Source organism: Dendrobates tinctorius, unplaced genomic scaffold (assembly GCF_039654945.1).
Source record: "Dendrobates tinctorius isolate UK_male_01 unplaced genomic scaffold, ASM3965494v1 ptg000265l, whole genome shotgun sequence".
NCBI lineage: Eukaryota > Metazoa > Chordata > Amphibia > Anura > Dendrobatidae > Dendrobates > Dendrobates tinctorius.
The window spans coordinates 17178362-17250450 of NW_027361932.1; the positions used below are offsets into that span (position 1 = coordinate 17178362).

Below are 72089 nucleotides of genomic sequence, written 5' to 3' on the forward strand. Positions count from 1 at the left end.
AGAGAGAGAAAGAACAGAGAGAGAAAGAGGGAAAAGAAAGAACAGAGAGAGAAAGAAAGAGGGGACAGAAAAAAACAGAGGGAGAGTGAAAGAAAGAGGGGAAAGAGCAGAGAGAGAAAGAAAGAGGAAAAAGAAAGGAGAGAGAGAGAAAGAAAGAAAGAAAGAAAGAAAGAAAAAGAAAAAAGAAAGAAAGAACAGAGAGAGGAAAGAAAGAAAGTAAGAAAGAAAGAGGGGAAAGAAAGAAAGAAGAGAGCGATAGAGAAAGAGGGGAAAGAAAGAACAGAGAGAGACAGAAAAAGAACAGAGAGAGAGAAAGAAAGAAAGGACAGAGAGAAAGAAAGAGGAAAGAAAAAGAAAGAAAAATGGGAAAGAAACAGAGAGAGAAAGAAAGAACAGGGAGAGAAAGAAAAAAGAAACATTAGAGAGAGAAAGAACAGAGAGAGAGAAAAAGAGAGGGAAAGACAGAGCAGAGAATGAGAAAGAAAGAACAGAGAAAGAAAGAAACAGAGAGAGAGAAAGAAAGAAAGATTTTATAAAGATACTATAGCAGCCCGGCTCCCATTGTAATGCCCACCTGACCCTTCCGATGCAGGACATATCATGATCCACTCACATGGCCGGCATCCCCAATTCCAAGGCGATCCTGCTGTCCGTGCTGTCGGAGGAGGACATGGTGATGGATTTGAAGCATTCCTGGTTCCGTCACAATCTCATCATGAAATTACCTCATTTCTGGTCAGCTTCCAGCACATCACTTCCGGAGGACCATCATGTGCGAGTTTTAAAGTGCTCCTCGGGGCTCCACCCTGTGTCCGTGGGAAAAGCCTGCTTTGTATGCCTCGTACACACTTGGCTCCGCTCCGTACACATATGGCTCCAGTCCGTACACACACGTGGTCCGCTCCGCATACCCCATACACACGCGGCTCCGCTCCATACACCAATTACACACGACTCCGCTCTGTACACCTCGTACACACGTGGCTACACTCCATACACCTCGTACACACACGGCTCCGCTCTGTACACCTCATACGCACGTGGCTCCGTACACCTCACATGCGCGGCTCCGCTCAGTGCACCTCGTACACGTGCAGCTCCGCTCCGTATACCTCGTACACGCGTGGCTCTGCTCCGTACACACGTGGCTTCGCTCCATACACCTCATACACATGTGACTCGGTACACCTTGTACGCATGTGGCTCCGCTCCATACACCTCGTACACACGTGGCTACACTCCATACACCTCGTACACACACGGATCTGCTCTGTACACCTCATACGCACGTGGCTCCGTACACCTCACATGCGCGGCTCCGCTCAGTGCACCTCATACAAGTGCAGCTCCGCTCCGTATGCCCCATACACACGTGGCTCTGCTCTGTACACACGCGGCTCCGCTCCGTACACACATGGCTTCGCTCCGTACACCTCATACACACGTGACTCTGTACACCTCGTACGCATGTGGCTCCGCTCCGTACACCTCGTACACACACGGCTCCGCACACCTCGTACACATGCGGCTCTGCTCCGTACACACACGGCTCCACTCCGTTCACACGCGGCTCCGCTCCGTACACCTCAAACACACATGGCTCCGTACACCTCTTACACGCGCGGCTCCGCTCTGTACACCTGATACACAAGTGGCTCTGCTCCGTAGACCTCGTACACACGAGGCTTCACTCCGTACACCTCATACACACACGGCTCCGCCCCGTACACACGCGGCTCAGCTCTGTACACCTCATACACACGTGGCTCCGTACACCTCGTACACACACGGCTCCGCTCTGTACACCTTGTACACACGCGGCTCCGCTCTATACACCTCATACACATGTGGCTCTGCTCCGTACACCTCGTACACATGCGGCTCCGCTCCATATACCTCGTACACACGTGGCTCCACTCCGTACACACGCGTCTCCGCTCCATACACCTCATACACACATGGCTCCGTACACCTCGTACACACACGGCTCCGCTCCGTACACCTCGTACACACACGGCTCCGCTCTATACACCTCATACACATGTGGCTCTGCTCCGTACACCTCGTACACACGCGGCTCCGCTCCATATACCTCGTACACACGTGGCTCTGCTCCGTACACCTTGTACACACACAGCTCTGCTCTGTCCACCTCGTACACACGTGGCTACGTTCCGTACACCTCAAACACACACAGCTCTGCTACATCCACACTGTAAACCCCTTCTGACCCCACACAGAAACTTCCCCCATCCAGCACCATGACAACCAGCACAGCAGAGTCCTGCAAACATGGAGGCCCCTGATCATGTGACCCCTGACTCCTCCCCTCCTGTGACCTCAACACAGGTCCTGTGCGCGCAGCCAGAGAACAGCCCAGTCACATCATTGCAGGCTGCGGTGGGGCTCTGGGAGGGCGAGGATGGGGTTGGTGCATGGGGGGCGTGGGGGCTCAGTGCAATGCTGGAAAAATAGCTTCCCGGGTGAGACGCGGGTGAGAGGTGTCAAAAACGGGACTGTCCTGCAAGAAACGGGACGGTTGGGAGCTATGGTGAATGAGCTGCTGCGAGCAGGGAGGCTGTGTTCCCAGCTGGACTGAACTGCGGTGACTTCAGCACTGTGGGAAAAAGTCAGTGATGAGGTCACCGTTGTTTAAGCTCAGTGTCTTTGTGGCGCCCCCAGGAGTATGGTCGCCACAGTGGCATTACCTTCCTCCTAGGGAGTGTGATGTCATGCTTGGAAGCAATGAAGGGTCTCTCTATCAGTTAATCACAACACAGTTCCCTTTCCAGGCCAGCAGAGGGAGCTCTGAACCCAAAACTGGGGGAAGAGCTGCTCTCTGGGGGCCAGGAAGGGGAAATTAGGAGTTCATGTGAGGAGGGCAACGTGTGTGGACGTGGAGGAGAAGTGCTGGGAGATTGAGAAGAGAGTTCAGGCTCATTCCCAGCTATAGCGCATGATCTGGAGCCCGGTCTCCAAGGCTGTACGGACATTGATGGTCCTGCAACAGAAACCGGAGGAATAGGAAGCTGTAAATGCTCTATTCCCACATAAGACTCGGAGGCACAACAGCTACGTGTGAGCCAGAAGAAGAAGGCTACAGCTGTCTGCCATACGAGGGAGTTCTAAAGAGAATAAGCAAGTGGAACTTCAGTGTAACACAGTACTGCAAGTACCTAAAACTAAGCGCTAGGAAGGAGACTACACAACCCATCTGCCTAGAGAGATTCCTAAGTTGCTTCCAGGCTAGCCAGCTTCTGTACCATCTGTAATCTGGTCCCTGGACTGCATTTGCCAAGCAAAGTAAAGGTAAAGAAACTGTACCCTATTGTGTCCTTGCTTTCTTCCTGCAACCCCGTCAGCACAGCTACATCTCTGTGCCAGACACTACACCCTCTTCCTCAACACCTATCCTCTCTGCCCTGGGATTACTGCCCTACCTATGGAGGGCCACAACATCATAGCTGCACCACACCATCTGTCCCAGGGGATCTGTCTGCAGCGTCGGCTTAACATCTCCATTGCCGAACACCACAGGTGGCGTCACGAATCATTCACTCATAAACTTTATTCCATCACTTAACCCCTTTTACATGGGCGCCCAGGGCCACGGACCGGGTCACCGCTGCTGTGACATTCCCCTTTAAGAGACCAGCCCGATGCCGAGTACCCCACAGCCCTGGGAGGGCGACCCATTTTGGCATCACGAACAGGATTTACAGAGCCCGGTGTCCCCGGGTTCTGTGTGCCAGAGACAGTGTTGTGTGCCACAGACTATCGGCGCCATCGCCGCCATTACCCCGCTGCTTGGCATGCGCGGGAAACCAAAGGGGCGGGCCATCATGGGCGGAGCCAGCCGGAGAGCGCGAAAAGTGAAATGCTGTACGGGAGGAGGCCAGCACGCGGGAAGTGAGAAGCCGAGACCTGCAGTCCCGGCGTCCCCCGATCATCCAGCCTGCAGAGCAGCAGCCGGTAAGCCAGTGCAACCCGGGGCCTGGCCAAACGTTAACTGGGGGAAAGAGAATGTCTGAAGCAAGAGCAGACGCAGCGGCGGACGCCACTGCAAACCCCACAGTGCCACAAGCTGCAGGGCCCAGCGCAGCTGCGGCTCCCATTGCACCGCTGCATCCAGCAGCCAGCGCTGCCTCCACAGCGCCACAAGAATCAGCGCCCACCGCAGCAGTCCCCATAATGCCGCTGTCCATGCCCTACATACAGGGAGCGGCCTGGCTACCGCAGTACTCAGATGAGTCACATACCCTGAGTGAATTCAAAGAGAGACTGTGCAGTTTGTTTGAGGTGTATCCTCTGTCTGAAAACCAAAAGGTGAACATCCTTATTGGGCAGCTATCTGGTGCAGCACAGAGGGAAGTAAAAGTCTGGCAGGACACTGATAAAGAGACTGTTAAAAAGATCCTGGCTAAGCTAAAAAGCATCTTTGACACTCGCACTGCAGCTGAAATAAAGATGAGATTCTTTGGGTGTAAGCAGAGAGTGCAGGACAGTATACGGGACTATGCACTTAACCTACAGGAGGCGCTGCGAGCCATGAAGCAGATTGACCCAGACAGTGTGAAAGATGGAGACAGACTGTTAAAGGAGCAATTTATTGAGGGCCTCCTATCCAGTACCCACAGAGCACAGCTGCACATCATAGCCCTACAAAACCCTGACCAAGACTTTGCAGACTTCAAAGACAGGGCTATTTGGGTACTGCATGAACCAAACGTCAGCCGTCCAGCGCTCCCTAAGCGCCCAGCGATCACATACCATCAAGAAGCAGCATCTTTCCCTCTTAGCCCGGTGGAGTCTGATGCACACACTCTGGACAAAGACCCAACTGCCGAACTGCGCCTTCAGGTCCAGGAGCTGACCAAAAATATGGCTGCACTCAGTGGCGGATTAAGTGGACCATGGGCCCAGGGCTGTTCATAAGACCTGAGCCCCAGTACCCCCCTTCCCAGGAAAACATTTTCTGTCAAAATTTTGTGGCTCTTCTCACAAAAACACTGCATATGCTGATTTTTAGGTATACAAATTGTAACATTTATTAGACCATAAAAACAAAGAAAAATTACTTTTTTCTCACAAGAAATTGTATTGTATGGTCAAACAATATAAATAATATTAAATATTCCTCAAAATCAACAGTCAAAATATATAATGTGGTATATACTGGCCTGTATTTCTTCATACAAGGTAAACATAAGGCTACATTCACCGTACCACATGTAAGTGCAAATAAGAACATGTAAACATAATATTAAACAATAATTCAACATAATTATTTATCTATACAGATGTATATCTGTGTGGGTGGTAGCCTAACAGGAAAAGTGCAATGAGCACAGGCAACAATTTCTTAATGGACTAGAAACTCGGATTTTTTTTGACACTGTGAGAATCATGTGGGAATAGTGGATGAGGGCAGGTATATCTCGCCCAGATTCCTTTCCTATGTGGCCTAGTCTGGTCAGTATCGCACCTGCTTGCTAATGAATAATGGGAGGTGGATATAAAAGGATGCCAGGTGGTTGTGTGAGTGTCTCAGCCTGGGAACACAGAGAGCCTGTCTGTATGAGAGACACACACGTGAGTGGAAGCAGTGCCCACTGCAACTGTGGTTTGGCTGGACGGGAGAAGCCCGCCAGTTGGTAGTTAGGTTGTCCATTGTTTAGTTAGTGCCGGACAGGCAAGGATTTGTTTTATGTTTTATTTCCTTGTTGCATTGCTTTCACCGTTAATAAACCTGACTCAGGGTCAGTTACACCCGAATCCCAGCTCTGCGCCTGAGTTTCCTGCTGAACGCACGTGACCTTTGACCCCAGCAAAGGCGATCCTGGAGTGTTTTATCACAACACTGGAGATCATAAACTGCTCACAAACTTTTTCGGCGAGATTTTTTGGTGCTAAAGTCGTTGATGATTTCTGAGAGGTCTAGACTCTTCAAAAGCTCTTGTTCAAAGCTCATTAAAGAGAGATGATTGAATCTGTCTTGTCCCATTTGACTCCTCAACTCATTTTTAATTCATTTAAGTTTTGAAAAGGATCTCTCACCTGTGCAGTTTGAAACCATCATGAATAAATACAGCTAGCTGAGCGCTGCGGTCCCCGTGCGGGAATTGACAGCCGTACGGACCGCAGCACTTGGTTTGCTGCGGGTCCGTACGGAAAACCCGCCACCATTCCGCCACGTGTGGACATGGCCTAAAAAGACGTTGCACATAAGCTGTAGGCCTACGGCCAATACGCACAAAATCGCCCAACATGAACCTGGCCATAGGGGACGTGATGTGAGGACCTGAATGGGTTACGTTACATAATGCGTGCAGTGAACTACTCACTGGTCCGAGGCTGTTCCTAAAGTCTGGGCACCCGGCACCCCTCTTGACCAAGGCCCCCCCCTGCCCACCCCCCCATGCCCCCCACATCCACATAAAGTAGGTGAGAGAAAGATGTGGTAGGCAACTAAGGGCTAAAACATGTGTGCCGGCGATCAAGGCCCTCTTAGAGGGTAATCATCAATAGGCAGGAAATGTACATTTAGTTTATAATATTTAATGAGCAATCAACATAGGGCTAAAATACATGTATAACAAAGAGTGTTTTTCCCCACATCCACATGAGTCAGTCATGACATACCTCTGCCCCACCCTGCTGCGACTTACCCCCAAGTTCGGAGAGGTGAGGAACAGGCAATGCTGCTGCTGCTGCAACACTGTCCACCAGGCACCAGAGAGTTCTTCTTCCTCCTGTAATACACGGAGTCGGCTGGGCTGTCAGTTGCCGGGCCCCGTTGTATCTATGGACACCAACGAAGGGGAGGGAACAGAGGAGCCGCTGCCAGAGTGTGAGTGGCCAGCGTCACTCTGATGCAGCCACGTGATGCCAGTTGCTGGCCGGAATGAGCGCGTACGCTGCGGAGAGAGGGGAGGAGGATCAGGTGACTGAGCCAGCCATTCAACGCAGCGCAGCCGCCGACAATTGCCGTGACACGCGACTATTGGGGGAAGCCAAAATTGCGCTGCGGCGGTGGCGGCTCCGGATTGGCCCCCAAAAAACCTTGGGCCTGGGGCGACCGCCCCATCCGCCCCTATTAAGATCCGCCACTGGCTGCACTTGCCAAAACTGTACAGTCCCTGCAGGTGTCATCAAAGGAGAAGATCCAGCTGGCCTCCAGTCCAGAGGATGTCCCATGGCTATGGAAGAAGAGGATCCCGCCACGCCGAGGAAGAGACAACGATCGCTATGACCTGGAAGGACGTCCCTTCTGTCGTCACTGCCACAAGGCAGGCCACACTGCAAGGTTCTGTTATTTAAACGAGCAGCCCCTGGGGCAGAGGGCCAACCCCCAGGAGTAGGACCACAAGGCCCAAAGAACTGGCGAGCCAAGTATGTTGGAGGGCGACCGGTCCTCCCAGTCTTGATTGACGGCATCCCCATGAACGCTTTGCTGGATACTGGCTCTCAGGTGACAACTATGCCATATATCCTTTACAAGCGGTATTGGGCTGACTCTGAACTTACTCGCGGCCCAAGTGATGAACTCACAGTAGTTGCCAGCAATGGTCAGTCTTTCCCGCAAGTAGGATGTAAAGAGATTACCATTAAAGTGGGGCGAGTGGAGTTAAAATCTCAAGGTCTGATAGTTGAAGACATTGATCGACGAGAATGTAACCCAATGATGACCTTAGGTACTAATGTGATTGAAAATTGTCTTGCCGAGGTTATTGTTTTGTTGCAACAGGTGGCTGAGACTGCTGGTTCCAGTGAACAACGAGTCCTGCAGAAGGAGATCAAGGCCCTGATGCAAATACAGCAGGTAGAACTGTCTGGCGGAGAAATTGGCAGCGTCAGAGTGAGTGATTCTTTCCCCATTGCGATACCCCCCAGATGAGAAATGTTAATTTGGTGTCGGGCAGCCATAGGCCTCAGAGGAAAAGATTACCAAGCATTGGTAGAGCCAGTGTACTCTGATAGCAGGCCCACTGTCCTGACAGCCAGAGGGGTAGTTGATGTCCGCAAAGGGAGAGTACCTGTACGCCTCTTGAATTGTGGGGAGGAGGAAGCCACAATACCTCGGTATGCCACAGTTGCTAAGCTGCTTACTGTCAGTAACAATGCAATACAGGCAGCAGAGCCCTTGGTCTCATCAGACCAGGTGGAGGACAATGGCTTTGTAAAGCAGCAAGAGTAGTGGTGTCAGCAGCTGCAGGTGGGAACTGACTCCACCCCTTCATACCAAAAGAGTGGGGTTTACCGAGTGACTCAGGAGTATGAGCGGGTATTCAGTAAACACCCTCTAGACTTTGGGAAGGCAAAAGGGGTTCAACACCATATCCCCACTGGAGATCATTCACCCATTAAAGAAAGGTACCGGCCTATACCCCCAACACAATATCAATGTGCCAAAAGTATATTGCGGGAAATGAAGGAGGCTGGGGTGATGACACAGTTGTAGCCCCAATAGTCTTTGTGAAAAAGAAAGATGGTACCATGAGAATGTGTGTTGATTACCGAAAAATTAACAGCATTACACATAAGGATGCCTACCCATTACCCAGAATTGAGGAGTCATTAGCTGCACTTAAAACTGCTATTTTTCCACCTTAGATCTCACTAGTGGGTATTGGCAGGTTCCCGTGGCAGAAGCAGACAAGGAAAAAACACTGCACCGCCCCTGGGACATTTCAATAGCTAATGGAGTGCTGTCTTGGACACAAGAACTTCGAGACAGTTCTGTTATACCTTGATGATGTCATTGTTTTCTCGAAGACTTATCAAGACCATCTGAGGCACCTGGCTGAGGTGTTTGAAGCCTTGTCCAACTTTGGCCTGAAAGTGAAGCCTTCCAAATGCCACCTCCTGAATCCCAAGGTACAGTACCTTGGTAATGTAGTGAGTGCAGAAGGTATGGCATCGGATCCTGACAAAGTCACCCTCATCCGGGTCTGGCAGAAGCCCAGCAACCTCCATGAGGTACGTCAATTCCTCGGGCTGGTAGGCTACTACCGAAGGTTCATCAAAGGCTTCACTGAGATAGCCACGCCTATGCAAAATCTTCTGGTGGGCCAGCCCAAGAAAGCCAGGAAGAAGAGTCCTACATTTGAATGGAATGAGGAACTGGAGAGGTCTTTCACTCGACTGAAGATGGCTCTCACAGGAGATGAAGTTCTGGCCTACCCAGATTATGACCATTTCATCTGTATACTGATGCCATCAACGTGGGACTGGGAGCGGTACTGTCACAGGTACAGAATGGCAAAGAAAGAGTGATCTCCTTGGCCAGCAGGAAGCTTCGTCCAACTGAAAGGAACCCAGACAACTACAGTTCCTTCAAACAGGAGTTCCTCGCCATAGTCTGGGCTGTGACTGAACGATTCAAGCATTACCTAGCTTCAGCCAAGTTTACCATCTTCACAGACAACAACCCATTGACTCACTTGGAAACTGCAAGACTAGGTGCACTGGAGCAGCGATGGATGGCCCGGCTGTCTAACTATGAATTTACCATCAAGTACCGAGCGAGGCACAAGAATGCCAAAGCTGATGCGCTGTCCAGAATGCCCAATCTGCCAGATGCAGGAGAAGACCCTGAAGCACTCGAAGAAATAGAGTTACCTGCCTTCCACCGGCCAATTGCGGCCCAACGTGCCCAAGGAGTGAGAAACAGACAATCTATCGTGAAAGAGGCCACCCTAAATCCATTGCCTCATCATGACTGGGCAGAAACGCAGGATAGCGACCCCGCAGTCCGCCTGGTAAAGGAGCTACTGTCACAAGCTGACTCACGCCCAGATCCAGATGCTCCTGAAGAAACCCAGCAGTTGTGGAAGAAGAGAGGCCGGCTGTTCATCTATGAGGGAAAGCTGTGCTGGAGGAGTATCAAAGCCCGCACTCATGAGTTGGTCTGGCAGGTGGTAGTCCCAAAGAGGGAGGCATCAATGGTCTTGGAAGCATACCACAATGGAGCTGGACACTTCGGATGGTAGAAGTTGGAGGCCTTGCTCCGAGAGAGATTTTACTGGGCTGGTATGAGGAAGGCCATTGAAAATTGGTGCCGGGAGTGTGGACAATGCAACCTGCGCAGGAAGGACCGTAACAGCCAGTGAGCTCCATTGCAGCCCATAATAACCAAACAACCACTTGAGTTGGTCGCCCTGGACCATGTGAAGCTGGTTCCAAGCTGTTCAGGCTACGTTTACACTCTTACCATCGTTGACCACTACTCGAGATTCCTGGTAGTCGTGCCTGTCAAGGATCAAACAGCCAGGACAGCAGCCAGAGCATTCCAACAGCACTTTTGTCGACCACATGGATATCCCGAGCGAGTGCTAACAGATAAAGGTCCAGCCTTTGAGGCAGAAGTGTTCCAGGAATTCTGTAACTTGTACGGTTGCACGAAGATCAGGACAACACCATACCATCCACAGACCAATGGCATGTGTGAAAAGATGAATCAGGTGGTGATCGATCTACTGAAGACCTTGCCTTTGGAAGAAAGGAATCTGTGGCCAGAGAAGTTGCCAGATCTGGTAGACCTCTACAATTACATTCCTCTGAATTCCACCAACTGCACTCCAGCCTACCTAATGAGAGCGAGGCCTGGCAAGCTGCCTATTGATTTGGATATGGGAGTCCTGTCACCTGAGGTAACATCACCAGATGCTGACTGGGATACAGAATGGCAGCAGCACCGTAGAGTACAAGAGTGTGTAGAAAAGTCTAACTCAGGCGAGACAAAAACAAGAAAAGAACTACAATCAACATGCACCTGCAGTTCCCTTGTCACCAGGAGAACAAGTCCTAAAGAGGAAAAGGAGGATACATAAATTGGATGACCAATGGGAAGCTGAACCCTACACCGTCTTACCATCAAACTTTGACAACACCAAAGGATGGAGGAAAAACCTCATCAGCAGTATCGAGGGATCATCTGAAATTGTGCCCTGACCAGCTAAAGGAAAGGATGGGAGAACAAAACAACCTTCAACCCATAGAAGAAGAAAAGGTCAACACTGTACTCAGAGAATTTCCTGCAAATTGGACAAGAATGGATCAAGCCATCGTAGTTCCTGTCCTAATCTTTCCCCAGCCTACTGCAACTGAAGTAGCAGAGACTCAAGACAACTCTGAAAATCAGGAAGTTCAGGCAGCGGATGCCACACCAGCAGTGGAGCCAGAGAATCCTCGCCCTGCCAGTGGTGAATCTGTCATGCCCACAGTGAGTCTAAGTGTTCGCAGACGGCTACTACCCAGTTTACCAACAGCAGTAACAAGCCCACTAAACCTAAATAGGCCTTTAGAAGTACCCATGCTATGTAGATCTACCCGTAGTACAAAAGGTGAGATCCCAGTTAGATATAGAGATTAAAGTGCAAATAGAAAATCTAAACTGTACATGTAAATATGCAACCTTTTCAAGTTTATGTGCCTACAGAGACTCTGTAAGAACTCTTTTTGAACAATCCGTTTGTTTTTGATGGACAATTGGACCACAGGACTATGTGTGGTCAAAACTCTACTTGTACATAGTTTACCAACTGCTCAGGAAATGGACCATGGACATTGACGAATGGACTAATCGTCACAAGGACTATTTTTGAGCTTTGGTTTTTTGTAATTTTTCATTTTTTAAATCTTGTTCATTTGTTAAAATGTTTTGCATGTTTTCTTCAGTCCGAGAGTACTAAATTGCACTAGGGTGGAATGTGGCACCCCCAGGAGTATGGTCACCACAGTGACATTACCTTCCTCCTAGGGAGTGTGATGTCATGCTTGGAAGCAATGAAGGGTCTCTCTATCAGTTAATCACAACATACAACACAGTTCCCATTCTAGGCCAGCAGAGGGAGCTCTGAACCCAAAACTGGGGGAAGAGCTGCTCTCTGGGGGCCAGGAAGGGGAAATTAGGAGTTGTGTGTGGACGTGGAGTAGAAGTGCTGGGAGATTGAGAAGAGAGTTCAGGCTCATTCCCAGCTATAGCGCATGATCTGGAGCCTGGTCTCCAAGGCTGTACGGACACTGATGGTCCTGCAGCAGAAACTGGAGGAATAGGAAGCTGTAAATGCTCTATTCCCACATAAGACTCGGAGGCCCAACAGCGACGTGTGAGCCAGAAGAAGAAGGCTACAGCTGTCTGCCATACAAGGGGGTTCTAAAGAGAATAAGCAAGTGGAACTTCAGTGTAACACAGTACTGCAAGTACCTAAAAATAAGCGCTAGGAAGGAGACTACACAACCCATCTGCCTAGAGAGATTCCTAAGTTGCTTCCAGGCTAGCCAGCTTCTGTACCATCTGTAATGTGGACCCTGGACTGCATTTGCCAAGCAAAGTAAAGGTAAAGAAACTGCACCCTGTTGTGTCCTTGCCTTCTTCCTGCAACCCCGTCAGCACAGCTACATCTCTGTGTCAGACACTACACCCTCTTCCTCAACACCTATCCTCACTGCCCTGGGATTACTGCCCTGCCTGTGGAGGGCCACAACATCATAGCTGCACCACACCATCTGTCCCAGGGGATCTGTCTGCAGCGTCGGCTTAACATCTCCATTGCTGAGCACCACAGATGGCGTCGCGTATCATCCACTCATAAACTTTATTCCATCACTTAACCCCTTTTACATTGGCGCCCAGGGCCACGGACCGGGTCACAGCTGCTGTGACATTCCCCTCTGAGAGACCGGCCCGGTACCGAGTACCCCAGGGAGGTCGACCCATCTTCACAGCGGATCGCCATGAAAAATTCTCTGGCCTTGGGGAGGGTCAGCAAGGAACAGTTCATTGTCTTAAAACTGCAGCGGCGGGGCGGACAGTTTTATATTGCTGTAATGGCCCATTTATAAAAATGTTTAATTTTTTTAGTTTTGGTAGCTGACGACCCCTCGATCATTGGAGCCGGGGTCCGGTCAGCCGCCCTCAGGATATAATGCCTGTGTACATTGTATATGGTAATTTGACATTTTACCTCTATTTTAAAGCTATGAAATACTTTTTAGCAAACACAGTTTACATTACATCAAAAAAGTTATTTAACCTTCGGAATTCCTGCCCCATTTTATACTAATAATTGATACAACAGAACAAGGGCCGGAGGAGCGATGCCTGCAGTGTGGCCTGACGAGAGACATCCCGCCCATTCCGATGTCAACAAATTCCGAGCCAGCAGAGGGCGCTCAATAACAACGAGAATCCTCTCCAGAAACCCTGCACATGGCCGATCCTGACGTCACTAACATGCGACAGCCCATGCCGTGATCCCCCCACGTGATCTGCCGCTGTGTTGGGTGTTGCTGGGATCACCGGAGAACCACGCTCGGGATGTCGCTCTTTGTCATAAACAGGTGCCCGTATCTGATATTGCTTCCTGTCTGTGTCCTTAGAGCACCGTGATCGGCCAGTAAAGCGCCACCAGATCACTGACCTGCGGCCGTGTCATCAGCTGAGAGCCGTGTATGGAGACCGCTTCCTGATGAGCTGAGCTCTCCCTGCAGCAAACGACATGGTCGCCTTGTAGTTAGTTGATGGAATCTTTGTGTCGTTCGCTATAGATTCAATATTAGATTCCGCCTGTGGGAAGTTTAGTCTGACTTGTGTTATTATTGATGGTGGTCGGTGACCCTCTTAGTTGTGATAATTACAGGCATAATTAACACCTTAAAGGGAAGGTGCCATCAGAAAACAATTTGTGTAAATCAGGTTTTTGTGCTGAATCTGTGTTTTTTTGTTGTAATTTTGGCATTTTTTAAATATATTTTTCACATTGGCCACTGGGGCTGTTGTAGTCTCCTACTTTATCCTTTCAGGAAGACTTTATAGTAAGGCTCCTTATTATCCGAGGGAGGATTCCTGTGACGGCTGACCGCTGATGGCACAGGGTCCACCAGGTGATGTTACAGCCGCCCCTGAGCCCCCTCGCTTCACAGTCGCCTTTCACAGACTCATTAGATCCTTAAATACCAAAGTTACACTGCTGCTCCTGCACATGTACATTTTCTGCAAGGACAGGACCCCACTGGCTAATGTAAAAAATGCCAAATTTCTCATTTTTAATGCATGCATGTATATAATGAAAATCAAACATTTCAACAAATTCATGAAACACAAACTGGAAACAATAAGTTATTTTCTGATGACGCTTTCCATTGAAACCCCCTTTATTTTGGCTCCTGTCAGTTTTCCTTGGCAGCCATGTACCACGGGTCGTCTTCAGCAGTTTGTCTTGGCAAAGAAAAGTGACAGAAGTCAAAAGTGTATCTGGGAAGAAGAGAAGACTTGTGCCCCCTCATTCTAGGTAACAGTGAGGGGATCAGGATCTCTTCTCTTTATCAGAAATAAATATATAGGGCGGCTCAGTGGTTAGCACTGCAGCCTTGCAGCGCTGGGGTCCTGGGTTCAAATCCCACCAAGGACAACTTCTGCAAGGAGTTCTCCCCGTCTTTGCATGGGTTTCCTTCCACATTCCTAAGACATACTGATGGGGGATCTAGATTTCGAGCCCCATCGGGGACAGTATTGATGATGTCTTAAAAGCGCTGTGGAATTAATGGCACTATATAAATGAGTAAAACAAATATATATAGAGAGGCATAACTCACTGCTCTTGGGATCCCATGCAGAATACATAGTGGGGCTCCCTCCACCTACCATGAGCTCCTTATAATACTAGTGTTGTCTTCAGTGGTTCATTGGTCTATATATATATATATATAGACCATAACAAATTTTAAACTTTATATATATATATATATATATATATGCGAATAATGAGGCAGTCGCAGCTTCTGTGCCTCTGCCATAACTGTGACCATATTTTCCCATCTCTATATTAAAATGTATAGTTGCACTCACAGGGGTAAAGTAAGGGTACCGTTACACCTAGCGATGCACCAGCGATATGACGCGGTCAGGATCGCTGGTACATCGCTAGGTGGTCGCTAGCGAGCTGCCACACAGGCAGATCTCACCAGTGACATCGTTGGGGATGGGGGTCGCTACTTACCTGTCAGACGCGGCGATCCTGCGTCCTCCCGACCGGCTCCACTCGGCGCCGCAGGAAGCTGCCGACGAGGAATGGTCCAGGAGCTTCTTGCGCGATCAGTGATAACTAGCGGCGGAGCCGGTCAGCGGTAAGTATCACATGCAGTGATATCGCTAGCAATATCACTGCAACGTCACAAAATCGGTGACTTTACAGTGATATTGCTAGCGATATCGCAGTGTGTAACGGGGGCTTAAGACACAGTTTGGTGTAATCTACATATTATGTAACCATTATCCTTTTCCTTGTTAGGTACCTTGATGATGAGATAGATTCAACTGAAGATAGGGCCAAAGCGTTGCTAAAGAAGCTACATCAGCAAGCCAAGGCTCGGCAGTCACAACTAAAATGTCAGGAGAAAAATGTGAAGGGAATTTCAAAGTCCCACAGCGTAGAGGTACAGGAATCCAAAGTGTCAGAAAAACAGAAGAAACCTAAGAAACGGAAGAAAACTCTCGATGAGTCACCTACTGAGGTAGAGGATCCCTGTCTTGATGTTGGGGCAAAGGATATAGGAAATGTGAAGGTAAAGAAGTCTCGGAAGCAAAACGTCAGTGATGAGGAACAAGAAAAGGACAAAGGTCTGGATGCACCAGTTGAAAAAAGGAAGCATAAGAAGAAAGTCATTAAATATGAGGCAAGAATGAGATCTAACTCCGAATCCGCCCTTAGTGAAGACCCAAAGACTGCTCATAAGAAGGAACCCAAACAAGGAGATGAGAACTCTGACAAAGAGTTGGGGGATGCAATAGAAGATACAAAAGTAGCATGCACAAAGGAGGATAACACTGAATTAGACGGGACCACAGCAAAAAGTGATGAGGCTGAGCCGGAACAGAAGAGTGAAGGGAATAAAGACTTTCTACTTCTTGGAGGCTTTAAGGCCAAACCAGTTCAGAAGGTAACACCATCCAGCAGACATATAAACCCTTGAAGGTATAATGTATGATTAAATTGTAACATGCCACCACGATTGCTTTCTCTTGTAGGTGCTTCCAGTTCTACCACAGTGGTTAGCCAAACCTAGTCTTGTTCACAAAGATATTAAGCAAAACCTTGTCCCCATCCATGATATTCCATGTTTAGACCCAAACATGCTAAAGAGACTGGAATCTAACAAAGTGAAATCTTTCTTTCCAGGTAGTAACACCAATTTACAGTTTTTTACATGGGCCTATTTGATATGATGTGGAGATCATTTTGACACTGGGGATGAGGAAACATATCCTAGAATTGTGTTCCTTTATATGACGGAAGGGGTTGTTCAGTCATTTTATAAAAGTCTGTAGTCACGTAGGATTCTATGATGTATGATGTTGCCATGTGACCGCAAGTATGCACTTTGCTCAGTTCACTTGTATTCAGCAAGACTGCGCACATCTAGTCAGCATGTGACCGCAAGTATGCAACTGGCACTTTTGCAGTCACGTGACCGTCCTCTCGCCGACAACATCAGAGAATCTGGACAGCATTTGGTGCACATGCGGTCAGAATTCAGAAGCCTGCAGCAACAAAGAGTCGGGTATATGAAATGGTAAATAATTCACATTATGTATCAAAACATCAAAAATTCCAGCAGTGGAAGTATTGGGGATAAAAGTAGAGATCGTGAGCGGAGACTTTTTTTTTTTTTTTTTGTGGGGGAGGCATCTCTGTAGTACTATTGAATAAAAAAAAAAAAGAGAGAGATAAAAAGTGGCCACGTAACTCTATTTTCCCTTTTAATGAGTTTTGTTTTTTCCTCTCACTCATGTTTAGTTCAAGCTGAAGTCATCCCAGCTATTTTGGATTGCTGTGCCCATGGATTTCTTGTGGGCCGAGGCGGGTATCGCCCAAATGACATATGTGTTTCTGCACCTACTGGAAGTGGGAAGACTTTGGCATTTGTCGTTCCAATCGTACAGGTCAGTTTCACAAAATTAGTATCTGCTTTACTGTATCGCCCCCTTCCCACCGCAGCCACTTTTCATTTTTGTTACTTAGGTTTTTCATCCCCCTTCTTCCAAGACCTAGAGCTTTTTTTATTTTTTCATCGATCTAGCCATATGAGCTGGAATTTATTTTTGCAGAATGCTTTGTAGTTTTGAAAGGCAACATAGAAAAAATGAATCCAAGTGTGGTGAAAATCACAACAAAACCCGAATTCTGCCATGTTTTTGGGGGTTTTGTTTTTACAACATTCAATCTGTGGTAAAAACTACATAGTAACATGATGATTTTCCAGATCAGTATGATTACGCCGATACCAAACTTACGGTAGTTTTTTAAAATTTTTCTATTGAGAAAAACTTTTGAAATAGCTATAGCGCTTACCGAATATCTGCATCGGGAACCTGGATACCTGGAGCGCTCCCGATAATTAGGTGTCTGGCTCCGCAGCTGCATGTGTGACAGTCACAACACCTGCATGGAGAGTCTGTTTGCGGTGCCGAACAGATGATTATCGGGAGCGCTCCAGTTATCTGAGTTCCCGATGCAGGTATTTGGTAAGTGCTACAGCTATTCGGATAAGGACTTAACCGAGGCTATTCGATCAACCCTATCGATCATCCAATCACTTGTTCTGTATACTGCAACACTACTATATTACAGTATATAGACAAAAATATTGTGACATATGAAGCTATGACTTTGGGTGGGCTTCATAGGAGTACTGACATAGCAGACCTGCTGCCATGGCAACCCATTGGTACCCCATGATCACGTCGCATGCATTGACTGACGCACTGATGAGTGACCATGGTATTAAAGGAGTTCACAGCAGTGATCGGAGCACCCCTGTTAGAGGCAAATGCTGGTTGTGTAGCACAGCCAGTATATGCTGAGTGTGGCGCGGGCTCACCTCCTGAGCCCCTTCAATATACCTGTACCCAACTTGCGCTTACATATTTTTGAGATGCCTGGAATAGGTTAATACGAATGACACCTCTACTTGTGCCTTTCCGAACATGCAAATATCATAGAGTGCAGTCCACTGTTCATAATGGATAACTGCTGTGGTGGGCCCAGCCTGTCCATGCTTTACATGGACAGGCACACATTTGAATGGTCCCCGTGTAGTGCTATATTTTTCCTGTCTGGCCAGATGGGGCAGCCCCTGGCAATAAGTTAATTACTGGGGGCTAGAGAAGTCGGCTTCTAAGCAGAATGGTTGTTTTTCTGGATTAATAAGCTAGTTTCACTTTTGCCCATAGGCTTTGACGCAACGTGTCGTATGTCAAGTTCGAGCTCTTGTAGTGCTGCCGACTAAGGAACTGGCACAACAGGTACTTAACAGGGGCATGACTTGTCTTGTCATTTTTTTTATTATCATTATGCTGCATTATTTATTCATTTATTTTTTTTCACTTCTCTTATCAGGTATGCAAGGTGTTTAATGTCTATGCAGACGGTACGGGTCTCAAGGTTGTCCTGATAGCTGGACATAAATCTTTCTCTAAAGAGCAGGAGACTCTGGTCACTAAAAAGTGAGTGTGTGTGTGTGTGTATATATATAAACCCCGGTTTAGTTAGTCCAGGACTTGAATAAATAGAAACAGTGTATACTTGATGTTTGGGATTGCATCCCGGCTGCAGCCATTCAGCTTGTCATCTGCCGCCTTTACTATTTCGTCAGAGCAGACGTCTGCCCTATTGGAATATCGCAGTATTGATGGGCTGCAGTTAGCATGTGATACAATAAGTCACCAACAAGAATATCGGTGCCAATGCCGCGGTAGGAGGTGTTTTTATTTTATATGGTGTCCTGAATTGATTAAACTGGGGTTGCCTGGTAGTGGTCAGCCCTTTTAATGGCATACCCCAGAGCTGTTAGAGGCTGTCCAGAGAATGCCATAAATGTATCATATATGAGTGTCCCATGACTGTACGGGCCTAAAACACATAGGCTGTTTCCCTATCATAAAGTTACCTGAATGGTGGCACACATAGGACAAGCTCCGACCCATGGATATGCCAGAATTGTTGGAATACATTTATAAAGCAGCTGACCTTCTATCCTTGGCAGAGTGTGCTGTCTTACATTCCTTTACTTTTTACCGTAGGATCTTTGGGTTCTGCAGTCTGGCGGACATTCTTGTGTGCACACCTGGTAGACTTGTTGATCACATTCAGATGACAGAAGGCTTCACCTTGAGGCATCTACGATTTCTGGTAAGCTTCACTAAGCTATAAAGGTTTTATGGTGGATTTTCCTTATTTTATAGAGCTGCATCTTTTTCATGTTGCAGGTTATTGATGAGGCAGATCGCATGATTAACACTATGAATCAAGACTGGCTCACCCAAGTGATCAATGCTGTTTATAAGGTGGAACCACAAGATCATAGCAACCTTTTTGCTCGCAAGATGCCCGGAGTGCCCACAGCAGCAGAGTAACTAACCATTACATAATCTTCTTTACTACCTATCGAACCTCCTCTCTGTATACATTCAGGGGTAGCTTTGAATATCTGTCTCTTCATGCTTTCATCTCCCGCTTACTATTTTATAGTTATGGCCAGCTTCAGATACCACTGCAGAAACTGCTTTTCTCTGCTACGCTGACGCACAATCCAGAAAAACTTCAGAAACTCAGCTTGTACCAACCACGGCTCTTTACATCCTTATACAAGCAGCCAACATTACACAACACTGGAGAAGAGGCTGAGCCCCCCACTTCTGAAAAATTCTCTCTCCCCGAGGAGCTTACGGTATGCAGCAATTAAGGGTCTGTGCATACGTTGCAGAATTGTCACTTTTCTTCTGCTCACCTTTGTCACAAACCCTGCAGGCTCTCCTGATGCCAGCAAAGTGACTGAGAATCACACGCTGCAGATTTGGTGCAGATATAAATCTTCAGCTTGTCAATTCTTTCAGCACTTTTGCTGCAGATTTCACCCATACTAATGAGCGGGGAAAAATCTTCCCAAAAACACATGTCAAACACATTTAATCATTTAACTAACTAGGCAAGAAATGCATGTATTTTACTCTGTGTTTTTCCTGCTAAGAGATGAAAAAAAAAAAATTTCTGCACCAAATACTAACTTGTAAAAATATTCTGTCATCAGGTTTGTACCCCATCTGAGAGCGGTATTATGCGTGGGCTGAGACCCTTATTCCAGCTCTGTCACTTGCTAGTCTGATGGCTGCAGTTTTGGAGAAAAAAAAAATCACTGTTTTATCTGCTGCAGATCTGAGTGCTGAGCTTTGTATAACCACTCCCACACTAATGATTGGCAGCTTTCTGCCTATGCACAGTGCACATAGAAATAGAGCTCATTAAGTATGGAGGAATACATGGCAGCAGGTTTAATAGTCCTGTAGTGATAAACCCCTTCTGATTGGTGATTTTATCAAACCTGTATCAGACATATTAGTAATTAAAATATTGTTGAAATTCTGATCTCTGTATCTACATCATGCTGCTCTCATGAGGTGGCAAAAACCTGTTGACAGATAACTAACTAATGTGTGTGTATTGTGTATAAGGAATATATGCTGTGATGTGGAAAATGACTGTTATGTCTTACAGCACTACTATATTCCATGCAACCTAAACTCCAAGCCTCTCATCCTCCTCCACTTCTTACTCACCCTACGCTTTTCCCGTGTGCTTTGCTTCACCAACTCCAGAGAATCTTCACACCGGTAAGAGACTACCCTTAAACGTATTGACAAATAGTTGTCATAACCAAATCTTTTAGAGCCCTACAATAAGTTCCAAAATTTTAAAAAAGCAATATTTCACTAAAATACAAAATGGGTTATGTGAATAAAACACAAGGGTAGCTGAATTTTTGGTTAGATGTGCCTGTTAAAGCGAACCTGTCAGCAGGATTTTGCTAAGTAAACTACAGACACTGTCAGGTTGGCGCTGTTATACTGATTAAAATGATACTAGGGTGAAGAAATCTGTCTTGTGTAATCAGTGTTAGAAGTTATCAGTTAATGAGATGCCCGTGCTCCAGGGCGGGACTGTAGGCAAAGTCTTATCTTCCTGCTCTAAGCCAGAGAAACCAAGGAAAGACCTGCCCACAGGCCGCTCCGAAGCACAAACAGTCTGTCTCTATGATGAGGAACATGTTTCTGCTTTGGGGCGGCTTGTGGCAGGTCTCTTCTTGGTTTCTCTGGCTTAGAGCGGGAAGATAAGACTCTGCCTACAGTCTTGCCCCAGAGTCCGGGCATATCATTAACTGAAGACTTTTAACACTGATTACACAAGAACCACAAGTATCATTTTAATCGGTGTAACAGCGGCAACCTGACAATGCCTGTAGGTTACTTGGGAAAATCCTGCTGACAGGTTTTTCTTAAAAGGGGCTGTCCCATCTTCTCTCTTTGGCACCTCCCTGCTCCCCAGCCAGCTGACTTCCTGATTTGATGGAGGGGTTGATCCTGATTGACAGTTCAGCTCAGCAGCATTGTCTTGTTGCTGGGCCAAAACACTGTGCCCCAGATTCTGCTGTATGAGGTAGTATGTTATCTCTGCAGCATCAGAAACACAGTGAAGCTGGCTGAGATCAGGAACTACCAGTGAGCTGCAGTGATCACGGCTAGCTTCAATGCAGTGAAGTGCTTACTAGCTCAGTAGAAAAGGATTTGTAAGTCTTGCACATGTTCCGGTATCGTTGCTAGACTGCTGAGTTGGTTGGTCCCGTAGGTAATGTTGGTTGTGTCCTGCACATTGCACAGACTCTGGGATTATATTATTCTACTGCTGTGTCCATTTAGACTTGATTTGCATGATGGTTAATCACATTTTTACATAAATATATAACATTATAACTATACTATGAGATGCATTGTATTTTACAGCCTGTTCCTGCTTATAAAACTTTTTGGTGGAATCAATGTAGCCGAATTCTCCTCTCGTCTTAAAGCTGGGGAGAGGAAGAAAACCCTGAAGGAATTTGAGCAAGGAAAGCTACATTTGTGAGTTGGAATAATATCCTGGTGAAGGATGCACTCTGTATAATGGCATGAGAGCTTAGGAATTAGTTTTTTATTGTTGTACTGAGAAAACGATAAGATCTTGGTGAAAATTTAAGATGTGTAAAGCAGCTGATTACTTCTAAGTAGGAAAAAGGAAGCTTTTCTAATTGAGAGAAGTCACATGGCAGATACTCCCATTGAGAATGAAGGTGATGGAGATGAGTGTGCTCGACTTCCCCTACATTCACATCCCTTCAGAGCATTCTCTGTTTCACTGTAGGTCCCAGTGATCAGGAAATTATCCCTTATTTCTCCTTCGTCTCATTGGGGGGACACAGGTACTGTAGGTGTAAGCTACCGCCATCTGGAGGCTGACACTAGGCAAACAACACAAGGTTAGCTCCTCCCCCACCGTATACACCCTCGCCCTGAATGCGGGCGGAAACCAGCTTTTTGCTTAGTGTCTATGGAGGCACACGTCTGGTCTTTTTCTCCAGACTTTTTTTCCATGAAGATTAGACGGGCAACGGATCCTATTGAAAGGGTCCAATTTCCCCAAACCATCAACGGGCGAGCACATGTCGAGTATCGTCTCCACGTATCCTTTCCCGCACCGTGGGACAAATCTGGGAAGTTTCCCCAGAATTTTTTATTTTAGTTTGTTTTTTTCTTTCCTTTATTTTTTCTAAGAAGATTAGACAGGGGCAACGGATCCTATTGAAAGGGTCCGATTTCCCCAAACCATCAACGGGCGAGCATGTGCGAGTATCCCTCCACGTATCCTCTCCCGTGATGTGGGACATGATGCCGGACCTAGCCCTGACCACCCCTAGGTATGGAAACCATATGTCTGTACAGAGGCACAAGATGGTCCGAGCGGCCCCAACTGCTCCACCAACGCTAGACGGAGGTGCTGCAAGGCGGCGGACGGTCCTTCTCCTCGGCCTCGGAAGCTGGATGGATTGACGGTGCCTGCACCGTCCGGGATCCCACCACCACCCCCGCCTCCCCGATGGTTTGCATACCTGTTGGCGATGAAGGTACAGGGCGTGGGTGGGCTTGGGTCCGGCTAGGCCGTGCGTGGGGCTCCTGGGCAGCAGGGGAGATGTGGCGCTGCAGGCAAGAATAGGCTCTCCTTCCCCGTTCCTCTCCTCCTGTGACGCTGGGTAGGATTAGCACAGGAGCATCGCCACCACCTCTACCGCCGCAGAGCCGCAGTTGCGGCGCCGCCGCCCCGCGGGCGGGTGTTAAAAATCTAGCCCGCGGCTTCGGCCGGGGCGAAAGTTTCACCCCCAGCTACGCAGCGTCACTTCCAGGGCCCGCCCTCTGGAACCTGGGCGGGCGCCGGATAAATTGAGGCCCCGGCTTCAGACCGGGGTAGGCCGCGACCGGTGAAGTGGTGGGCCTGCCCCACGGAGAAGCACAGAGAGGCAGGAGCGGTGAGTGCAACCAAGTCTGCGGGAGCTCGCTAGGATGCAAGGGGTGCCCCCCCTCTATATAAAAAAAAAAAAAAAAAAAAAAAGCAAAGCGCCTGTATGGCCGGGAAAGGAAAGATGCACTCTTTCCTCTACACTGCGTGATTCTCCTGTAAGGCTGCGTTTCCGCGTGCGCAGAGCAACAAATTGTGCGAGGCCTGCGATTCCGAACGTGCCCAGGAGCCCCCCCCCCCCCCCCCCCCGGCAGCTGAGTCCAGGGAACAAAATTCTCCGGACTGGGCCCTATCATTATCCCAATCTATGGCATGGCATCGCTTACAAGGGCGATTTAGTCTCTTCGCGCCCTGAATGGAGGCAAGAATAGTGCCTCGCTTATCTGGGAGGGGTCCTCCACCTCACAAGAGCCTTCGGCCTGCAGGGGCCGCTCTCATGCCAGGCAGGTGCGAAGGAAGCGGACCCACACGAGGTCTCCCGGTCCTTCGGAATCTGGCAGTCCAGCATCTCGCTCTCCCTCACCAATGGTCGGGAGTAGGCAGAGTTCGGATGGTGACTCAGACGGTCCACTGGACCTTGATACCCCAGGGAGTCGAGAGACAGTGGACAGCCTCATTGAAGCTGTCAATCAGACCCTGGGGGAAGAAGATGAAGTTACTTTGGCTTCGAGCCATAAAGTAGCCCTTAAATGGGCCAGGCGACCCCACAGAGTGTTTGGTACTCACCCGGAATTTGAGGATATAGTGCAGCGGCACAGAGAACGCCCAGATAGGTGTTTTTCGGGCCAAAAGACCATAGAGGCAAGATATCCATTTGCCCCGGAACTCCGTAAAGGATGGACGGAATCACCAGTGGTGGATCTGCCAGTGTCACGCCTGACCTCGAAGTCTCTGTTGTCAGTACCGAGTGGCTCATCCATTAAGGACCCCACTGATAGCCTGGCTCGATTAGTTTTTGAGGCATCAGGGTCAGCCCTTGCTCCCTCGTTTGCGGCAACGTGGGTAGCAAAGGCCATGATGTCATGGTCAGAATCATTGAATAGGGCCTTGCAGGATAGAGACCTGCCTGTGGAGGTGTCAGAGGTCGCAAGTCAGATTGTGATGGCTGGAGACTACTTGATCAATGCTTCCTTAGATGCGGCCAGTTGTGCGGCATCTGCAGCCGCTAACGCGTTGGCCATTAGGCGAGCCCTTTGGTTAAGAACTTGGCGAGCTGATTCTGTCTCCAAGAAGTCTTTGACTTCCTTGCCCTATCAGGGAGGCCGCCTATTCGGGGACAAGTTGGATCAGCTCTTCTCTGACGTGACAGGGGGGAAAAAGCAGCTTCCTCCCGCAGCAGAAGGTTAAGCAGCCTTTTCTCCAGGTCCCCGCACGGATACGGGCCTTTCGCAAAACCAGGTGGACGACGGCCAACAGTTGGGCCGGCCCAAATCGCTCCAACCAGGATAGGGAGCGACAGGTCTCATATAGACCCATTCCATTGGGGAGGATGTGCGTGCGCCAGCCCAGGTCGAGAGGAACCAGGCCGCAGAAGTCCTCAGCCAAATGACTCACAGCACGTTGTAGGCAACATCAGCAGGGTAGGCGGCCACCTGCTTTTCTTTCGCCATGTCTGGGTCGACGTAGCACATGGGTGGCGGAACTGGTGTCTTTGGGGTACAAGATAGAGTTTATCAGGTACCCCCCCCAAGACGGTTTTTTCTGTCCCGACTTCCCAGCGTGAAGTCCCAGGCGAAGGCGTTGCTGGGGGCCATCGATTCACTCCTGTACAATGGGGTCATAGTTCCTGTACCAGAGCACGAGAGAGCTCAGGGTTTATATTCCAATCTGTTCGCAGTTCCCAAAAAGGACGGGACAGTCGGGCCTGTTTTGGACCTGAAGCTCCTGAACAAATTCATCAGGGTCAAACATTTCAGGATGGAATCTCTCCGTTCAGTTATTTCGGCCATGGTGCAGGGAGAGTACTTAGCCTCTGTCGACATCCAAGACGCCTACCTGCACGTCCCCATTTTTCCACTGCATCAAAGGTTCCTTCGATTCGTCATCAATGGCCGTCACTTCCAGTTTGCAGCGCTGCCCTTCGGGCTAGCCACCGCCCCCAGAGTGTTCACAAAGGTAATGGCAGTCGTCATGGCCATCTTACACTCTCGGGGCATAGTCGTGTTGCCCAATTTAGACAACCTCTTGGTGAAGGGCCCCTCAATTTTGGGCATGCCAGGAGAATGTCGGCATTACGCTGGATACGCTCTCCTGCTTAGGGTGGTTGGTCAACAGGAAAAAGTCATCCCTTGTGCCAGCCCAGAGGATCTCCTTTCTAGGAATGATCTTCGATACCTCCCGAGGGTCGGTGATTCTCCCGCAAGACAATGCCCTAGCGCTCCAGTAAGGAGTCCAGAAGCTCCGGCAGCCTGTCCCTCACACCATTCGTTTTGGAATGAGGATACTGGGGAAGATGGTGGCAGCAATGGAAGCAATTCCATTTGCCCAGTTTCATCTTCGCCCACTGCAGCACGCCCTCTTGGCAGCATGGGACAGGAACCCATTTACGCTCGGGCAGCAGTGCCGGCTGTCCCTTCAAGTCAGGCAGTCACTGGAGTGGTGGACGATCAGATCCTCCCTTCTTCAAGGGTAACCTGGCTAGTGGTCACGACCGATGCCAGCCTCCTGGGCTGGGGAGCAGTTTTTCGCCATCACACGGCTCAGGGCCAATGGTCCCAACTAGAGGCACGCCTCCCGATCAACCTGTTGGAAATACGAGCGATCCGGCGGGCGCTGCAGCATTTTCAGAACCTTCCAGCAGGACGGCCCATTCGGATTCAGTCAGACAACGCCATGGCAGTGGCTTATGTAAATCATCAAGGCGGCATGCGCGAGATAGGATTCGTCCTTCAGTGGGCCGAGAAGAACCAGTCGGTATTGTCGGCAGTCCACATCCCAGGAGTAGAAAATTGGGCAGCAGACTTCCTCAGCCGGCAGGAGGTCGTGGCTGGAGAATGGGCCCTGCACCCCGAGGTCTTCCAGCAGATTTGCCAACGATGGGGAACTCCTGACGTGGATCTGATGGCGTCCAGAATGAACGCCAAGGTACCCGTGTACGTCGCTCGGTCACGGGACCCTGAACGTTCGAGGTGGATGTGTTTGTTCTACCATGGAACCAGTTTCGCCTTCCATACTTGTTTCCCCCGTTGCCATTACTTCCAAGGGTCATCAGGAAGATCAAAACAGAAGGGGTTCCAGCGATTCTGCTAGCACCAGATCTGGTGCAGCTGCTCACCGACGTCCCATGGCGACTGCCAGAGCGTCCAGATCTACTGTCCCAGGGCCCGATCTTCCACCCGAACTCAGGGGCCCTGTGTTTGACGGCATGGCCATTGAATCTTGGATTCTGACCCAGGCTGGGTTCGAGCGTGGAGTGGTCGCTACAATGGTTAGCACCAGGAAGTCTACCTCAGCAAGAATCTACCATCACAACTGGAAAATTTTCTTCGCTTGGTGCCGAGAGAGGGGGTTTTCGCCCCTAACATTCTCTATTCCCAACATCTTGGCCTTTCTCCAATCAGGCCTAGACGCGGGACTGGCCCCGTGCTCCCTTAGGAGACAGATTTCGGCGTTGTCCGTTCTTTTCCAGCGGAAGATTGCTACTAATATGCAGGTGAAGACTTTCATCCAGGGAGTCTCTCATTTAGTACTTCCCTATAAGGCGCCAGTGGACACCTGGGACCTTAACCTGGTCCCGAGTGTCCTGCAAGAAGCTCCTTTTGAGCCGCTACAGGATATATATTTATCATTCCTCTCTTGGAAGGTGGTGTTTTTGGTGGCCATTACCTCCCTAAGGCGAGTGTCGGAGTTGGCGGCTCTGTCTTACCGAGCACCTTTTTTCGCTTTCCACAAGGATAAGGTGGTCCTAAGACCGGCTCCCCCCCTTCTTCCGAAGGTGGTGTCCTCTTTCGACATCAATGAGGATATTGTCCTCGTTCTGTCCGGCACCGATGCATCGCGTGGAGAAAGCTCTTCACACCTTAGACCCGGTGAGAGCACTCAGGAGGTACGTGTTGCGGACGGCACCTTTTTGCCAGATGGATACGCTGTTCGTGCTCCCTGAGGGGCGCAGGAGGGGACTCGCGGCCTCAAAAGCGACCATAGCCAGATGGATCCGTTTAACTATTTAGGAGGCCTATCGCATCAGAGGTGCGCCAATTCCATCAGGGATCAAAGCGCACTCTACTCGGGCAATGGGCGCCTCTTGGGCGCTTTGGCACCAGGCTTCGGCGGAACAGGTATGCAAGGCAGCGACCTGGTCCAGCCTGCACACGTTTACTAAGCATTATAGTATCCATGCTCAGGCTTCGGCAGATGCGAGTCTGGGTAGAAGGATTCTCCAAGCAGCGGTGGCGCACCTTTAAACAGGAGGTGCATGTAGCTTGGATCGGTGAGTCAATCTCCCACCCAGGAACTGCTTTGGGACGTCCCACAGTACCTGTGTCCCCCAATGAGGCGAAGGCGAAACATGGATTTTTGTGAGTACTCACCGTAAAAACCTTTTCTCCAAGCCGCTCGTTGGGGTACACAGCACCCACTCTGTTAGCCAAGTTGGCTCTCGTTTATTTAATTGATGTATGTTCTTTTGTGAATGTCAGGGTGGTCCTTTGCCGACATATTGTTTTTCTGCATTAAGGCTGATTGTTATTGTTCTCCTACTGCTTTTGCACTAAACTGGTTTCCGCCCGCATTCAGGGCGAGGTTGTATACGGCGGGGGAGGAGCTAACCTTGTGGTGTTTGCCTAGTGTCAGCCTCCAGATAGCGGTAGCATACACCCACAGTACCTGTGTCCCCCAATGAGCGTCTCGGAGAAAAGGATTTTACGGTGAGTACTCACAAAAATCCATGTTTCATAGATCCGGAATATCTTTATATCTTGATACAAACCATTTAATTCTAAAGAAAGATATCTATGCAATGCAGTGCCGTGTGGTGTGTTAGGCTGGCGTTTTTTTTTATTTGTGTTTTAGGCCAGTCTAAACTGACATGGTAGGATAAGATGCCCAAAATTTATCAAGGGAGTGCACCTTAAAGGAGTTGTCTGATCAAAACCGGTAAGTTTGAAGTCACTCTGTGTAACTGCTGACTTATGAACCCCCTGTGCGCAGTTTCAGACCCGGGAACGGAGGGTATGTATAAGTTATGCATGCTCCCGGACAGTGGGCGCAGCCTCACTCTCCAATACACTTGCACGGAGCGAGGCTGTGCCCTCTAATCGGACACGCCTACTGCCCATTCGCGTCGCTGGTTGGAACGTGGCCTCGGCTCAATGCGCAAGTTGCCTCATTGGCCGGGGGGGTATGTATAACTTGTATATCTTTTGTTCCAAGGTCTGTAACCATCAAATCCCCAAAGCGCATGTGTGCACCGCGGGGGATTCATAAGTCTGCAGATTTATCGGTTTTGACAAGACAACCCTTTAATACGTAAATACATTTGGCACATATTTGGCTTTCCTTTAGCCAGAATATGAGCATACATAGATTTACAGTATAGTTCATGCAAATTTCTGGCGTGAACTATAGTAAATCTGCTACACCATGGCAAGATAGATATCCCCATTGTGTTAAATAACACTCAAAGTTTCAACTGGCATAAAACAGCAAAAAGTCAGTGTCTTCCTTTTTTTTTTTTTTTTTTTTTTTTTTTTCTCCATGAAAGTGAAGCCCTTATAAAACAGCACAGAATGTCTGTATTTCCATAGTACCAATCCATAATGACTCTTCTGCTCACGGTGCAGACATACATCAGGCTATTCTGTACCTCAATCATAAAAATGTTACTAAATAGCTGTTGTATATCCAGATGGAGTTTTATTCGTTATTTAAAGGGAATCTGTCAGCAGATTTTTGCTTTGTAATCTGAAGACCGCAGGAGATAGAGGCTGAAGCACAAAATTCAGGGATGTGTCACTTGTCAAACTGTGCTGTTCTTTACCAACTGTGAAGGATTATCACTGAGAGATTTATGTTGCTAGACTAGTCCGGCAAAGCACCCTACTATGATAAGCAGCTCACTGTCTATGGATTTTGTACACAGAGAGCCTGGTGTGGGCAGGGTTAGCTTTCTCAGCTGTGCTTCATTCTAAATCTAAAAGCTCTGATTGCGTCAGAACGGCTGAACCCAGTAATCTAAGTGATATATCGTTGAATTCAGCTTCTCTTTGCCTACATCAGGCTGCTCTCGTATAAGGTAGAAAAAACCTTTCGACAGATTCACTTTAACCCCTCTGTGCCATCTGACGTACTATTCCGTCCATGTGACCTGGGACTTAATACCCATGGATGGAATAGTACGTCATCGCGATCGGCCGCGCATACAGGTCGTATGCAGCCAAGTGTCAGCTAATTCTTACAGCTGACACCCTGCACTAATTGCCAGGAGCGGTCACAGACCGCTCCCAGCACTTTAACCCCTGAAACACTGCAACCAAACAAGATGGCAGCGTTCAGGAGCCGGCGCAGGGGCTGACAGCCCCTCTGCCTTTGGATCGGAGACCCGGCGGCATGACGCGGGGTCCCGATCGCTGCCATGGAGACCTGATGTCGTCCGACATCCAGGTCTCCAGAGCTGAGAAACTTCCTGTCATGCTCAGTACTTGTCACAAAGTCTCTCAGGTCAGTGTGCACAGAGTGCAGCGCTGACAGCTTCTGTAGCATGCAGATGCTGCTTCATCTGCATGCTATAGAAGTGATCAGCCTGGGCAAAATAAGTGTCCCATAGTGGAACAAAGTATAAAAGATAGAATGTAGTAAAAAAATAATAATTGTAAAAATATTTAAAAGAAAAAAAATCAATATTCTATCACTAAATAAATATTTGAATGAAAAAAAAAAAAAATCTGAACAATAAAAGTACACATATTTGGTATCGCCATGTCTGTAATGACCGGACCTATAAAACTGTCCTACCCGCTAGTTAACCCCTTTAGTGAACACCATAAAAAAAGGCCAAAAAAAAAATGCTTTATCATACCGCCGAACAAAAAGTGCAATAACATGCGATCAAAAAGACTTATATAAATAAGCATGATACTGCTGAAAACGTCATGTCCCACAAAAAACGAGCCGCGATACGTCCTAAGCGAAAAAATGAAAAAAAGTTATAGTGATGCAAAAACAATTTATTTTTTTCTATAAAAGTTTTTATTATATAAAAGCGTCAAAATGTAAAATATATAAATGAGATATCGCTGTAATCGTACTGATCCAAAGATTATAGCTGAATTATCAATTTGACCACACGCAGAACCATGTGATAGGGTCTATCACGGTGATCAAATTAAAAATAGTAAATCAAACCTACCTTTATCACCCCCTTAGGGAAAAATAATAAAATAAAAAAAAATTATTTTCCTCCTTCACCTCCTTGGGTGACACAGACCATGGGTGTTATTCCGCTGCCACCAGGAGGCTAACACTAAGTAATACAAAGAAAGTTAGCTCCTCCTCTGCAGTATACACCCTCTTGCTGGCTCCCAGGGAACCAGTTCTTGCTTAGGCTACGTTCACACGTAGCGGAACTTTCGCGGAAATTACCGCGAGAATTCCGACCATTCCGTGGGAAAATCGCATTTTAAATTCCCGTGATTTTCCCGCGGAAAAACTAGCATTTTGCAAGCGTAATTAGCTTGCAGAATGCTAGCATTTTCCAAGCGATCTGTAGTATCGCGTGGAGAACTGATTGACAGGTTGGTCACACTCGTCAAACATAGTGTTTGACGAGTGTGACCAACTTTTTACTATTGAGGGTGCCTATGCCTAGTTCCATTATCCTACTAGGGGTAGGGATGGGGCTAAAGTTAAAGTTGAGGCTAAAGTTAGGGTTGGGTCTAAAGTTAGGGTTGGTACTAATATTAGGGCTAAAGTTGGGGCAAAAGATAGGTTAGGGTTGGAGCTAAAGTTAGGGTTTGGGTTACGGTTTGGAATAGGGTTGTGTTAGGGTTTTTGTTGGGGTTAGGGTTTGGAATAGGATTAGAGTTCGGGGTGTGTCGGGGTTAGGGTTGGAGTTAGAATTGGGGGGGTTTCCACTGTTTAGGCACATCAGGGGCTCTCCAAACGCGACTTGCGTCCAATCTCAATTCCAGCCAATTTCGGTTTGAAAAAGTCAAGCGGCGCTCCTTCCCTTCCGAGCTCTGTCGTGCGCCCAAGCAGTGGTTTACCCCCACATATGGGTTATCGGCGTACTCAGGACAAATTGCACAACTTTTCGGGTCCAATTTCTCCTGTTACCCTTGGTAAAATAAAAAAAAATTGGATCTGAAGTAAATTTTTTGTGAAAAAAGTTACGGTAAATGTTATTTTTTTAAGCATTGCAAAAATTCCTGTGAAGCACCTGAAAGGTTAATAAACTTCTTGAATGTGGTTTTGAGCACTATCAGGGGTGCAGTTTTTACAGTCGTGTCACTTTTGCGGGTTTTCTATCGTATAGACCCCTCAATGTGACTTCAAATGTGATGTGGTCCCTAAAAAAAAAAAAAAAAATTTGGTTACAAAATTGTGCTGATGTAAAAGTAAACGTGGGAAATGTTAAGTATTTTGTGTGACATATCTCTGTGATTTGTGGGCATGAAAATTCAAAGTTGGAAAATAGCAAAATTTTCAACATTTTCGCCAAATTTCCGTTGTTTTCACAAATAAACAGAAGTCATAGCAAAGAAATTTTACTACTATCATGAAGTACAATATGTCATGCGAAAACATTGTCAGAATCGCCGGGATCCATGGAAGCGTTCCAGAGTTATTACCTCATAAAGGGACAGTGGTCAGAATTGTAAAAATTGGCCCGGTCATTAACATGCAAACCACCCATGCAAAGGGGTTAAAAGCAATCAAAACATTGTATGTGTACCAAATCGCTATAGATAAAAACATCAGCTCACTGCACACAAAAAAACAAGCCCTCACTCAGCACCATCAACAGAAAAATAAAATATTACAGGTTTCAGAATACGGCAATCAGACTGACCTGGTCAATCATTTTTCCAAGTCATTTGTACTTCACAATGAACGTAGTAAAACCAAAACACCAAAAACAATGGTGAAATTGTTCACCGTTTTATTCCACTTAGAATTGTTTTTCCTGTTTTGTGGTATATTGTACGACAAAATGAATGATGTCATGTGACAAAGTAAAGTTATGGCTCTTGAAAGAAGGTGAAAAAAGCGGAAAAATGAAAAATTTCCTGGCTCTTAAAAGGGTTTAAAATGCCCCTTCTCGGGACCCATCTCTAGGAGCCAGAAAAGAGAAATTCTCAAGCCATGTTTGTATTAAGTCTGAGCCTTTTATCTGAATTGAGGCATTGTAATCCCACCAACCTGTCTGACTAGTCTCCCCAGCAGCTTGGTCCCCAGCAGCTAGTAAATTGTTACATGGCTGAAATCATACAGCCAGTGACCAATACCTGCTGCATTTGGATCGGGCAGCATGCATCAGCTGTAAGATTCACTTTAAAGGCTTAGTCTAAGAAAAATTGGAATTTTGCATGGAGTATGTGTCTACCTATACCAAACGCCAAACTTTGCACACACTGAACCCCTTGTTGTTCTTCCCTTTGGCCCTGTTCAATTGATGATGCACATGTTTGTATATTAGAGAGGGCTATACCGTGTATCATTTAAAGCAGGTATCTTAAGAGAATGACCCATTTCAATATTCCCATTAGGGAGTGTGGACATACTTAAAAAAAGGGGGGTCCTCTGCGTGCCAAGTTGGAAATGGCTTTTCTATGTACCGCGTGCCCAAGTTGGAAATGGCTTTTCCATGTACTACAAGGTCAGCCATTTATTTGGATATGTAAGCATGTGTAATCAAACCCAGCTTCCTCCAGCAGAAACAGCCAGGGCTTAGGGAAGCCAGAGCTAGGGCGATTAGTCTATTCCTGGCCAAGTGTCTATTTAAGCTCGGGTTTTGGCCTTCTCCATATATTAGTTGTATATTTAGTGTGAAAAGTTGAATTGAATGCAATTTGACACAAAATATGTCACCTGTACTGAGGTGATCCTGAGGGCATCTGAATTTAGCATAAGAGGAAAAGCGGGATTTTCTGGTACTCACCGTAAAATCTCTTCCTTGGAGCCTTTATTGGGGGACACAGGTTACCATGGGTGTATGCTGCTGCTACCAGGGGGCTGACACTATGCAAAAAGGAAGAAATAGCTCCTCCCCAGCAGTATACACCCACCAACAGGCAAACTGAGGTACATAGTGCCTGTCGGTGGGTGTATACTGCTGGGGACGAGCTATTTTTTCCTTTTTGCATAGTGTCAGCCTCTTGGTAGCAGCTGCATACACCCATGGTTATCTGTGTCCCCCAATAAAGAGACAAAGAAATCTAGATTTCTTTAATCGTGTCATTGGGGGACACAGGTAACAATCTAGATTTCTTTTTTCTTAAAGTTTTCTTATATATATTTGCTAACACTATTATACATGTTCATGTCATACAGGCTAATAAGCACCGATGCCACAGCAAGAGGAATAGACATCACAGGAGTAAAATGTGTGATCAACTATGATGCCCCACAGTACATCAGGGTATATGTTCACAGGTAAGGTCATCTTGGGTGTATACAGATATGTATACTGTGTGAATCGTCTAGATTTAATAATGTGTTTCTAAAATTAGTTTATACTTCTTAAATTACTGTCTGATGAGCGTAATACACTTAGGCTGGAATCACATATCCATTTTTGTGGTCCTAGTACAGACTACGGGTCTCCTGACCTAGAAACAACAGCCTCATGGACTTATACGAAACTGTAGTGTTCGAGTAAAGACGTTCTTTTCTTGGCCAGTCTTGAAATCACAGTTCTTATTAAAATCTTGAAAACAAGACATATTGTAAAAATAAGTGCCGTGGCAGATTTTTTTTTCTCGTAGGTAAAATCATAGACCAATTTTCAGGATTTTCATCATTGTTTGGTCAGAGTGTTAGTTTTTACAATCTGATTTTCTTATATGCAAAAAAAAATAAATAAAAAATTGCAAACCTCCTACTTTATTGCAATGTTAAATATGGCAATAGAAAAAGTGGTATGATTAGCTCACCCATCCACGAGTACACAGGATCCCAAATCCAAGGAAAGGCAGTCCATAAAGAGAAGAAAGTTGATCCAGCACTTGAGATAAAATGCAAAACTTTATTCCCAAAATTTTTCCATCAGTAAAAACCTGAATTCAAGGAAAAATCCACATTCTGAAATGGAATAATGTATTATCCGAGGAGAAAGTCCCAAGAGAAAATTAATATCCTGGATACTTCTTATTCATAACCTCTAGGTTATGAATTAGAAGAGTTTATGAATAAGAAATATCACTTTGAAACGCGTCAACTCCTATATGCATGAAAAAAATAGCTGCTACTGCCCCGTGCTTGGTGGATAAATCCTCCAGGAGATGTTGTATCCAGTTGGATAAACACGTAGGTGGGCTGCGCTGCTGGAGTAAATCAATTCTTCAGAAAAAGTGATGAGGAAACGGCTTTTTATTCACAGCGCGTTTCAACGCCGTATCGGCGCCTTTTCACTTAACCCCTTCCTGACATCAGACGTACTATCCCGTCCATGGGACCCGGGCCCCTATGCCCATGGACGGGATAGTACGTCTACCGCGATCAGCGGCGCCCACGTGGTGAGCGCTGCTGATCGCGGCCGGGTGTCAGCTGATTATCACAGCTGACACCCGGCACAATGTCATAAATAGAAAAATGGCAAACAGCACTTGCAGGATCAGAGAGATGCACGCTCACCGTCCAGAGACCCAATTGGACAACAGGAATCCCAATGAAATGAAGAAGAGCAGCATCCAATCCAGGTGAGAAATGTATAAATTTATTCAGCCATGAAGAAATGCAACGTTTCAACCACCAAATGGTCTTTTTCAAGCATACAAAACAGCATATAGGGCAGTCTTATATAGGCCCAAATGGCCAATCAGCATCATATAGCCGCCCATCAGACAATAAACAACAGTAATACATATAAAACACATTAACATACAGTATATATAAAGAAATAATGTTACGTGTAAAACATCATTAAAAACAATTATAGTAAAGAAAAATATAGCCACTCACTTTTCTATGGTGGCCAATCAACAGATAGCATCCTCAGTTGTCCTAACAACCCCCAACCAATGAGTCACAAGCTTACAACTAGTATTGTCAGTCATGGCACATAGCCAATTATTACACCTCCTTGAAATCGGCACCAAATCAAATAGCCTATAGTAGTTACCAGCACATTACGTCATACTCCCAGCATTCCCAGAGTCTTCATCAGCCCAAAAGAGTTGCTAAAAAGCACCAATGCCGTGACAGAAAGAATAGCGACGCAGGAGTCAAAATCCCGCGATACAACGCCACCAAATTCTCGCACACGCGCATTTGCGCATAACAGATTCCCAAATGACCGCGTGATCAACAAATCTCGCAATACTACGTCATTCAACTCCCGCGCATGCGCAATCGCGCAGAATGGATACCATAGTAACCACATCGTCATCCACTCATAATATAGCGTCACTGAACTTACCGCACCTGCGTGAAAGCACACAGCAAGTTCAACAAAACCAACAGAGCGGTCACATGGCCAGCACCGTTATAAGTCCCATAATAATGCAAATATCAAGTCTGTGCAGTAGCATTTTCAATGTAGTAACAAAGGGAATCCTACATATTCAAATATGGTTTATCTATAAGATAATGTTCAGGCGGTCACATGACTAATCCCATCACTGAAATATCATTGGCCACCAACCTTCAAAAATCAATCACATGACAATGTCACATGATCCCATATTGAAAAAAACAACAAGGCCATCAAAAATACCTCATATGCACATGCCCATTCAGCGATAAATCTCACAAAAGGGCTATCCAAAAAAAGGATTAGCCACACTTGTAAGATACAGAAGAGAACTGAGACATTGATAATTAAAGACACTACAATATGGCCCAATTTGATGAATTTAACATCCAGTAACTTTATTATCATATTCACAGAAAAGAGGAGGGCAAGAGGGCATGGGGATTAACAATATGATTTTACATGAATAGACCAACAAGTCTTCAGGGAAATTCAGTCCCCATGTCCTCCAGTCACTCCACCGCATCATTCCTATAAAAACAAAAAGACAAAATTAAAACCAATCAACACTGTTGAAAAGTGAAGGATGACGTTATCAAGACTCATATGGACTACTTAGTACAAATCTGCAGATTATAATCAAGATTCAAACCCTTCGGTTGAAGGGTACCCAAGATCGAAATCCATCTCAGCTCTTTCCTTTTCAACAATGTAATCCTGTCACCACCCCGTCTTAACAATGGGACCCCATCTATCACCCTAAATCTTAATTGATTCACAGAATGTCTACATTCAACAAAATGCTTCGGTATTGGGAGTTCCAAAAGTTGTGTTCTAATAGTGCTCTTATGTTTACTAATACGTGCCCTAATTTCCATAGTAAGATTTAGGGTGATAGATGGGGTCCCATTGTTAAGACGGGGTGGTGACAGGATTACATTGTTGAAAAGGAAAGAGCTGAGATGGATTTCGATCTTGGGTACCCTTCAACCGAAGGGTTTGAATCTTGATTATAATCTGCAGATTTGTACTAAGTAGTCCATATGAGTCTTGAAGGTTGGTGGCCAATGATATTTCAGTGATGGGATTAGTCATGTGACCGCCTGAACATTATCTTGTAGATAAACCATATTTGAATATGTAGGATTCCCTTTGTTACTACATTGAAAATGCTACTGCACAGACTTGATATTTGCATTATTATGGGACTTATAACGGTGCTGGCCATGTGACCGCTCTGTTGGTTTTGTTGAACTTGCTGTGTGCTTTCGCGCAGGCGCGGTAAGTTCAGTGACGCTATATTATGAGAGTGGATGACGATGTGGTTACTATGGTATCCATTCTGCGCGATTGCGCATGCGCGGGAGTTGAATGACGTAGTATCGCGAGATTTGTTGATGACGCGGTCATTTAGGAATCTGTTATGCGCAAATGCGCGTGTGCGAGAATTTGGTGGCGTTGTATCGCGGGATTTTGACTCCTGCGTCGCTATTCTTTCTGTCACGGCATTGGTGCTTTTTAGCAACTCTTTTGGGCTGATGAAGACTCTGGGAATGCTGGGAGTATGAGGTAATGTGCTGGTAACTACTATAGGCTATTTGATTTGGCGCCGATTTCAAGGAGGTGTAATAATTGGCTATGTGCCGTGACTGACAATACTAGTTGTCAGCTTGTGACTCATTGGTTGGGGGTTGTTAGGACAACTGAGGATGCTATCTGTTGATTGGCCACCATACAAAAGTGAGAGGCTATATTTTTCTTTACACTGCGTCATTACTATAATTGTTTCTAATGAAGTTTTACACGTAACATTATTTCTTTATATATACTGTATGTTAATGTGTTTTATATGTATTACTGTTTATTGTCTGATGGGCGGCTATATGATGCTGATTGGCCATTTGGGCCTATATAAGACCGCCCTATATGCTGTTTTGTATGCTTGAAAAAGACCACTTGGTGGTTGAAACGTTGCATTTCTTCATGGCTGAATACATTTATACATTTCTCACCTGGTTTGGATGCTGCTCTTCTTCATTTCTTTGGGACCCGGCACTATGTGTCAGGGGCGGTCACGGACCGCCCCCGACACGTTAACCCCTTGCACCCCGCGATCAAACATGATTGCTGTGTACCGGGGTTTAAAGGGAAGCATCGGCAGGGAGGGGGCTCCCTCCGTGCTTCCCTGAGCCCCCCACGGCAGCGCAATGTGCAGCGCTGCTGCGGGGGTCTCTTTCCCTACAGGCCCCCGAATCCAAGATGGCGACGGGGGCCTGTAGGGAGCTGACTTCCTCAGTGCCTGCAAAGCGCAGGCATGAGGAAGTCTGCAGAACTGCCTGTGACAGATTGCTGATCTGTCACAGTGATCTGTGATGTGACAGATCAGCGATCTGTCACAGGACAGTGATGTCCCACCTGGGACTATGTAATAAAGTTAAAAAAAAAAAAAAAAAAAAAAAAGTGTTAAAATAATTTTAACAAAAACAAAATAAATTAGAAAAAAACAAAAATATTCCCCCAATAAATCCATTTTTTTTAAATAAAAAATAAAAGTACACATATTAGGTATCGCCGCGTCCGTAACGACCTGTCCTATAAAACTATCCCATTAGTTAACCCCTTTAGCGAACCCCTTAAAAAAATAAAAATAAAAAACGAAGCAAAAAATAATGATTTATTATCATACCGCCAAACAAAAAGTGCAATAACGCGCGATCAAAAAGACGCATATAAATAACCATGGTACCGCTGAAAACGTCATCTTGTTCCGCAAAAAACGAGCCACCATACAGCATCGTCAGCGAAAAAATAAAGTTATAGCTTGCAGAATAAAGCGATACAAAAATAATTATTTTTTTATATAAAATAGTTTTCATTGCATAAAACCGACAAAACATAAACGACCTAAATGAGGTATCGCTGTAACCGTACTGACCCGAAGAATAAAACCGCTTTATCAATTTTACCGCACGCGGAACAGTGTAAACGCACCCCCCCAAAAGATATTCATGAAACGCTGGTTTTTGTTCATTCTGCGTCCCAAAAATCGGAATAAAAAGCGATCAAAAAATGTCACGTGCCCGAAAATGGTACCAATAAAAACGTCAACTCGTCCCGCAAAAAATAAGACCTCATATGACTCAGTGAGTCAAAATACGGAAAAATTATAGCTCTCAATATGTGGTGATGCAAAAACTATTTTTATAATAAAAAGCGTCTCTTAGCGTGCGACAGCCGCCAAAAATAAAAACCCGCCATAAATAGTAAATCAAACCCCCCTTTATCACCCCCTTAGTAAGGGAAAAATAATAAAATTAAAAGAAAATGTATTTATTTCCATTTTCTCGCTAGGGTTAGGGCCAGGGTTAGGGTTAGGGGTGTGTTGGCGTTAGGGTTGGAGTTAGAATTGGGGGTTTCCACTGTTTGGGCACATCAGGTGCTCTCCAAATGCAACATGGCGTCTGATCTCAATTCCAGCCAATTCTGAGTTGAAAAAGTCAAATGGTGCTCCTTCCCTTCCAAGCTCTGCCATGCGCCCAAACAGTGTTTTACCCCCACATATGGGGTATCAGCCTACTCAGGACAAATTGCAAAACAACTTTTGGTGTCCAATTTCTCCTGTTACCGTTAGGAAAAAAAAAATTGGGGGCAAAAATATCATTTTTGTGGAAAAAAATGATATTTTTTATTTTCACGCCCGGGCGTTATAAACTTCTGTGAAGCACTTGGGGGTTCAAAGTGCTCACCACACATCTAGATAAGTTCCGTGGGGGGTCTAGTGTCCAAAATGGGGTCACTTGTGGGGAGTTTCAATAGTTTAGGTAGATTAGGGGCTCTCCAAACGCACATGACACCCGCAGACCAGTCCATCAAAGTCTGCATTCCAAAACGTCACTACTTCCATTCCGAGCCCCGACGTGTACCCATACAGTAGTTTTCTCCCACAAATGGGGTGTCAGCGTACTCAGGACAAATTGGACAACAACTTTTGGGGTCCAATTTCTCCTGTTACCCTTAGGAAAATAAAAAAATTGGGGACTAATTGATTATGTTTGTGGAAAAATTACGATTTTTTTATTTTCATGCCCGGGCACTATAAACTTCTGTGAAGCCTTTGGGGGTTCAAAGTGCTAACCACACATCTAAATAAGTTCCTTAGGGGGTCTAGTTTCCAAAAGGGGGTCATTTGTGGGGGGGTTTCCACTGTTTAGGTACATTAGGGGCTCTCCAAAGACAACATGACACCTGCAGACCATTCCATCAAAGTCTGCATTCCAAAACGTCACTACTTCCCTTCCGAGCCCCGACATGTGCCCATACAGTAGTTTTCTCCCACATATGGGGTATCAGCTTACTCAGGACAAATTGGACAACAACTTTTGGGGTCCAATTTCTCCTGGTACCCTTGGGAAAATAAAAAAAATTGGTGACTAAAAGATCATGTTTGTGGAAAAAATACGAATTTTTTATTTTGACGCCCGGGCGTTATAAACTTCTGTGAAGCACTGGAGGGGTCAAAGTGCTCACCACACATCTAGATAAGTTCCTTGGGGGGTCTAGTTTACAAAATGGTGTCATTTGTGGGAGGTTTCCACTGTTTTGGTACATCAGGGGCTTTCCAAACGCGACATGGTGTCAGATCTCAATTTCAGCCAAAAACGTCAAATGGTGCTGCTTCCCTTCCGAGCTCTGCCATGCACCCAAATAGTGGTTTACCCCCACATGTGGGGTATCAGCGTACTCAGGACAAATGGCACAATAACTTTTAGGGTCCTGTTACCCTTGGGAAAATAAAAATTGGGGGTGAAAAGATCATTTTTGTGGAAAAAATATGATTTTTTAATTGTACCGCTGTACGTTATAAACTTCTGTGAAGCCCTTGTGGGTTCCAAGTTCTCACCACATATCCAGATAAGTTCCTTGGGGGGTCTAGTTCCCTAAGTGGGGTCACTTGTGGGGGGTTTCCACTGTTTAGGTACATCAGGGGCTCTCTAAACGTGACATGGCGTCCGATCTGAATTCCAGCCAATTTTGCATTGAAAAAGTCAAACGGCGCTCCTTGCCTTCTGAGCTCTGCCATGCGCCGAAACTGTGGGTCCCCCCAAGTTATCAGGTATCAGCGTACTCAGGACAAATTGCACAATAACTTTTGCAGTCCAATTTGTCCTGTTGCCCTTGGTAAAATAAAAAAAAATTGAACCTGAAGTATTTTTTTTGTGAAAAAAAGTTAGATATTCATTTTTTTTTTTTTTCAATATTCAAAAAATTCTTGTGACGCACCTAAAGGGTTAATAAACTTCTTGAATGTGGTTTTGAGCACCTTAAGGGGTGCAATTTTTAGAATGGTGTCACTTTTGGGTATTTTCTATCATATAGACCCCTCAAAGTGGCTTCAAATGTGATGTGGTCCGTAAAAATAAAATGGTGTTGCAAAAATGAGAAATCGCTGGTCATTTTTTAACCCTTATAACTTCCTAACAAAAAAAATTTTGGTTCCAAAATTGTGCTGATATAAAGTAAACATGTGGGAAATGTTATCAAGTTTTTTGTGTGCCGTATCTCTGTGATTTAAGGGCATAAAAATTCAAAGTTGGAAAATTGCGAAATTTTCAAAATTTTCGCCAAATTTGCATTTTTTTCACAAATAAACGCAAGTTATTTGAATGAAATTTTACCACTATCATGAAGTACAATATGTTATGAGAAAACAGTGTCAGAATCAGCGGGATCCATAGAAGCGTTCCAGAGTTATGACCTCATAAAGGGACAGTGGTCAGAATTGTAAAAATTGGCCCGGTCATGAACGTGCAAACCACCCTTGGGGGTGAAGGGGTTAAAGAAGACATTGGTACAGCGTTGAAACATGTTTTGAATAAAAAGCCTTTCTCGTTCGCCTTATTGGGGGACACAGAGACCATGGGTGTATGCTTTGCTGCCACTAGGAGGCTGACACTATGCACAAAAAAATGTTAGCTCCTCCTCCGCAGTGTACACCCCACCGACCGGCACCAATTTCCTCAGTTTAGCTTAGTGTCAGTAGGAGGTGGACACGGGTCTTTCATTAGACCCATATCTACCTCGTCGTGCGTCGTTCCTTTACAGGTTCTACGGAGGGATACAGAGTGAAAAGTCACATCTGTACTCCCACATGGCGTCTGCGAGTACGGCGTGTACTGCCACCCGGTATCCTTGCAGTTCTCCGCGGCAGGACCAGCCAGACGGACGCCGACACCAAGACGTGCCAGCGACTCCAGGGGTCCTTGTCGCCAGTCTCCCTACCAGAGCCTGTCGGTTGGATGAGACGCAGGACTTCTTCAGACCCAGGTAACGGATCGGGGATGGGTGAGTATAGATTTTTATTACCTGGCTGCTCATTCCCGACGGACAGGGGGCCTCTTCAATGGCACAGGGATGCGGGCACTGCGGGCGCTCGCAGTCGCCCTACATCTATAGGCACACCATGCTCTTTTTTGCTGGCCCCGCATTCCCCCCCCCCTCCCCCTTTCTGGGGAAAAGGGAGCACAGGGCCTTTTTCCTTTCCTCCCCTTGAGAGCGGCTTGCAGCTGCGGCGTCCCCTTCTTCCGACCTCCGCGCCTACCGCCTGCTGACAGGCGGCTGCCGCAACTAATTTAGGCCCCGGCTTCAGTTTGGGCCTACCGCTGCGTCGCGGCCACGCCCCCCGCCCCTTTCTTCTAAGCGGGCTTCTCTCCCGCTCTTCCCAGGCCCTCCCACCGCCTGTCCTTCACCTGCCCAGCCTGCCATTGGCTAGAGGGCGGTGAATTTTAACCCTGCGATGTGCTCCGCCCTCCCTCCTCTCCTGGACGCGCGCTCTTTCTCAGGCAGGCGCCATTTTACCAGCCTGTTAGCCGGACACCAGCTCGTCACCGGATCATCTTCTGCCAGCTGGTTTTTTCGTTCAGGAGGTCTATCGGCCGGATTTCGCTCTGACCTGCATCCACTGACAGGTCGCAGAGCATCGCTTCTGGGGACACCGGACCGTGAGTAGCTCTGCACTGCAGACTGACCCTTCTCCGCCCTCTGTCCCCCAACCTTCCGGCATTACCTTAGCTTTTCACTATGTCTACCTCTAAGTCTGATCGTACCCGCTCTACTGCCCCCCCCCCTGCACTTTAGTCAAGTTCTTTGCATGTTCTTCGTGCAATCGCAAACTTCCAACAGGCCAGTCCACTCCCCTCTGCCTGGATTGTAGCAACCCAATTCAGCCTGACGCCGTCCAGGAGCCATCTACGGCTCCAGGTGAGAGTGAACCCCCCATGCCTGGCTGGGCCTCCTCGCTATCTCAATCAGTGGCAGACCTCACCAAGGTGTCTCAGTCCCTGGTGGCCGTTCTTGATAAGTTGCCCCTGGACTCTTCAGCAGGGCCAAGCAGGTCCCAAATTGTTCCATCTGAGTCAGCCAGCGTTAGTCGCAAAAGACCCAGGCAAGATGCCCAGCCGGATTCCTCTCCTCGTCCCATCTCACCGCATAGCCCTTCTCAGCAGCCTCCCTCTCGGGCCTCCTCTCCCGAGTCAGGTGAAGCACTTTCGGACAGGTCATCTGAGGGGATTTTAGAGCTGGATTCAGACCAGGGTGCAAACATGAAGGTCACAGTGCAGAACCTCATTGCAGCGATCCATCATACTTTCGATATTGCTGACTCCCCTGCGAAATCCTCAGATCAGGAGGTTTCGTTCAGACGGGCAGAAACTCCCTCCAGGGTTTTTCCTTTCCATTCCGAGTTTGGGAAGATTTTTACCAAGGAAAGAGAGGATCCGACCATACGCTTTCAAAGAGGAAAACGTCTAGGCGTACTCTACCCATTTGCTAAGGAGCTCACGGACAACTGGTCGGCCTCTCCCTCGGTGGATCCGCCCGTGTCCAGGCTTTCCAATAACACGGTTCTCCCGCTTTCAGGCGTGGCGTCCCTAAAGGATTCTAATGACAGGATTATAGAATCCCTGGCAAAGTCTGCCTTTGAAGCGGCTTCAGCGGCTGTGTGCCCAATCTTTTCTTCATCCTGGGCAGCAAAGGCCATAGCCACGTGGGCAGACGACCTTCGTCAAGGCGTGTTAGATAAGGCGCAACCGGAGCGTTTTTCCGATCTCGCCAATCAGATCTCCCATGCTGGGGACTATCTTCTTTCCGCTTCCTTGGATGCCGCATCCTGTGCAGTTCAGACGTCAAGCAACGTAGTTGTAATTCGACGTACAGTTTGGCTAAAGGCCTGGCAAGCGGACTTCTCTTCTAAAAAGTCCCTCACTAACCTGCCTTTTCAGGGGGTGCGCCTCTTTGGGTCCCAATTGGACCAGATTATTAAGGACGCCACCGGAGTCACGAGTTCACTTCTCCCTCAGTCCAATCCTCGCAGACCTCCACTAAGGCATCAGTTTCGACCCTTTCGGACTTTCCGCCGTTTCAATACGGCGGACAACTCCTCCAGCCAACAGAGACCGCAGGCTCGCCAGGAGAGAAAGGAAAGTTTCCTTCAGACCCACTCCTTCCTGGCGATCCCACTCTTCCCAGGGCAGACCGTCCAGATCTGGATCTGGACGGTCTACTTCAGCATGACTATCGTCGGACACGCGAGGGGCCTTTCCAATTGGGAGGCCGACTTCCTTCCTTCAGGGACGTTTGGCTGGCCTCCGTAGAGGACGCTTGGGTCAGGGAGGTCGTATCCTCAGGATACAAGATACAGTTCGTCTCTCTCCCACGGGATCGTTTCTTCGAATCCCGGCCTCCAAAGGATCCAGCCTTGGTCCCGGGGTTCTCTACGGCTATCGCCTCTCTCCTCAGACAGCACCACTACCAGCTCGTCGCACTGCCCTTCGGTCTTGCCACCGCTCCCAGACTCTTCACGAAGATCGTGGCTGCGTTGATGGCTTTGTTGAGAGTCAGAGGTCTCGTTCTTTTCCCGTACCTAGACGATATTCTGATCAGGGCTCCCTCATTTCAACAGGCTCACCAAAGTTTGTCAATCGTCCTGGACACTCTTTCCAATTTCGGGTGGATCGTCAACAGGAAAAAGTCCTGTCTGGTTCCTACCCAACGCCTGGTCTTTCTAGGCCTTCTGTTCGACACTCGTTGGTCAAGGGTCTTTCTCCCACAAGAGAAGATTCTCTCTCTGCAGCAGGAAGTACGATCGCTGCAGATCTCACGATTCCCGTCCCTCCGTACAGCCAGGAGGGTCCTGGGAAAGATGGTGGCGGCGATAGAGGCAGTTCCCTTTGCCCAATTTCACGCCAGACCTCTCCAGCAGGCCATTCTGTCGAAGTGGAACAGGTCGCCTCGGTCCCTGGATCGCCCTGTTCCTCCTTCTTACCGGATCAAGCGGTCCCTCAACTGGTGGTTGTCGTCACCTCTCATTCTATCGGGTCGATTCTTCCTTCCCATTCGCTGGCAGATAGTAACCACAGATGCCAGTCTCCTCGGTTGGGGTGCAGTGTTCCGCAACCACACTGTTCAGGGTCGATGTTCGGATCGGGAATCAGTACCAATCAACATTCTGGAGATTCGAGCTATCCATCTTGCTCTCGTTCACTGGGAAAGGCTCCTCAAGGGACTGCCGGTACGGATTCAGACAGACCGCCACAGCGGTGGCATATGTCTACCGCCAAGGGGGAACACTGAGTGTCTCAGCCCTGGCGGAGGGGTCCAAGATTCTTCGTTGGGCGGAGATTTCCGTTCAGACAATTTCCGCGGTGCACATTCCCGGCGTAGACAACTGGGCCGACGATTTTCTCAGCCGCAAGGGTCTCGCGGCGGGAGAGTGGTCCCTCCATCCGGAGGTGTTTCATCTGCTCTGCCTTCGGTGGGGAACCCCGGATGTAGACCTCATGGCGTCTCGCCTCAACAGGAAAGTCCCACAATTCGTGTCCAGGTCTCGGGACCCTCTGGCAGTGGGCGCCGACGCCCTGGCCGTTCCTTGGTCCCAGTTCGACCTTCCCTACCTGTTCCCTCCTCTGCCTCTTCTTCCCAACCTGTTGAAAAAGATCAAGGCAGAAGGAATTCCAGTCATTCTCATCGCCCCGAATTGGCCCAGAAGGTCTTGGTTCGCGGACATTGTCAACCTTCTCGCGGACGCCCCCTGGAAGCTTCCAGACAGAACAGATCTGCTGTCTCAGGGACCGATTTGCCACCCCAATTCTCGGCCGCTCAATTTAACGGCGTGGCTGTTGAGACCAAGGTTCTGAAACGGGTAGGATTTTCCGACCAGGTAGTTCAGACCATGATCCGAGCCAGAAAGCCATCATCTTCCAAGATCTACTACCGTACTTGGAAGGCCTATTTCACTTGGTGTGAGACCAATAACATTGCGCCCATGTCCTTTTATTCGGTCGTCCATGACAGCACCACCTGAGAGAGGGGATCCGCCCTTTTGGAACAGGAAACCTACAGATACAAAAAGGGTGGCACCTCTCCCACGCATCAGTTGGTTTCCTGTTCCTAACAAGGACAGAACTCCCTACAGATCGTCCGTCATGGATAACTGAAGACCCAGGCCAGCGGACCGGCTCAGGTAGCGGGGGGTTCTCCTACCTCGGTCTCGCTGGGAGCCCTGGATGCGCCACGGTGGGTCCGGGTAGGATTTCCACGGCAGTGGTAAGAGCAGGCGGAGACAGGGTCCGGCGGATGCCTTCTCCATGGGACCGGTGATAAGTGGGGTCCCCCTGTGTCTCCTTCCCCGGAGCGGTCCGTTCGGGCGGGCGCCGCCGGCGGTGTCCCACAAAGGAGCGGACGGTTCCGAGCCGGCGGCGCAGTGCTAGCCCCTTGCCGCGCGTCCCCGCGGCCTCTGTCGCGCGGCGGAAGTGATGGGGCGGGGCCTAGCGCCGAAACCGGAAGTCGGATGCCGGTCGACTTCCGGTTGTTGAGGACACGCGCCGATGCGGGCCCGCCGCCTGGCGGGCCTGAAGGGGAGGATCGCAGAGCGGTCCAATGAGGGGCCCGAACACCGGACGCGGTGCCTGCTGATCCGGAGGGGAAGCCTTCTTAATGCAGAAGGCATTGCTGCGGAGGTGCTTCTGGAGGCCCAGCGATGGACACAACAGAAGCCCCCAAGGACCCACAAGAGGTGCAGCCCGTGGCAAAGCACCCCAGTGACCAGCCTAAGAGGCGGAAGGAAGGGAGCCACAGTAGCTCCTCTAGGCCAAAGGATCCTCCTGCAGCCCCCCGTGATCCGGTACCTATCCTCATCTGCAAGGGTAAGAGATCTGCGAGAATGTACCCTGATGCAGTGTCCCTTTATATTTTTTTGATTCTCAGGGGAAGAAGGCCACAGGGAAACAGAAGCACAAGGAATGTGCCCTCTGTAGTTGCCCCTTACCAGATGGTCACCCTAAGAGATTATGTCAGTCTTGCGTGAGACAGACGGTAGGGACGGAGATGAGGGGTAGAACGTGAGTGGAGTTTCAGACTCTTACACTCTTCCCTATTTATGCAGGTAGCGGAAGAAGCTCCAAGCTTCGCTACGGACCTGAGGCAATTAATCAGGACGGAAATAAAAGCCCTATCAAAAGAAGATTCTTCAAAAAGAGGACGGGCTACTGTTTCAGGCTCAGACTCTTCAGTCGGCCCTAGGAGGGAAGATATCTCCTCAGAGTCCTCGGCCTCCTCTTCTTCCTCCGAAGAAGATTCCAGCCGGCTCTGTTTTCCCTTGGACCATATGGATAAATTAATTAAAACCATAAGGTCAACCATGGGGGTAGAAGAAAAAAAGACAGAACTGTCTGCTCAGGACATTATGTTCGGGGGTCTAGACCCCAGAAAGCAAAGGACCTTTCCGTTAAACGAAAAAGTCCAGAACCTGATAGACAGGGAGTGGAAAAAAACGGAAAAAAGGGGTTCTATGCCGCCTGCTTTCAAGCGGAGGTACCCCTTTGAGGACCCAATAGTAAGTCGATGGGATAAGGCCCCCAAGCTGGATGCCGCGGTAGCTAAGGCCTCCAAAAAGTCATCTATACCCTTCGACGATATGGCCTCCCTTAAAGACCCCCTAGATAAAAAGGCAGATTCCTTTTTAAGGGGCACTTGGGAGATGTCAGCAGGCGCCCTAAGGCCAGCAATAGCAGCCACGTGCGCAGCCAGATCCATGATGGTCTGGCTGTATCAATTGGACTCCCAGCTAAAAGATGGGACCTCGCGAGCTTCCATCCGTAAGTCTCTTCCAATTATCCAAAATGCTGCTGCCTTTCTGGCAGATGCCTCGGCAGACTCTGTAAGAATGGCGGCCAGGTCTGCAAGCTTGTCTAATTCGGCCCGAAGAGCCCTCTGGTTGAAATGCTGGCCGGGAGATATCCAAGCCAGGTCCCGTCTCTGTTCTATCCCCTGTGAGGGTGAATACTTGTTCGGCCCCGTCCTAGACGAACTGTTAGAGAAAGCCGGGGACGAGAAAAAGACATTTCCGAGTCTGCCGAATATATCCTGGAGACGTCCCTTTTCTAGGAAAGGGTATTCCCGCAGGAGGCAGGCCAGAGATCAGAACAGATGGGACAACAAAAAAACCAGAGGTACGGGCTTCATGTTCGGAGGAGGGGGGCGCCAAGAAGGTCCATCACGGGATAATAAGAAACCGCCCCAATGACTAGTGGCTCCGGTAGGAGGAAGATTATCTGCCTTCTACCCGGCCTGGGCCAGAATCTCAAATAGCAGCTGGATACTGGGGGTAATAGCTACAGGACTGCACCTAGAGTTCTCCTGCGTTCCCCAAGACCGGTTCAAGGTAACTCCGCTCAAATCTTCCCCGCTAGAACAAGCTGCCCTGGAGACCGAGGTCCTCGAGCTACTGGACAAAAAAGTCCTGACGAGAGTTCCAGAGGAAGAGAGGGGGAAAGGCTTCTATTCCCCCCTGTTCTTGGTCCGTAAACCGGATGACTCATTTAGGGCTATATTTAATCTCAAAGCCCTCAATAAATTTCTGGTAGTTCGACCATTTAAAATGGAAACAATTAACACCGCAATAAAAATGCTGTTTCAAAACTGCTTCATGGTGGTCCTAGATCTGAAAGACGCATACTACCATATACCCATATGTCTAGCTCACCAACCTTTCCTTAGACTGGCGGTTCAGTTGGAGGGGTCAATCCAGCACTTCCAGTATGCGGCCTTACCCTTCGGGGTGGCAGTTGCACCCCGAGTATTCACCAAAGTGATGGCAGAGGTGATGGCCCATCTGCGCGAATTAAATATTCTAGTCGTTCCCTATCTAGATGGCCTCCTTATAATAGGTAGTTCAGCCGAGCAATGTTTAGAACAGTTACAGAAAACAACGGCGGCTCTAGAGCGGTTGGGATGGTTACTTAATATCAAAAAATCCCGTTTGCAGCCATTAAAAATTCAACAATTTTTAGGCCTAACCCTAGATTCTAAAAAACAGGAATGCCGTCTGCCCCCAGAGAAGCTGCTGCACCTACATGGCCGGGTCCTGAACGCTTTCAACAACCCCTCCATGTCCCTCAGGAAAGCCATGTCCCTGTTGGGTTCCCTCTCGTCCTGCATTCCCGCGGTCCAGTGGGCCCAAGTTCATTCGAGAACTCTACAGGGCGAAGTTTTGGGGTATCAGAGGATTCTTGGGGATAACTTAGAAGGTCGACTGACCTTATCCAGAAACACAATAGAGTCCCTGGAATGGTGGCTAGAAAGAAATAACTTGTCTAGAGGGGTCCCTTGGGAGTATAACATTACCCGCGTGGTCACCACGGATGCAAGTCCTTCCGGTTGGGGGGCGCATATGGAGAGAATTCTGGTCCAGGGCCTATGGGAACGGGATCAAATACAAATGTCTTCTAATTTAAAAGAATTAACAGCGGTAGCACACACAGCTAAAGAGCTCCTTATGTATCTACAGGGCCATCACGTACGAGTTCTCTCGGACAATCGAGTGGCCGTGGCCTATATCAATCACCAAGGCGGAACTCGATCCAAAACTCTGATGAATGTGGCAGGACAGTTGTTCCAGCTAGCGGAGCCGCATTTTTTATCTCTCACGGCTCTTCACATAAGAGGGAAAGAAAACGTTGCGGCAGATTTCCTAAGCCGCAATCTGTTAAAACAGGGAGAGTGGACCTTAAACACCTCCATTTTTGTTCAGATCGTACAGAGATGGGGTCAACCAGAGGTGGATCTATTCGCCACCAAAGAGAACTCAAAAACGAGACAATTTTGCTCCCTAAACCCCAGGGAGATTCCTCTGGCAGTAGATGCGCTACTGATAAAATGGGACTTCAGGCTAGCCTATGCCTTTCCTCCCCTATCTCTACTTCCTCTGGTGTTGAGGAAGATCAGGAAGGACAAGGCAAGAGTCATAGTCATTGCCCCGTTCTGGCCCAGGAGAGCATGGTTCTCGAACCTCAGGATCATGTCGATAGACGATCCTTGGGTTCTCCCGGACATCCCGGACCTTCTGTCCCAGGGCCCGGTCTTCCACCCTTAGGTGGCTGGCCTACATCTCACGGCGTGGAATTTGAGCGGTCACTCCTAAGGGGTAAAGGTTTCTCCCCAGACCTAATTGACACTCTACTAAAAAGTAGGAAAGTGGTGACAACTAAGATCTACGTCAGAATTTGGAAAAGATTCCTCCAAAGCTCAAATATAAATAATGATGATTCCGTCCCTATAGGCCAGATCTTGGAATTTTTACAAAAAGGGCTGGACCTGGGTCTCTCCACCAGTACCCTTAAAGTACAGGTATCTGCCTTAGGGGCCCTCTTTAGCTGCAACATCGCTGCTAATTACTGGGTCAATAGGTTTATCAAAGCAGCAAGTAGGTCCAGACCAATAGTAAAGAATAGACTCACGCCATGGGATTTGAACCTAGTCCTCACAGCTATGACAGAAGCGCCATTTGAGCCCATCTCGTCAGCCTCTATTAGGAGCCTGTCCCTCAAGATAGCTTTCCTGATACCCTACGGGCTGACGTTATGGCTAAGCGACATTCAGGCATTGTCTAGGCGCCCACCTTTTCTTCAGGTAAAAGAGGATAGGGTAATACTTAGACCTGACCCAGTGTATTTACCAAAAGTAGCCTCCAGCTTTCATAGGTCGCAGGAAATAGTCCTCCCATCCTTCCTCCCTAAGCCAACTAATGAGAAGGAGGAGAAGCTACACACTTTAGATGTTAGGAGATGCCTCTTAGAGTATCTAGCGGCTACCGATCCCTGGAAGAAGGACAATGCCCTCTTTGTCTCCTACCAAGGCCCTAGGAAAGGTCTTAGGGTGTCCAAAAGTACTCTAGCCAGATGGATTAGAGAAGCAATCTCGTTAGCTTATACCTCAAAAGGTAGAGTAGCTCCGGAGAAATTGAAGGCGCATTCCACCAGAGCCATGGCGACCTCGTGGGCCGAGAGATCGGAAGTCTCCATCGACCAGATTTGTAAGGCGGCCACTTGGTCCTCTCCGAGCACTTTTTATAGTCATTATAGGCTAGACTTGGGTGCTTCTGCAGACCTCTCCTTCGGTATCAGGGTTTTGCAGGCTGTAGTCCCCCCCTAAAGTAGTGATTACTCTCTGTAATTCTCTCAGGTGGTGCTGTCATGGACGACCGAATAAAGTCTTAGTTACTCACCGGTTAACGGTATTTTTCGGAGTCCATGACAGCACCCGTATATTCCCTCCCTTAAATTTAATTGGGGTGTGCACGTCTATTTCTTGTATGCTCACTGGTGATAAAAGTTTATAATTATAAAGAATACTGTACATAAATCATGCATTAACCTTGGAAGTCCTCTTGTGCTCTGTAATCCAACTGATGCGTGGGAGAGGTGCCACCCTTTTTGTATCTGTAGGTTTCCTGTTCCTAAAGGGCGGATCCCCTCTCTCAGGTGGTGCTGTCATGGACTCCGAAAAATACCGTTAACCGGTGAGTAACTAAGACTTTCGCTCCCTTCAGTCCTAGCGTTTCTTCAGGCAGGATTGGATGCGGGCCTTGCCCTCAGTTCCCTGAAGGGTCAAGTTTCGGCGCTGTCCATTCTATTTCAGAAAACATTGGCTTCCCGTCCTCAGGTTAAGACCTTTCTTCAGGGCGTGGCTAACACGGTTCCGCCGTACCGGGCGCCCGTGGATCCATGGGATCTTAATCTGGTTCTTAAGGTTCTGCAAGGTCCTCCCTTTGAACCCCTCAGGGATATTTCCCTTTCTCTCCTTTCTTGGAAGGTTGTCTTTCTGGTGGCCATCACCTCCGTCCGGCGCGTGTCGGAATTGGCAGCTCTTTCGTGCCGCTCCCATTTTCTGGTGCTCCACCAGGATAAGGTAGTTCTGCGGCCTCCGCCCTCTTTCCTGCCGAAGGTGGTGTCCTCGTTTCACCTCAACGAGGATATCGTGCTACCATCCTTTTGTCCGTATCCAACTCATCCCCGAGAGTGGTCCTTGAACAAGCTGGACCTGGTTAGGGCGATAAGAGTCTATCTGTCTAGGACGACTGCCTTGCGAAAGACAGTCTCTTTTCATTATCCCTGATGGGACGCGGAAAGGTCACTCGGCGTCAAAGGCCACTATTGCTCGCTGGATCAGATCGGCAATTTTGGAAGCCTACCGAGTTAAGCGTCGCAGAGCCCCTCCAGGGATCAGGGCCCACTTTACTCGGGCAGTGGGTGCCTCCTGGGCGGTGCGCCACAGAGCTTCCGCGCTGCAGCTTTGCAAAGCTGCAACATGGTCATCGGTTCACACGTTTGTGAAATTCTACAGAGTCCACACCTACGCTTCGGCGGACGCCAGCCTAGGTAGACGGATTCTGCAGGCCGCGGTGGTGAGTCTGCTGGCCCGATGGAAGTTTGTTTCCCACCCCAGGGACTGCTTTGGGACGTCCCATGGTCTCTGTGTCCCCCAATAAGGCGAACGAGAAAACAGGATTTTTTGGGTTGCTTACCGTAAAATCTGTTTCTCAGAGCCTTCATTGGGGGACACAGCACCCTCCCATGTTTTACAACTCCTGTTCTTATGTTTGTCGGTTGGTTACAGTTGAGTTGTCCTGTTTTCATTCTGTTTTGTTACTTCTCCTACTGCTTTCTCACTAACTGAGGAAATTGCCGGTCAGTGGGGTGTATACTGCGGAGGAGGAGCTAACATTTTTTTGTGCATAGTGTCAGCCTCCTAGTGGCAGCAAAGCATACACCCATGGTCTCTGTGTCCCCCAATGAAGGCTCCGAGAAACAGATTTTACGGTAAGCAACCCAAAAATTCCTGTTTTTCCTCATCACCTTGGATCAAAAATGGACATATCTCATTTGGCTTTTTTTGTGAATGTATGGTTTGCAAGAAAAAAATCACACACGTGAACATCTACATGGGCTATAATGGTTACATGTTCTATCTGTGAAAAGCATAGCTAAAACAAGCCTCCTGCGTTATAGTCCATTTTTCACGTACGAGGCTTATTTGTTCTTGCACTTGTAGGGTGGGAAGGACAGCCCGAGGAGGGACAGCTGGTCTGGCGTTCACAATGCTGCTGCGAATACAGGTCTGTATCGTGTGCGCTTGCTATGGGTGGAAGATATAATTGTTATACTCTCACTGAGACATACCACTCCTTTAGGAGCAGAGATATCTGAACATGATGCAGGAAGCTGGTGTCCCAGAGCTACAAAAGCAGCTGGTGAAGAGGGCAAAGCTCAAGCAGTTTGAGGAGCGATATGAAGAGGTGCTGTCACAGCTTCAGACAGTTATTAAGGTGACTGATTTTGTTCTTTTGGTAGATTCCCTTTCAAGTTTTATATTTTTCGATCACCATACTTTTTACTAATTAAAATTACGTTTTGTTTTTTTTTCTGTGCATGATTATGGAGGTGACCACGATGATTATAGAGGTGCCTGAGCTGCTATTATCAGCATTCAGAGAGATGATTTACAGCTGTTGCATGAATAATAAGCTGTAGACTAGAAATTATCTTTGACTTCTAGAGTAAAGTTTTGTGTGCATGTTTAGTGACCTGTGCAGGGAGAGAGGAGGTGACCTGTGACCGTCCCCTATTGTGATTGATTGATCTTTTATTATCCGCCACCAGCTATTAGATTTTATATATAATTGTAAATAAAAATATGTTTAACACAAAAAACTGTATTTAAGCAAAAGGTCACTTTCCAATACATTCTTTTTGGATATGTCCTCACGGGGCGCCCATATTCTGTAGATTTTTGGGACAATGTTACAATAGCAGCAGTGTGACATGAGATTTTAAGAAACAGCCACACACTGCAGAAAAAAAGACAGCATGACTTAAACTGCAGATTTCAGATTCAAAGCACAGGTCAACAATGTATGCAATGTAAATGGTGAATCTGCTGTAAGTTTGCAGCATTTCTTCAACAAAATATGATTATTTGTTGCTTTTACTGCCACAGTTTTCCTGTGAATTTTTGGTTTGTGGACAAACTCTATAAAAGTAAATTTCAACTAGATGATCCCTTCTAAAATAACCCTCACCCAAAATGTAACTGCTATGTGTAGTCTCTAAATCGGCTGCTATGTGGCATCTTTTCAAATGAATGCATGACCATTTAGTACAATTACCTTAATTTTACAAAACCACTTTAGCTCATAAAGAGTTCCCAAGTCGGAGACCTCTCTATTTTATAATGTGTACAGGCAAAAATAGGACATTTGAGCAAATGTGCATGAAAGTTGGTGCCAATCAGACCTGTGACGCCTATGTGGCGTCATGGCGGGATCGCTTTCCTGGGGGTCGGGTGACCGGGGTCACTGAAATGTCTCCCGACCTGCAGGTACAGGGGGACCTGTACTTGACACCCCCCCCCGTGGCTACGATCCCTCCGATTGGCTATTTCAGGACTCTATCAGGATTTTTTATTCCCCCTGACCCCGCACCTTTGAGGCGCATAAATCCCTTTTTTTATCTTGTTGGGGATTTGTGCAAATCGCTGCGGTCCGGTCCGATGGGCGTGGCTTAGTCGCCTTCTCCCCCCCCCCCCCTCCCCCCTCGGCTTGCTGCACGTAATCTTCATCTGTGAATATCACAGATAACGTTGGTTTCCGCGCCTGCGCATTGTAAAGGCCTCCGGTGTTAAGGGGTCAATGCAAAAGTTAAATTAAGATAAATAGTATTACGGCTTCTTTTTTGGAAATATTAAAAAATTTATGCTGATTTTTGTTTTGTTTTTTTTTTTTCCTTTCACAGGAAGAACGAGCAGAGAAGCGCCGCTAAATTATGGAAACATAATCGAAAAAAAATATCGGTTCCGTTATTAGGAACTTATTGGTACAGAAGAGTTTATTTTGCATCAATTGTTAAACATGAAGACATATTAACAAAGGCCTGCCAGATTCTGGTGCCTGCTATTGGGAATGTGTGTGATAATTCAATAGCTTGGTATGGATGAGCTCTGTTTTATGGGGATCATGATTCGTGAACTACTGACTTTGTGCCTTAATGATTCACATGACATTTTACAAATTGCTTACTTATTATTTTCATGTATAGTAACTTTTTTTTATTTAAGCATTGTATTTAAAGGGAACCTGTCAGCAGGATTGTGCATAGTAACCTACACACAGTGTCAGATCGGCACCCTTATACTGAATAAAATTATACATTGGTTGATGAAATCCGTCTTGTTTCTTAATCTTTATTTTCAGTTTTGTGTTAATGATATGTGATGCTCTAGTTAGCTATTCATAATGCAGACTGCTGACAGGTCACTGATCCCTCACTGACCTGCCCCCTAATTTACATAATTAACTCCAGCACGCACTGAATTAAAAAAAAAAAAAAAAACACTTCTGCAGGCAGGTGCTGGCCGTGGCACCTGCGCTGCAGCATAATCGCATGGTTACTGTGCACTTAACTCCTTAATGTCTATGGACGTGCACAGTCCATCATGGCAGGAGGTAACTTCCCGCACTCTGCACGTCCTGCCTTTGAACTGTCACTGCGCGTAAACACGCAGTTTCAGTTCAGTGCCGACATCTGTCTGACAGTTGAGAGGCACAGCAAGGGGGGCAGGGACCCTTGCAGTCGGTCCCTGCACCCACAGCGCTGTGATTGGTCAGTCAATCTGACAGACCAAACAGCAGCGATGAGCAGGAGAGGCTGAAGTTTGAGCTTCTCCTGCCCGATATCAATGCAGGAGCTCAGCGCTGCAGTGGCTGAGCATCCTGCACAGACAGGAGCAGAGCCCCCCGCCGCCCCTGGCTGTTAACCCCTCACTGCTGCGATCAAGCGCGATCGCAGCGTTCAGAGGGTAGGGGGCGGGCCCGACCTGTGCCACGATGACCCGGAGGTGTCATGACAGCCTCCGTGTCATTTACCTACGGAAAGCTGGTGAGACCATGCTCACAGCATAGTGTCACCAGCTTTCAGCATTGGTATAATGCATTACAATGCTGGAGTATTGTAATGTATTATACGTGAAAGTTGAAAGTCCCATGAACGGGCAAGGTAAAAAAAAAAAAAAAAAAACTTTAAAAAAAAAATTCCCTAAAAATTACACATTTTTATGTAAAAAAAAAATAAACAAAAAAATACACGTTTGGTATCACCACGTCCGTAAAAATCCCATCTATAAAAGTCACCCTGGTTAACCCCTTCAGTGAACGCCGTAAAAAAAAACCCACAAAAAAGTAGCAAATTATACTTTTTCCAAGCGGTATCATCATACCACTTGGAAAAAGTGCAATAACACGTGATCAAAAAGACAGATATAAATAAACATGGTCCCGCAAAAAACGACCCGCCATACTGCGTCATCAGCGAAAAAATAAGTTATAGTTCGCAGAATAAAGTGATGCAAAAATATTTTCTATAAAAGTTTTTATTGTGTAAAAAAACACCAAAACATAAAAAAAAAAAAGATATAAATGAGGTATCGCTGTAATCGTAGTGACCCGAAGAATAGAGCTGCCATACTAATTTTACCACACGCGGAACGGAGGGGGAAAAAAAAACATTCCTAAATTGCTGGTTTTTCTTCATTCAAAAAATGAACAGAGAAATCAGAATAGAAAGCGATCAAAAATGTTATGTGCCTGAAAATGGTACCAATAAATACGTCAGCTCTTCCTGCAAAAATCAAGCCTGCACATGACTCTGTCGGCCGAAATATGGAAAAATTATAGCTCATTAAAGATCATTTTTTGTGGAAAAAATTTTTTTTTAATTTTCACTGCTCTGCGTTATAAACTTCTGTGAAGCACTTGGGGGTTCAAGGTGCTCACCACACATCTAGATAAGCTCCATGGGGGGTCTAGTTTCCAAAATGGGGTCACTTATGGGGGGTTTGTACTGTTTTGGCACATCAGGAGCTCTGCAAACGCAACATGGCGCCTGCAGACTATTCCATCAAATTCTGCATTCCAGAACGGCGCTCCTTCCCTTCTGAGCTCTGCCATGTGACCAAACAGTGGATCCACCCCACATATGGGGTATCAGCGTACTCAGGAAAAATTGCACCACAACTGTTGTGGTCCTATTTCAACTGTTACCCTTGTGAAAATAAAAATTTGGGGGCAAAAAGATCATTTTTGTGGAAAAAATTTTTTTTATTTTCACGGCTCTACGTTATAAACTTCTGTGAAGCACTTGGGGGTTAAAAGTGCTCACCACACATCTAGATAAGCTCCTTGGGTGGCCTGGCAGGCAATGTGAAAGGACTCAGGGTCTGTTTCTCCCTCTGGTGCCTGGAGTAATCCGCAGCCCCGCTGACACCACAGATATCCTCGGCCGGACGATCAGATAGATAAGGGGGGAGACTACCTGCAGCTGCATTCTGAAGCCCTGGTGAGGAGCCATGACCCGCCGGATACAGAAAAATGCAGGAAGGGGAGATGTACTCAGCTCACAAGATGGAGCTGAGGCAAGGAAGGAGGCGGAGAGAGCCAACACTGAATGTCAGAGACGTATGGAGGCTCCAGCTAAGCTGAAGAAGTTTGCTAGAACTGAGGAGGATTCCCTGCGATCTAGAGGTAAACAAGGGGAGGAGGAGGAGAATGATTCAGAGGATTCCCTGGGAGAGATGGGGAGGAAGAGGAGCAGCCGCAAAATGGAGGAACTGTGGTGGGGGCAGGTGAGACCCAGAAGGCAGGGGAGGATCATGAGAATCCCACACTTAAGGACATATTTGCCGCGGTCTCCTTTTGTAAGAATGCCTTAACCACGCTGTCACAGCAGGTTCTGGGAATTCAATCTGAAGTGGCTGGTTTAAAAAAAGATATGAAAAAAGCTGATACCAGAACAGAAGAGGTAGAAAAGAGAGTGGGGCAAGCAGAGGACCACATCACTAAACTCCAGAAAGCAGAAAAAAGATTCGCTCAGCAAATCTCTGAAATAGTGGGCAAAAATGATGATCTAGAGAATCACTCTAGACGTAATAATATAAGGATTGTTGGCCTCCCGGAAAAATCCGAAGGGAGAAACCCCACAGAATTTATGGAAGAGTGGCTTAGGGAGAAATTTGGCACAGATACTCAGACCAAGTTTTTTGCTGTGGAGCGTGCACACAGAGTTCCCATGCAGCCACAACCACCGGGTAGGGGACCACGTACTATGCTCGCTACGCTTCTCCATTATAGGGATAGAGACATAATTCTAAGGAGGGCGAGAGAGATGGAGGATCTTGCCATGAATGGTGAAAAAGTAGCTATCTACCCAGACTTTTCTATTGCAGTCCAAAAACAGCGTATGCAATTTGGAGGAGTGAAGAAGCGTCTTGGAGAGCTGGGAGTGCAGTACTCCATGATTTTCCCAGCTAAACTAAGGGTGGTGGCGCTTGATAAAGTGCAATTTTTCATCGATCCGATAGAAGCTAACCAATGGATTGACATTAATGCACATAAATTCCAGGGGAAGACATGAGCTGGAATTAATTGATTAGTCAAGAGGACTATGCCTGAGATTGTCGGCTGAGGACATATTACATCTTTCAGTGTCTCGCAAGGAATTCTTAACCGTTTTTTTTCATGTCGAAGAACTGATTTTTGGTAGGCTTCGGTCTTGTTCCTGGTTTTCCTGTTTTGTTTTTTTTGCTGTTTTTTTTTTTTTTGCCATCGGTTCTTTGGCCCTTTTATTATACGCCTCTTGATCTCCTGAATATGATCTTCTTTAGATCCACTTAGTTCGGGAAATGGGTTTGATGGACATTTGGAGGGTAAGAAATGACGGGAAACTGCTTCTCCTGCTATTCAGCTTCTTATAATACCCTATCTCGCATCGACATGGCATTAGCTAATGCGTTGATGAATGCAGTGGTGGGGGAAGTGCAATACTTACCGAGAGTGATCTCGGACCACAGTCCCATCCTTGTGTCCATTAAACGGGAGCGTTTGAGAGGGGGGATAAGGGGAGAGTGGAAGTTACATCCGGCCTGGATACAACATATAAATATGCAGGGCATCATGCGGGAGATTGGGGAATTCTTTGTCCATAATGATGATAGTGCTCACCCTCTGGTGGTATGGAACGCCATGAAGGCATATCTCCGGGGAATTCTATACAGGGATATATGTAGGAGAAAGACACAAACTAAGCGAGATGAGGTGGATAGTCTGGAAGTCCTAACTAGGGCGGAAATAGAAGTGGCACAGCACGCTACACCTGACACTCAACTGACACTTAGGCAGGCACATGAAAGGGTCAATAGGTTACTACTAGATAAAGCAACTAAGAAGCAGGCTTTTCAGAAGATTAGATTCTACGAAGAAGGGGAAAAAGTTGGTCATCTATTGTCGATTATAGCTGCAGCCCAGAGAGGCAGCTCATTTATACATAGTATGGATACTGCAAAGGGGACAAGGGTTACTGAGACGCCTGACATTCTGGAGGTCTTCGCAGGTTTTTACCAGAACCTCTATTTATCGAGTAGAATGGGAGGGGAAGGGGGGGCGGAGGCATTTCTAGGAGCGGGACTGCTTCTGACACTATCTATGGAAGATAGGGATAAGTTGGAGTCTCCTATCACAGTAGAGGAGTTGGAGATTGCTCTGCATGGCATGACTAATGAGAGGGCCCCGGGAGCAGACTGTCTTCCTGCGGAAATATACAAACACCTAGAAGAAATTCTGCTACCCAAGCTATTAATAGTGTTTGAGGAGGCTATGAAAGAAGGGATTTTGCCTGCGTCTATGTGGGAGGCGGTGATAGTGGTAATTCCTAAGGACGGTAAGAATCCAGTAATTCGAGATTCATACAGGCCAATATCCTTGCTGACAGCTGATGTGAAAATACTGGCTAAAGTGCTGGCGAACAGACTAACTGGTGTTATTGATACATTGATCCATATGGATCAATCGGGGTTTATGCCCAACAGATCAACAGCAGCCAATATACGGAGACTATATCTCAATCAGCAGTTGCCAGTCGATAACCCAGGTGGGAGGGTAATAGCCTCACTTGATGCCCTTAAAGCCTTTGACTCTGTAGAATGGTCATACCTGTGGAGAGTGCTGCATAGTATGGGCTTTGGTCCTCAATTTACAGCGTGGATTCAGCTATTGTATACTCAACCCACAGCTAGAGTTAAGATTAATGGGGTAATGTCTGCGGGAATACAGCTGCATAGAGGAACGAGGCAAGGCTGTCCATTGTCACCGCTCCTTTTCGCTATTGCGATAGAGCCATTGGCGGCTGCTATTAGACGCAACAAGGCAATAAAGGGGTTTCAATATGGCGATTTGGAGTAAAAGGTGGCCCTGTATGCGGATGACCTTTTGTTATTCCTAGGGGACCCCTCGGCTTCATTGGATCATGCTGTGCAGACCATTGAGGGGTTCGGTGAGATCTCTGGACTGACCATAAATTGGACTAAATCAAGCCTATTTAAAGTGGACAAGGAGGTGGTATGGACTCAGGAAGACATAGGGGCCAATAAACTACAATGTGTGGAAATGTTTAAATATTTGAGGATACAGGTTTCCCTACCAGTGACTGAGTACCTTAATACTAATCTAGTACCCCTAATGGCAATTCTAAGAACTAAGGTGGACACTTGGAACAAATTACACTTGTCGGTGGTGGGACGGATTAATCTACTTAAAATGGTTTTAATACCCAAGCTTTTATATATATTACACAACTTCCCAATCTGGATACCGCAGAAAAGGTTCGGAGTGGTGAATTCACTGTTTAGGGCCTTGGTATGGGGTAAGAAACAACCTAGAATAAGGCTAGAAACCTTGCAAAGACCAAAGGATGAGGGGGGACTGGCACTACCAAATCCGGAACTGTATTTTTTAGCTGCCCAAAGTCAACATCTCAGAGGGTGGTCTAATCAAGAGAAGGCAGGCGTCATCAGAGGAGTGCTGGAATACGTACTAAATATAAGTCCGTTAATACTTGGCCTAGAGAATGGGAAGATGGGTGTAATGGGAGATGGGTGTCCCACTCTGCGACTCTTACAAGACCTGTGGAACAGACAAAAGAGGGTGAGAGGGGTGACCGGGTTGACTAGATTCACAGTTATATGGGATAATAATAACCTCCCAGAGATTCGGAAACTTGGGAGACTGGAATGCTGGAAACGTAGGGGGCTGACATTAATGTCTCAAATTATGGGTAACGGGGAGCTGAGACCGTTTGTGCAATTACTGAGTGAGTTTCAGTTGCCGCATTCTGAATGGTACCACTACTGTCAGGTACGGCATGTCATTACGGCTCAAAAACTTTCCAGAAACCTGCAGATACAATCTGACATAGTGTTGGACTATATATGTGGTGGTGCTGGACTTACGAAAGGGGTAATTTCTAACACCTACAAAGATATATTGCATACACATTTAATGGGGTTCCCACTTAAAGCAAGATCCAAATGGGAGGGAGAGATTGGGGTGATGACTGACGAGGTATGGGACAGCGTCCTAGAATATGTCCCCAAACTCACTATGAGTGAACCAGCTAGGTTGTCCCATCTTTATGTGATCCATCGTGTGTACCGTACCCCCCTTCTGATGTTTAAAATGGAGCTGAGGGACTGTCCAAGATGTGGGGGGTCTGATGCCGGAATCCTTCATATGATGTGGACTTGTCCCAGGCTATCTGCGTTCTGGTTTAATGTCATTGACAGAATAGAAGGTGCTTACGGAAGTGTTATACCCAAAAACCCACTGGTCTGCATACTGGGATATGTGGAGGAAATTGAAATAGTTAATAGTGCAAAGCTTGCTATAGCCAGACTACTATATGTAGCAAGGAAGCTGATTGCGAGGAACTGGATCAGGAAAGAACCACCTTCTGGGAGAGAGTTTATGAAACAGGTGTCTTGCATCATCCAGCTGGAGGAAAGGATATATGCTAAAAGAGGCAATTCTAAAACCTATGAGAGGTTGTGGAATCCCTGGTTACAATACGGTACAGTTAACTGATGGGAATGTGCTATATTTTGCAAAGCTGGTGTTGTCGATAAACCATTAATACCCGAACATAGGAACATTTCTGTTTTGTATGGTTTGATTGACAATATGGGTAAAGAGGATGACTAATGGTAATTTACGGTGTAAGAGGAATCTTATGGAGAAAAGAGTTATATATGCTGTCTACATGGGGGGAGGATGAGAGGGGGGGAATAGGGTTGTTCAATTTGTATATCTATTGTTTGTGGAAGATTTACTGTATATTCTGTATTTTGAATTCTTATTAATAAAAATCTGTTTGATAAAAAAAAAGATAAGCTCCTTGGGGGGGGTCTAGTTTCCAAAATGGGGTCACTTGTGGGGGGGTTTACACTGTTTAGGCACATCAGGGGCTCTCCAAATGCGACATGGCGTCCGATCTCAATTCCAGCCAAAAAAGTCAAATGGCGCTCGTTCCCTTCCGAGCTCTGCCATGCACCCAAATAGTAATTTACCCCCACATATGGGGTATCAGCATACTCAGGACAAATCCCCCAATAACTTTGGGGTCCTGTTAGCCTTGGGAAAATAAAAATTGGGGGTGAAAAGATCATTTTTTGGAAAAATATGATTTTTTTAATTTTATGGCTCTACGTTATAACCTTCTGTGATGCCCTTAGGGGTTCAAAGTGCTCAACACACATTTAGATAAGTTCCTTGGGGGGCTAGTTTCCAAAATGGGGTCACTTATGGGGGGTTTCCACTGTTTAGGTACATCAGGGGCTCTCCAAACGCGACATGGCGTCCGCTCTTGATTCCAGCCAATTTGACATTCAAAATCTCAAATGATGCTCCTTCCCTTCTGAGCACTGTCGTGCGCCTAAAGATTGGTCTTCCTCCACACATGGGGTATTGGTGTACTCAGGAGAAATTTCACAACAAATATTGAGGTTCATTTTCTCCTGATACCCTTGACAAAATAAAAAAATTGTGTCCAAACAAAAATTTGGGGGAAAAAGTTAAATGTTCTTTTTTTCCTTCCACATTGCTTCAATTCTTGTGAAGTACCTAAAGGGTTAATAAACTTCTTGAAAGTGGTTTTGAACACCTTGAGGGGTGCAGGTTTTTAGAATGGTGTCACTTTTGGGTATTTTCTGTTATATTGACCCCCCAAACTCACTTCAAATGTGGGGTGGGCCCTAAAAAAAAAATGGTTTTGTAAATTTTGTTGGAAAAATGAGAAATCGCTGGTCAACTTTTAACCCTTATAACTTCCTAAGAAAAGAAAATTTTGGTTCCAAAATTGTGCTGATGTAAAGTAGACATGTGGGAAATGTTATTTATTAACCATTTTTTGTGACATATCTCTCTGATTTAAGGGCATAAAAATTAAAAGTTTGAAAATTGCAAAATTTTAAAAATGTTCACCATATTTCCATTTTTTCATAAATAAACATATATCATATCAAAGAAATTTTACCACTAACATGTAGTACAATATGTCGCGAAAAAACAGTGTCAGAATCAGCGGGATCCGTTGAAGCATTCCAGAGTTATAACCACATAAAGTGACAGTGGTCCGATTTAAAAAAAATGGCTCCTTGTTCATGGAATATGCTACAAATCAGAATAGGAATCTTTATCATCATGTAAGGGGTTTATTTACTTGGATTTGTCGTGTACATTTCATGTGGAAAATCTTATGGCTGTCTGTCCATGCCTGAGCTGGAGAAATAAACCTGATCAGATGATTGGAAATGTATTTCAGTAGCAGAAAATTCTGCTGTAAATACACCATGTGCAGAATTATTAGGCAAGTTGTATTTGAGAGGATTCTTTTTATTATTGAATAACAACTATGTTCTCAATCAACCCAAAAGACTCATAGATATCAAAGCCTAATATTTTTGGAAGTTGGAGTGGGGCTTTTTTTAGATTTGGCTATCTTAGGCCGGTTTCACATTAGCGCTTTTTCAGCGCACGCACGGCCGGGGGTAGCTCCGCACCCGAGCCGGCTCTCTGCCCGGCGTGCCCGCCCCTTGCTTGTAGCGCCGCCTACTAGCGGACAGCGGCGCCTGCGATCGGCGCACCCTATCTTTAGCATAGGGTGCGCAGATTGTGCGCAGGCCGTGCGCTAGTTGCGCTTTGACCTGCGCTGCGCACTTTTGACGGTGCGCCGTGCGCGCCAAAATCCGAAAAGTTTGATTTTGGCGCGCACGGCGCACCGTCAAAAGTGCGCAGCGCAGGTCAAAGCGCAACTAGCGCACGGCCTGCGCACGATCTGCGCACCCTATGCTAAAGATAGGGTGCGCCGATCGCAGGCGCCGCTGTCCGCTAGTAGGCGGCGCTACAAGCAAGGGGCGGGCACGCCGGGCAGAGAGCTGGCTCGGGGGCGGAGCTACCCCCGGCCGTGCGTGCGCTGAAAAAGCGCTAATGTGAAACCGGCCTAAGGAGGATATCTTTGTGCAGGTAACTATTACAGTGCAGAATTATTAGGCAACTTAATAAAAACCAAATATATACCCATCTAACTTTTTTATTTTCACCAGGTAAACCAATAGAGCAACACAAAATTTAGAAATAAACATTTCTGACATTAAAAAACAAAAACAAAAAAAAAATCAGTGACCAATATAGCCACCTTTCATTACGATGACAATCAAAAGACTTCCATCCATAGATTGTCAGTTGCTTGATCTGTTTACGATCAACATTGCATGCCGCAGCCACCACAGCCTCACAGACACTGTTTGGAGAGGTGTAATGTTTTCACTCCCTGTAGATCTCACATTTTATGAGGGACCACAGGTTCTCTATGGGGTTCAGATCAGGTGAACAAGGGGGCCATGTCATTATTTTTTCTTCTTTTAGACCTTTACTGGCCAGCCACGCTGTGGAGTATTTGGATGCATGTGATGGAGCATTGTCCTGCATGAAAATCATGTTTTTCTTGAACGATACCGACTTCTTCCTGTACCACTGCTTGAAGAAGGTGTCTTCCAGAAACTGGCAGTAGGTCTGGGAGTTAAGCTTCACTCCATCCTCAACCCGAAAAGGTCCCATAAGTTCATCTTTGATGATACCAGCCCATACCAGTAGCCAACCTCCACCTTGCTGGCGTCTGAGTCGGAGTGGAGCTCTCTGCTCTTTACTGATCCAGCCTCGGGCCAATCCATCTGGCCAATCAAGAGTCGCTTTCATTTCATCAGTCCATAAAACCTTAGAAAAATCAGTCTTAAGATATTTCTTGGCCCAGTCTTGACGTTTTATCTTATGTTTCTTGTTGAAAGGTGGTCGTTTTTCAGCCTTCCTTACCTTGGCCATGTCCCTGAGTGTGGCACACCTTGAGCTTTTTGATACTCCAGTAACGTTGCAGCTCTGAAATATGGCAAAACTGGTGGCAAGTGGCACCTTGGCAGCTTCACGCTTGATTTTCCTCAATTCATGGGCAGTTATTTTGCGCCTTTTTTTATCAACACGCCTCTTGCGACCCTATTGGATATTTGCCATGAAACGCTTGATTGTTCGGTGATCACGCTTCAAAAGTTTGGCAATTTCAAGACTGCTGCATCCCTCTGCAAGACATCTCACAACTTTTGACTTTTCAGAGTCCGTCAAATCTTTCTTCGGACCCATTTTGCCAAAGGAAAGGAAGTTGCCTAATAATTAAGCACACCTTGTATAGGGTGTTGATGTCATTAGACCATACCCCTCCTCATTACAGAGATGCAAATCACCTGATTTACATAATTGGCAGGCTTTCAAGCCTATACAGCTTGGCGTAGGACAACATGTATAAAAAGGATGATGTGATCAAAATACTCATTTGCCTAATAATTCTGCACCCAGTGTATACCAAAATAAAGTCTATACCATGCCCTATCTGACAGGATTCCCTCTAGCAGTGCACAAATTTTATGGAAAAAGAATGTGCGCATTGTGAATATGGCCATACGGGGCAGACAAAAATGAGGGCACAAGGCCTGTAGGTCTGTGTATGTACAAAAACTGTAGTCACACCGTTCAATCCTCTATGGTGCCCCAATGAGGTACTATATTTTCCATTAGAAGTGATCCATCTGAAGTAATTCCTCCGCAGCACAACATGCAATGTGCCACAGCACGTTTTTTTCCTCATGGTTTCTGTATACATAGGTAGGGAAAAAAACACCGGTCTCTTTGTGTAGGTACACTTAACTGTGCGAGACAAAATCTTAAAAAGCAAAACAAAAAAATCACATTGTAAGATTTTTACATAATTAATTTGCATTTCATTGCATGAAATAATAAGTATTTGATACAATAGAGAACCAGAACTTAGTATTTGATACAGAAACCTTTGTTTGCAATTACAGAGATCGGACTTTTCCCGTAATTCTTGACCCTGTTTGCACACACCGCAGCAGGGATTTTGGCCCATTCCTCCATACAGATCTTTTTCAGATCTTTCAGGTTTCGGGGCTGTCGCTGGGCCACATTGATATTAGGCTCCCTCCAAAGATTTTCTATTGGGGTCAGGTCTGGAGACTGTCTAGGCCACTCTAGGCCTTTGAAATGTTTCTTACTGAGCCACTCCTTAATTGCCCTGGCAGTGTGTGTCGGGTCATTGTCATGCTGAAAGAACCAAACGCGACCCATCTTCAATGCTCTTATTGAGGGAAGGAGGTTGTTGGGCAAAATCTCAAGATACATAACCCCATCCATCCTCCCTTCAATACGGTGCAGTCATCCTGTTCCCTTCGCAGAAAAGCACCTCCAAATTGTGATGTGTCCCCAACCATGCTGTCACGATAATATAAATATGATGTATGGTTTTCCTTATCACACCTTTCTACAACGTTCCATGGCTTTTCTGACACACACACAGATTTGACCCCCACAGCCTCCTGCACCAGGGGAGCTCTTCTTCACACTATGCATGCGTGTGTAATCCTATACTCCTTCCTCCACCTCAAGGATGTGCTGGTGGTCAGAATACAATCTTTTGTCTGAAAACGTGCTCTTTTGTCCAAGAGAGTTCATTTAAAAAGCTTAATAGTATGGCATAAATTGACCCCAATTAGTGATAGAGATATAAAAATTACATATTCCGAATGTCCACCGATAGATTTAGACACCAGAAAAAATTTTAAGCTCCAAACCCAGCAGTATCCGTGGAATGGATTTCTGCTTACCCCTAGCCGTCAGACAGTGTGCGTTTGGACTTAAATGAACGCCAATTTCAGGCTGAGTAAGATGATCATTTTGTCATCCTTCAACAAGCTTCCCTCCCCGAGATATGAAATTAATAAGGTTTTAGCAAGTTTTAATTCTTAGCGAAAAAGGGATGGCTTCCATAGCTCCGATCCCCTCAGTGATGTCACAAGCAGAGGGTATATGATCAGGAACCTCAGTCTGAAGTCAGAGAGACATGCAGGGAAACAGCGTATACCATCCATGCTGTGGGCTGAATCCTTGCCTTTGGGAGCCCCTCCCCCCCAAACCACATGCTATCCATGGACTGAGATATCTGTAAGTGCTTATTTTCACCTTTAATCCTTCTTTATTTTGTAATTGCCTGTACATTCTATAATTGTCTCAATTTGTAACATCTTTTTTATATTTGTAAACACTGCCTACTTTTTGGAGTAAAATATAAAATTACTAGCTTAGTTTCTCCTTCATCTATAACGTATCCCCACGACCTCCGTGCTAAATTAAGCCAACGCTACTGATCGGGTGGCTCCTGACCCGATCTTGATTAGAACCAGGAACTGGTGGTGGCGTAGTGTGTTCTGGGCTTTTGGGGGAGACCCTGGCAGTGACGAACAGAGTTTGATAAGTGTATATCCCACCTAGGACCAGGATTAGTCATCTCCCTCACTGCAGCCTTCCCATTAGCCCGTACACAGTGAGGCTACCCGTCTGGCGACTACTTATCCTAGGTGCAGTTCCCTGACTGACCTGAGGGTAAGGGGGGCCCAGAGAGCTGCAAGTTCCAAACCGGAATTGGAAAGTGGGATATACATAAATCCTGCTGAAGAACTGGGGGCAACCAAACACCCCCGCAGTTCGTGACATATTGGTGGCAGCGATGGGATAACCAAATATATCCCCCCTGTGATCCGTGACACATTCATCATGGTTGGGACAGTGTTCTTGGGGTTGTACTCCTTCCTCCAAGGATGGTAAGTGGAGTTTATACCAAAAAGTTCTATTTTGGTCTCATCTGACTGCATGACCTTGTTCCATGCCTCCTTGGATCATCCAGATGAACATCAGCGAACTTTCAACGTGCCTAGACATGTGCTGGCATGAGCAGGGGGACATTGCGTGCCCTTCAGGATTTTAATCCACGACGGCGTATTTTGTTACTAACAGTAATGTTTTATAATGTGGTCCCAGCTGTCTTCAGGTAATTAACAAGGTCCTCCCATGTAGTTCTGACCTTATTCTTGACCTTTCTCAGAATCATTCTTACCCTACGAGGGCAAGATCTTGTATGGAGCCCAGACCGAGGAAGATTGGCAGTCATCTTGTATTTCTTACATTTTCTAATAATTGTGCCAACAGTTGTTGCCTTCTCACCAAGCTGCTTGTCTAATGTCTTGTAGCCCATCCCAGCCTTGTGCAGGTCTACAATTTTGTCCCTAGTGTCCTTATACAGCTCTTTGGTCTTGGACATGGTGGAGCGGCGGGAGTGTGATTGATTGTGTGGACAGGTGTCTTTTATACAGGTAACGAGTTCAAACGGGTGCAGTTAATACAGGTAATGAGTGCAGAGTAGGAGGGTTTGTGAGTAGGTGGGTTTACTGTAATGGCCAGCATTCTTGCTGGTTGGTAGGTGATCAACTTATTTCATGCAATAAAATGCAATTATTTAAAAATCATACAATTTGATTTTCTGTTTTGTTTGTTGAACGAAATTTATTGGTTATTTTAAATTTTTGTGGGAATTCAAAAACTGAAAAGTGGGGTGTGCAATATTATTCAGCCCCTTTACTTTCAGTGCCGCAAACTCACTCCTGAAGTTCATTGTGGATCTCTGAATGATTCAATGTTGTCCTAAATGACTAATGATGATAAATATAATCCACCTGTGTGTAATCAAGTCTCCGTATAAATGCACCTGCTCTGCGATAGCATCAGGTTTCTGTTTGATGCACAGAGAGCATCATGAAGACCAAGGAAGGGTATGTGCACACGCTGCGAATTCTGTTGCAGATTCGCTGCGGATTTGGCCCTGCGGATCCGCAGCAGTTCTGCAGACAGCGCCATGTTATTCAATGGGATTTCAAATCCGCAGTGCACACGCTGCAGATTTTTCCGTGCGGAAAAGCTGCGGTTTTAAATCCGTAGCATTTTAATTCTTTCTGCGGATTCCGCTGCGGTTTGGCACCTATTCCATTGTCCAGGTGTCAAACCGCAGGGGAAAACTGCTGTCCAATCCGCAGGGAAACCGCAAGTCACTTTACCTGCGGATCCGCACAGAAAAATCCGCAGGTGAATCCGCAGTGTGTGCACGCAGCCGAACACAACAGTCAGGTCCGTGATACTGTTGTGGAGAAGTTTAAAGCCAGATTTGGATACAAAATGATTTTAAAAATTTTAAACATCCCAAGGAGCACTGTGAAAGCGATCATATTGAAATGGAAGGAGTATCATACCACTGCAAATCTACCAAGACCCGGCCGTCCCTCTAAACTTTCATCTCAAACAAGAAGAGAAGACTGATCAGAGATGCAGCCAAGAGGCCCATGATCACTCTGGATGAACTGCAAAGATCTACAGCTGAGGTGGGACAGTCTGTCCATAGGACAACAATCAGTCGTACACAGCACAAATCTAGCCTTTATGGAAGAGTGTCAAGAAGAAAGCCATTTCTCAAAGATATCCATAAAAAGTGTTGTTTAAAGTTTGCAACAAGCCACCTGAGAGACACACCAAACATGTGGAAGAAGGTCCTCTGGTCAGATGAAACTAAAATCGAACTTTTTGGCAACAATGCCAAACAATATGTTTGGCGTAAAGGCAACACAGCTCATCACCCTTAACACACCATCCCCACTGTCAAACATGGTGTTGGCAGCATCATGGTTTGGGCCTGCTTTTCTTCAGCAGGGACAGGGAAGATGGTTAAAATTGATGGGAAGATGGATGGAGCCAAATACAGGACCATTCTTGAAGAAAACCTGTTGGGAGTCTGTAAAAGACCTGAGACTGGGACAGAGATTTGTCTTCAAACAAGACAATGATCCCAAACATAAAGCAAAATCTACGATGGAATGGTTCACAAATAAACGTATCCAGGTGTAAGAATGGCCAAGTCAAGGTCCAGACCCTGAATCCAATCGAGAATCTGTGGAAAGAGCTGAAAGCTGCTGTTCACAAATGATCTCCATCAAACCTCACTGAGCTCGAGCTGTTTGCCAAGGAAGAATGAGCAAGAATTTCAGTCTCTTGATATACAAAACTGATAGAGGCATACCCCAAGCGACTTGCAGCTGTTATCACAGCAAAAGTTGGCACAACAAAGTATTAAGTTAAAGGGGCCGAATAATGCATGCCCCACTTTTCAGTTTTTGAATTTCCACAAAAATTTAAAATAACCAATAAATTTCGTTCAACTTCACAATTGTGTCCCACTTGTTGTTGATTCTTCACCAAAAATTTACATTTGGTATCTTTATGTTTGAAGCATGGTATATGGGAAAAGGTTGAAAAGTTCCAGGGGGCCGAATACTTTCGCAAGGCACTGTAGTATATACCTATGTTATCTCTCCTGTATAGTATATACCTGTGTTATCTCCCCTGTATATAGTATATACAGTACCTGTATGTCATCTCCCCTGTATATTTTTTTATATACCTTTATGTCATCTCCCCTGTATATAGTATATACCTGTATGTCATCTCCCCTGTATATAGTATATACCTGTATGTCATCTCCCCTATATATAGTATATACCTGTATGTCATCTCCCCTGTATATAGTATATACCTGTATGTCATCTCTCCTGTATAAAGTATATACCTGTATGTCATCTCTACTGTATATAATTGTATGTTATGAGCGTGGCTATGTAGCGCTGCAGTGAGGACGTGCTTCTGCAAGCTCCTGCCATCCTGAAAAATATCCGGCCAGCGGACCCTTACCCCTGCCGACATTTGCCTGTCCTCTGGCTCCTCTGGACTTGGGGGCGCTCCTGGAAAGATTTGGGCGGCCGGCGGGGCCTGCACAGGGCGGCGGCCATCTTGGAGGCTCACGCTCTGCCTGTGTGAGACGCGACGCCGGACTCCCTTGCTGCAGCGCTGAAGGAGCAACAGGACGGTGAGCAGACATTCTGACTGATTGAGGGGAGCAGGCGGTGTGTGCCCTGGAAGATTGGGCCCCGCGTTCCCCTCTCTATTATATCGCCTGCCCTGCCAGCGCCATCATTATAGGGACTTGGATCCCTCTCTGGCTGTTGTCCCCGTGGGGTCCTGGGGGTCTCTTCCTGGGCTATAGGAGCCCCTGTTTGCCACCTGGAGCTGGACACTGCCTCCCTGTGTGACGCTGCGGGTCTGTGCTACTCCTGAGACCTGCAGCCACCATCTGATCATTATACCCCATCTGTAACTCTGACTCAGGGGGCTTTAGAGTGCATTGTTTCTACTACCCGGCTGTGCCCTATTGTGCTAAAATGAGTCGTTCTAAGGGGTCTGGAACAGCGGCTGAAAGGCTAAAGGAATATGCCGGATTAGACCATGCTGAGGGCTCAAGATCTAATAAAAATAATCCCTCACAAGCTCAGCGAAAGAGCCGCGCCTCTGAGGGTGGGGAGGAGAGTGAGCAGGA

At 46.8% G+C, this 72089-nt stretch overlaps 1 protein-coding gene across 1 annotated transcript; it reads left to right on the forward strand.

Annotated features, from left to right (window-relative positions):
* The first annotated feature begins 13183 nt into the window (after positions 1-13183).
* DDX51 (DEAD-box helicase 51) lies at positions 13184-55561 on the forward strand. The gene is made up of 15 exons (XM_073559174.1): positions 13184-13344; positions 15294-15942; positions 16031-16181; positions 16800-16945; positions 18236-18307; positions 18402-18508; positions 19085-19193; positions 19271-19413; positions 19533-19731; positions 20556-20671; positions 21839-21955; positions 33873-33974; positions 53395-53458; positions 53534-53668; positions 55134-55561. Exons 1-15 carry the CDS (start codon positions 13322-13324, stop codon positions 55158-55160), a joined length of 2160 nt encoding a protein of 719 aa, XP_073415275.1. The 5' UTR covers positions 13184-13321; the 3' UTR covers positions 55161-55561.
* Positions 55562-72089: the final 16528 nt, after the last annotated feature.

Excerpts from the sequence above, each read along its gene's own strand:
- DDX51 (XM_073559174.1), top strand. The coding sequence starts at position 13,322 with ATGTCGCTCTTTGTCATAAACAG. Across the intron at positions 15,943-16,030 it reads AGGCCAAACCAGTTCAGAAG|GTGCTTCCAGTTCTACCACA; the intron begins GTAACACCATCC and ends TTTCTCTTGTAG. Across the intron at positions 53,459-53,533 it reads CAATGCTGCTGCGAATACAG|GAGCAGAGATATCTGAACAT; the intron begins GTCTGTATCGTG and ends CCACTCCTTTAG.